Source organism: Acipenser ruthenus, chromosome 4 (assembly GCF_902713425.1).
Source record: "Acipenser ruthenus chromosome 4, fAciRut3.2 maternal haplotype, whole genome shotgun sequence".
Lineage (NCBI taxonomy): Eukaryota > Metazoa > Chordata > Actinopteri > Acipenseriformes > Acipenseridae > Acipenser > Acipenser ruthenus.
In genome coordinates this window covers 56,645,986-56,712,026 of record NC_081192.1, presented here as the reverse complement: position 1 = coordinate 56,712,026, position 66,041 = coordinate 56,645,986, and the positions used below count along the sequence as shown (strand labels likewise).

General features: G+C 40.4%; 1 protein-coding gene across 2 annotated transcripts; it reads left to right on the top strand.

Moving 5' to 3' along the window:
* Nucleotides 1–38,248: 38,248 nt before the first annotated feature.
* On the top strand, nucleotides 38,249–65,790 carry rnf139 (ring finger protein 139). Of its 2 annotated transcripts, XM_059022579.1 has the most exons (3): nucleotides 38,507–38,633; nucleotides 56,771–56,894; nucleotides 62,125–65,790. In XM_059022579.1, the coding sequence occupies exon 3, from the start codon at nucleotides 62,184–62,186 to the stop codon at nucleotides 63,963–63,965; it is 1,782 nt and encodes a 593-aa protein (XP_058878562.1). In that variant the 5' UTR covers nucleotides 38,507–38,633; nucleotides 56,771–56,894; nucleotides 62,125–62,183; the 3' UTR covers nucleotides 63,966–65,790. The 2 variants fall into 2 exon arrangements, with proteins under 2 accessions (XP_033854493.1, XP_058878562.1); XM_033998602.3 differs by lacking the exon at nucleotides 56,771–56,894 and having other exon boundaries at nucleotides 38,249–38,633.
* The last annotated feature ends 251 nt before the right edge of the window (nucleotides 65,791–66,041 follow it).

The window sequence follows — 66,041 nt, the reverse complement described above, 5'->3', positions numbered from 1 at the left end:
AAAGAAGGGTGGTACATGAGCTTTAAAAAAAACAAAAAAACAGGCGTTTAAGAAAAATAAAATAAGTTTGAAAACAGGGGTATACAGTTTGTTATATTCTTTATTTCAGAAAAATAAAATGAGCAGTAAAAATGGGAACAACAAAAAGGTACAAAGTGTTGAAACATAAAAAGAGCAGTAATTGGGAAAAACAAGGGGGTACAAAGTGTGTTTTGCTCCATATGTTATTTCAGAAAAATAAGCTTTTTTTACAAAAATAAAAAGTTTGAAAAAGGTATAGTTTGTTATATTCTTTATTTCAGAAAAATAAAATGAGCAGTAAAATGGGTGAAAACAAAAAGGGTACAAAGTGCTGAAAAAATAAACAAGCTTGAAAAAAATGTATAGTGTTGAAAAATACAGAAAGCTGAAAATGTGAAAAAAAAACTAAAAATGTATAAAGTTTTGAAAAAATAAAGCAAGCTTGAAAATGAAGACAGTAAAAAAACAAGTACATTACACTGAGAAGAAAAGACAAAAGTGTTTTAAAATGAACAAGGATCAGACGCTGTACAGATCTAAATAGACCTATACAGAAGTAAAGTGACACAGGCTGGTCTTAAATAGAGAAGTGTGTCTGTTGAAAAAAGACAAAATGTTTAAAATAAGGAACAACCTGTTTAAGAAATGTACATACTTAACCCAACACATAAATAAATAAACAAAATGATAATATGAGACCCTGTATACATTGTTAAGTTAACATTTTAAAAACCTTATTTATAGCATTATTTATTTTACACAGCTGGATGTACAAGCACGTGTAAAACAGCACGGTCGGCTTCTGAAATGTCTGTACCAAGTGTCTTGAGTTTAAAACATTAAAATGTCCAATAAAAAAAATACAAACCTTGACTCAGCTGCCGCTTCGTTAGGCTTGTTACAATGTATTTACTTAAACTGAAGAGAAAAAAAAAACAGTTTTAAAATAAAACGCTACAAACCTTTTCAGTGTCAGTGCTTGTCTGTATCTGACTGAACAAACTGAAACAGAGTTTTAAAGATTGTAGTTTCAAGTCAATTTTGATCTTAAGAAAACGAATTATTACAGAAAATGGTAAATAACACTAAAGTATAGAGTAGTTGTTGTATTTTTTAATGTATACAAACCGTGCAGAAAGACCGGTTTGGGTCTCTCTTGGCAATGCTGGAATGGCAGCTTATGTAGAAGTAAACGAACACAAAAGTTTTCAAAAGTACGTACTGAAGGATTAATGAACAAAACAGTCTTTAGGCACGTATTTAATTTGAATTCAGGCGTTTATAGTAAAATGCACGGATCATGAATGTCTATTTAAGTTTATTTAGTTTAAATCTTAAAATGTTGAAAAAAAATGCTACAAACATTGACTATCAGCGGTCGTATTTTAGGCAATTTCCAACTTTGTTACAACGTATTTACTTAAAACAAAAAACAAACATTTTTTAAATAAATTGCGAAAAGGCTGGGTCTACTCTGTGAGCATGGCAAACTGAGAGACAATTGTACAAGCGACAGGCCTCCCTCATGGGCGAGGGGCTGGGGATTACACTGGCCTGTGGAGATAAGGCTATGGGCAATAAGTGACTGGTGTGTTTTATTTTAAGATGTTGTACAAGAGTTTGCTGTAATTCCTTTAGGTAGAATGAGAACAGTTTCAAAGAGGAGAATGGTAAACCATTTATAAATTAATTAAAACAAGAATTGGCTGTGTTGGTGTTTGTGTTAAATAAATTAGGAAAAAAAAACAGTCATTTATCGTATAAGAACATAAGAACATAAGAAAGTTTACAAACGAGAGGAGGCCATTCAGCCCATCTTGCTCGTTTGGTTGTTAGTAGCTTATTGATCCCAGAATCTCATCAAGCAGCTTCTTGAAGGATCCCAGGGTGTCAGCTTCAACAACATTACTGGGGAGTTGGTTCCAGACCCTCACAATTCTCTGTGTAAAAAGTGCCTCTTATTTTCTGTTCTGAATGCCCCTTTATCTAATCTCCATTTGTGACCCCTGGTTCTTGTTTCTTTTTTCAAGTCAAAGAAGTCCCCCGGGTTAACATTGTCTATACCTTTTAGGATTTTGAATGTTTGAATCAGATCGCCGCGTAGTCTTCTTTGTTCAAGACTGAATAGATTCAATTCTTTTAGCCTGTCTGCATACGACATGCCTTTTAAACCCGGGATAATTCTGGTTGCTCTTCTTTGCACTCTTTCTAGAGCAGCAATATCCTTTTTGTAACGAGGTGACCAGAACTGAACACAATATTCTAGGTGAGGTCTTACTAATGCATTGTAGAGTTTTAACATTACTTCCCTTGATTTAAATTCAACACTTCTCACAATATATCCAAGCATCTTGTTAGCCTTTTTTATAGCTTCCCCACATTGTCTAGATGAAGACATTTCTGAGTCAACATAAACTCCTAGGACTTTTTCAAAGTTCCCTTCTTCAATTTCACTATCTCCCATATGATATTTATAATGCACATTTTTATTGCCCGCATGCAATACTTTACACTTTTCTCTATTTAATTTCATTTGCCATGTGTCTGCCCAATTTTGAATGCTGTCTAGATCATTTTGAATGACCTTTGCTGCTTCAACAGTGTCTGCCACTCCTCCTATTTTTGTGTCGTCTGCAAATTTAACGAGTTTGCTTACTATATCAGAGTCTAAATCATTAATGTAGATTAGGAATAGCAGAGGACCTAATACTGATCCCTGTGGTACACCACTGGTTACCTCACACCATTTCGAGGTTTCTCCTCTAATCAGTACTTTCTGTTTTCTACCTGTTAACCACTCCCTAATCCATGTGCATGCATTTCCTTGAATCCCTACTGCGTTCAGTTTGAGAATTAATCTTTTATGCGGGACTTTGTCAAAAGCTTTCTGGAAATCTAAATAAACCATGTCGTATGCTTTGCAGTTATCCATTTTCAATGTTGCATCCTCAAAAAAGTCAAGCAGGTTAGTTAGACATGATCTCCCTTTCCTAAAACCATGCTGGCTGTCTCCCAGGATATTGTTACCATATAGGTAATTTTCCATTTTGGATCTTATTATAGTTTCCATAAGTTTACATATAATAGAAGTCAGGCTTATTGGTCTGTAGTTACCTGGTTCGGTTTTGTCTCCCTTTTTGTGTATTGGTATTACGTTTGCTATTTTCCAGTCTGTCGGTACAACCCCTGTGTCAAGAGACTGTTGCATGATCTTGGTTAGCGGTTTGTAAATAACTTCTTTCATTTCTTTGAGTACTATTGGGAGGATCTCATCTGGCCCAGGGGATTTGTTTATTTTAAGAGCTCCTAGTCCCTTTAACACTTCTGCCTCTGTTATGCTAAAGTTATTTAAAATTGGATAGGAACAGGTCGACATGTGGGGCATGTTGTCCGTGTCCTCCTTTGTAAAAACCTGTGAAAAGTAATCATTTAATATATTTGCTATTTTTTATCTATCATTATTGAGAGGGGCTATCTATACATCTATGTATAGATAGCACCTCTCAATAATGATATAGAGCACTTCCCGTTGCAGTATGTCAATCCCGTTTTAAAGTTTTTCATACATAGGACTGTTATGTATTTACAGAAAACTGTACGAAAAACGATTCCGGTATCCTGTTAAGTGCTCAGAATAGCGGGGTGTCTGTACAAAGAAAACAAGTGTCAAATTGGTTAACAGAATTGGTTAACAGACCAGTATGCTTACACGATGCATAAACCACATAGGGAGCATTTAAGAGAAATAGAACGGTGGTTGCTGACATTGAGTAGCAATGGCAAAATGAACTAGAGATGTGCCGGTATTCAAACTTCAACTGTGGTTTTAGGTTATATTTTAGCGTGTATAGCAAAGCCTCCAACCTGCTGCATCCTGTGCTGTTATCTAGAGGTTGTCCAGCCAGTTTCACTAGAGAATTGCCAATGCAATTGTGATAAACAATTGTTGGAGAGTTCTTAGCACAGGGCACGTAGAATGTCATATATAGGCTCTGTCACACAGACCTGCTGGCTATTCATCAATATGTTATTTTCTTTTGATATTTAATTGTGTTCTTGTTTTTTCCCTGAATATCTCTTTACAGTCAGTGTCATAAGCTTAATGTGGAAATGTGAAAAACTCGTCAATTGGGTAGCTAATGTGTTTAAAAACAACAGCAACACTTGCAGCATTCACTTAGCCTATCTGTCTACAGTAGAGTAGGCTACTTATCACCTTTGCATAGTCACAATAAAGATTAAAGCCTTTGTTTACTTTTCAATACCGAGATCCAATAAACATGTCAAGCTTTTTAAGAACAAGGATTTGACAAATCAAACAAACACATGCACTTTAATAAAAATGCCTGCCGTTTTCTTTAGAAACTATCACTGAATTCCCCTGTGACACCGCGAGATTTTTCTTTTTTAGTCTTCCGCTAGGTTATAGGCAATATTGCCCATCCGTATTAATTGGCACATTCCCGAAACCAGCTCTGTGATTCCTATTCATTTGCTGTATAGTTTGTGTTGAATAATATTATTTAATACAATACAAGCCTATATATATTTTAAATTAAGGACAATGTTTTGTGCTGTTCCAACTTGCGGCATAAACCACCCAGATAGCACCCACATAGCACCCGCCTATGTCTTGCCGACGTAGGCGGAGCACTGGGATATCGGCATTGCATCGCAGGCCAATGAAAGCGTAGGGCTGACGTCGGTACGGCTTTACGTTTCAAATGAAATGTATTAGGATAAAATATAACCCTTTCACTATCTTCATAATTTCCGTTTACACACATAAAATATACTAAATATGTTATATATATATATATATATATATATATATATATATATATATATATAGTAACGTGCACGGGGGCTTATACAGCAAATATGCGAGACGAGAGTCCATGTTACCCTCGCCCATATCCTAGGTGTGTACAACCTCGTTAGCCCTGCTCTGAGGGGAAATCACCAGTCCGACAGGGCTCTACGGGAAGTGACGAGGCGGAGACGGTGTGGAGAGTCGGACAGAGAGAGAGCCCCGGGTAGATTAGCGAGTGAAAGAAAAAAAGTTAGTCGGCGTGGTTGTGGCCAACAGCAACCCTGCAATTGTTGTTTCAGCATATTGTTTTTTTTTTTGGTTTAACTGCCTCGGAGCCGGCCGTCTGGAGGAAGCAACAGTAAAAAGAAAGTAGAAAGCCTGGCGTGCACATTTGAATGGGGCGGAGACAAGAGAGGAGACGCCAGCAGGGACGCGCACAGTCAAAATGGCCGCGCCCATGAGAATGCACGAGGTACAAGTCATGGCGCCCCTCCCCCAGCGAGCCTCAACACAATAACAACAACAACGGCGGCGCCCATAGGAGACAGCAGGACCCCACACTATTGTTTGTATGACGGTAAGGCCAGCTGGCATGCATTCCTTTTTCAGTTTGAAAAGTTTGCTCAACATGAGGGATGGGACAGTGTGAATAAAGCAATTCAGCTCACTGCCAGGCTAAAGGGGAAAGCTTTAGAGACATTCTTGGAGTTAGACCCGGGTTTAAGCCGAGACTATGAAGCGATAGTGTGGTGGATGGGCCGTTCTGGGTCAAACATTGTAGAAGGGGAGGAAGATGAGGATGAGCCCCGCTGCGGTAGTGGTTGTCTGGAGGGCTCAAAGAGGGATGCTAGACCAGAGGCAAGGAGCCCCTATAATACAGTCAAGACCCCAGGGTTTGATGGGACTGGCAGTTGGGAGGCCTTTCGGGTTCAAATGGAGACGCTGGCCGGGCTTCATGGGTGGAGTGAACCAGCCGGCTGACTGCGGCGCTGAGGGGAGACGCCCAGCTGGTGCTCTTAAACCTTCCCCCCAATCAACTAGGGGACTACCAGGCCCTCAGTGAAGCACTGGGCCGGCGGTTCGGCAACTTATCCGATCTAGAGGGCCTCAAACTCCAACTCCGGCGTCGGTTACGTCGGCCAGATGAACCACTGGCTCAGCTGGCTTCTGACTTGGAGAGGGAGAGCCGGCGAGCCTACGTGGCCTCCACCCCTAGCGAACAAGAGGAGCAAGCCAGGTTTCAGTTCGTGGAGGCCCTCGGAGCGGGCGAACTCCGGAAGTACCTGCGGTTACAGAGACGCAAGACCCTGCAGGCCGCGCTGCGCCTGGCCCGGGAATGGGAGGAGGTTACCGAGGAAGAGAGGGTCACGAAACCCTGCCCCGTTGTGAGAAAAACCGTCATGGAGGAGGCGGCAACATCGGACCTGCCTTCACCTGCCTGGCCCACAGACCTGGTTGCCCTCCTGCGCGCCGTGACCGTAAAGGATGGTAGGCCCCGTCGAGCTTTCCCCCAACTCTGCTGGACCTGCGGACAGCCGGGACACCTGCAAGCCCAGTGCTCCAGTTCCCACAAGCCCCGCCTTTCTGACCCACCTATCTCAACTCCGGGAAACGGCACAGGGCCCTTGTAGACGGAACACCGCGGGCCCTGTCACACTTCTTCAGTTCCACATCTGGCCTTCATGGTGCCTGCAACCATGTCTACCCTGCCCCATCACCTGCCACCCAGTCCCAGTGACAACCACGGTCGTGGTTGGACAGACAACGGTGAGTGACTTCTGCCATGTCCCCGTGTGTGTTGAGGGGATTCCCTGTACGGCTCTTGTGGACACTGGGTCCACAGTTACCATAGTGCGCCCTGACGTGGTCCCCGCAATGCTCTGCCTGGATCCAACGGTGGTGCAGTTGAAGACGGTGACGGGGGAACTGGCCCCCATGAAGGGGAGGGCGCTAATGACCATTCAGCTTGGGGACAAGTTCTTTCGCCACCCGGTGTGGGTGGCAGCTGTGCAGGACCCCTGCATCCTGGGGTTTGATTTCTTGAAGAACACTGGGGGCCAACTGGATCTGAGGACTGGGGCCCTACAGCTGAGAGGGGGACCCGCACGACCAGTCACTGGCTCAGAGGGAGTCCTCATGACAGCGCGGGGGAACAAAGGGGATCGGGCCCCCTACGCTCGACAACTCCAGGCTAGTTGGCCCCAACCGGCCCCAACACCACCCCATACTCCACTGAACCCAGCCATTGCCACCAAGACCCAGCAACCCCTACCGGTGGACACTGGAAGCGCTACTTTAGCTGCAGTAACTGCTGTCTGGCGTCACAACTGTGAGGGGCTTAGCCCGGAGCAGAAGGCCCAGTTGCAGGACCTGTTATTGGAGTACCGCAACAGCTTCACTATGAGCCCCGAAGAGAGTGGAAGGACCCACCTGACCCAGCACACCATTGACACAGGAGAGACGATCCCAATTAAGCTGTGCCCCCGCCGCCTGCCACTAGCTAGACAAGCTGCTGCTGAAAAGCTGGTGAGAGAGATGAGGGACACAGGACTGACTGAGCCGTCCGACAGCCCATGGGCGGCACCAGTAGTGATGGTCTGCCGGAGATGCGACGAGTGCACCGCCAGGAAGGGACCGCCGGAGAGGTCCCATGCTCCCCTCCAGCAGCTCATCGTCGGCAGTCCCATGGAAAGGGTGGCTGTGGACGTCATGGGTCCATTTCCACGTTCAGACAAGGGGAACCAGTTTGTATTAGTAGAAATGAATTATTTTACGAAATGGCCCGAAGCATACGCGCTCCCTGAACAGGAGGCTGGGACAGTAGTCGAGGCCCTGCTGGAGGGGTTCTTCAGCTGCTTTGGGGTCCCCGAGGAGCTGCACTCTGATCAGGGGAGGAACTTCGAGTCACGAGTGTTCGCAGAGATGTGTCGGCGTCTGGGGATACACAAGACTCGGACAACTCCCCTCCACCCACAGAGCGACGGGTTGGTTGAGCGGTTCAACCGCCCACCAGCAGGATTGGGATGCCCACCTTCCCCTGATCCTGATGGCCTGTCGCTCTGCGGTCCAGGAGTCCACCGCCTGCACCCCCGCCCTCCTGATGCTGGGCCAGGAGCTACGCACCTCATGCATCTTGGCATTTGGGAAACCACCTGACAGCGACCCAGAACCAGCTGGGCTCGAGTATGCCACCCGACTGCAGAGCCGCTTGGAGGTGGCCCACAGCTTCGCCCGGGACCGGCTGCAGGCTGCGGGCCACCGCCAGAAGCGGTATTATTACATTTGGGTACGGGGGCGACAGTTTGACTCGGGGGACTTGGTGTGGGTGTTTAACCCCAGACGCAGACCGGGACGTTGTCCCAAGCTTGACAGTCCTGGACGGGACCGTGTGAGGTGTTAGAATGCCTCGGGGAAGTGACATACAGAATCTGACTACCCCCTGGAGGATGGAGGGTGGTACTACACCGGGATCGCCTGGCTCGGGCCCTGCCACCCCCATACCCAAACTCAGCACCACAGGATTGTTTGAGCCTCAGGCCCTTTCCTCTATCGGGCCCACTCACTCTGAGGGGGGCCCTTATTTGTCTTTGGCCATGGAGGGCCAAGACTCTTCAATGCGGCCTGGATGCCAACGCAGACCCCCTGCACGTTTTTGAGACTTTGTTGGTCCCCTCGGGGACGAGGGAACTTAAAGGGGGGGAGCTGTGTAACGTGCACGGGGTCTTATACAGCAAATATGCGAGACGAGAGTCCATGTTACCCTCGCCCAAATCCTAGGTGTGTACAACCTCGTTAGCCCTGCTCTGAGGGGAAATCACCAGTCCGACAGGGCTCTACGGGAAGTGACGAGGCGGAGGTGGTGTGGAGAGTCGGACGGAGAGAGAGCCCCGGGTAGATTAGCGAGTGAGCAACCCTGCAATTGTTGTTTCAGCATATTGTTTTTTTTTTGGTTTAACTGTTGTTACCTTTCAGGTTTTTGTCAGTGCCAATAAACCTGGTGTTCCACTCTGTTTAGCCTCCTAGTCACTGTGATTTCCGAATACGTTACAATATATATATATATATATATATATATATATATATAAAAAATATTGTGTGTGTGTAAATGGAAATTAATGGCGACAGTGAAAGGGTTATATTTTATTCCAATTAAATTTATTTATTAAATGTATTAATTAAATTATTAAATGTGTCTTCTGTATCCACCGTCAGCGCGCCTGCCCAAAAATTGACCGTTAATTTAGGCGCGGTTTCCAGAAGTTGGTGGTGTGCATTTGGGTGGCTTGTTCCTTAACAGTAGTTGGATGAAAGGTAAGATATTTTAAATCATTAATTTGAGGCATGTTTTTTGGTTGTAAAAGTAATGTTTACCCTAATGGAAATTCCAATAGAAAATGTTCAACTGGTTTCTACTGGTGACCTGTGGCAACTGGTTTCAAATGGGTTTTTGGACAACTGAACTGGTCTACTGGTTTGGGTTGGAAACAGTAGCTCTACTGGTCTCTACTGGTACTGGTCTCCCAGTAGCTCTACTGGTTTTTCTGTACCTCTACTGGTCTGTACTGGTACTGGTCTCCCAGTAGCTCTGCTGGTCTCTACTGGTACTGGTCTACAATTAGCTATTGGTCTCCTTCTGATAGTGGTAAATGTACTGTTACACATAATATAAGAAGTGCTGATCACAACATCATGAGTTGTATAACTCCTTACATTTGTAGAGCATAAGAGAAAACTAAAAACTCTGACATTGTATTCTTTTTTATTGCAGTTTAACATACTTATGTCTGCTAAATAAAAGTAATAACTACAATAACATAAAACTAATGGAATGCACACCTTTTTTTCTTTTGTTATTGTCTACATTTTTCAGGTAGATCTATAAAATTATATAACATTGTTTTCAATCTGTTTACATCAATAAAATTGGAAAAAAAAATAATCATCTAATTAAATATAAGAAATAACTTACCAGTAATATATTTAAAACCGAAGAGCGTGGACAGCAGCAGCTCCAGTTCCGTTGGCTCCCGCTCTTGTATTATCAACGGGGCCACGCCCAGCTCCTGTCTCTGCCTCTCCATCTTCCTTGTCTGCTCCTCCTGAGCAGCGGTGTTCTTATTAAACATCTCTATTAAATCTTTAAAATCCATTTTTGGGTCTCCAGGGGCGCCCACACTCGCTGCCACCATATGTAATAAAATCGCACTCACCGCGGTTCGTTGCCCCTTTAAAACACTGACCCAACACACAGAAATTGATTTTTTAAGCGCGGTTGCGCAATTTTTAATAAACACAAAAATAAACAAAACAAACACCTAGCTCTCTTTGAGCACTAACTAAAACAAAACAGGAACCTAAATTAAACTGGACAGCTTAGCTGTTTACCTGTGCAAAAAACAAACAAAACAGGCTTCACTCTACCTTTTTCTTTTTAAATTACGGCTGTACCCACACACCAGCACAGTCAGGCTTCTACCCTCTTCAGCAGCCGCCCAGAGCAGACTGACTGCTCTCCTTTTAAACCCTGCACCTGGCTCTAATTTTCAATAATAGCCAGGTGCAGGTACTAATTAAACAATAAAACAATTAAACAAAAACAATTAAACAATTAAACAAAACAAAAGTGTGCCTTCCGCACATGTTTTTCCTGCAGAGAGGTTTTAACCCCCTCCCTGCCATCTCACAATATATATATATATATATACACACACACAAATGTATATAACAGTTTTAATCACATATTGGCTATGTTTACATGCAAGTTGGAGTAGTACCAAATGCCGTGCTTTAAGTGTTAAATTTAAAGTGGTACCGCTGAATTACAATAGCTGCGTTACATAGACAAGTCTTTACCAGTTTTGTCCAGATGGGCTTGCTGTACTTTGTCGGGAACTTGTTGCTGTCCACGCTCTTCGGTTGTCATGTGATTTCCTCGTATTGCAGCAATATAGAGCGGCCAGAGCAGCTCGCCAGAATAGCATGACGTTTAAAGCACGCTCCATGGTCACTCTACTGCTGGTATACAAGGAATTCACATGGCAACCATGGAGCATAGATAGCATCAAGTTCCCGACACCGTACAGCAAGCCCATCTGGACAAAACTGGTAAGGACTTGTCTATGTAACGCAGCTATTATAATTCAGCGGTACCACTTTAAATGTAACACTTAAAGCACGGCATTTGGCACGATTCAAACTTGCTTGTAATTTGCCCCACAAGTCAACCTTTTTAAATAAAATTATTGTTCAAAATTTTGGGTGTTCTTCATCATTTCTTTTCTTGATGCTCGTACAACATCCATGATTTTTTCAGATATGTACTGCCCTATTTTACTTTGTCGCTTTTTTAATTCGTCCTCAACAACGCTTTTCTCCTTTAACCACTGGTGAAAGCAATCTAGTGAGGAAAAAATACATACGGCCCATAAGATCTGGTTTGGTTGGACGCTCGGGTGGCCGTGTTTGGGGAATACCCAGTGACACTGACGAAAGACGTCAGTTTTAAAATAAAACGAGGCAAAACTGGCTGAGAAAAACAGCCGGCCTTAAAATAATTTAACGAGAAAAGAAATAACAGAAATCACCACGTACCCGAGGGGACGTGCTTAGTTGTACGGGGAACTCCGGCCATCCCAGTGTATAGGTAATTGAGCGTAGGACGGAGGCCCGTTCTGACCGGCTTAGCGGCAGTGGGGGCACTGCGTAAGCAGAACTTTTTGTTTGTAGTTTTATTACTGTGTTTTATTTTCCCTTTTTCTTTCGCCTTTGGTTTTTCATTATTATTTGCGGGCACTTGTTGTGCATATACCTGTATTGGTAAACGCCGTGATTCTGGTTACTGTTGTCAGTATCCAGAACACGGACAACAGCGCCATCTACTGCGACAAATAAATCAGTACGCCTGAGCGGCGTTACAAATAAAGTACTGTCTCCTTGTGTCAGTGAATTGCCCACCACCCTTCCACAGATGCATATACTTATGTTAACAGATATTTTATGGTAATTGATATCTTGTTAATTTTGTATACATCTGACAGGGCAAACAAGTTAAAAATGCCTGTAGTTGGCAAAATACTTACAATTCACAGCCTGATATCTAGCAGGAGTAAGAGGTGGTTTTGCAACTGCTCTCATTTGTTTAAATCTGTTGCAGATTTTGCCCTCTGTGCTCCTGTCCTTTAGCACTTTTGAACCCCAGACTGCCCCAGAAGCTCTTTGCAAAAAATGGAATCTTTGCTTGCCTTGGAAATCCATCTCCATTTTTCTTCTGGCAACCAAATGCCCTCTCCAATACACACCTTCAACACAATTATAGAGAGGGACAAAATTTGTTACATAATATAAACAACTTCATCAAATACAGGGTACAGGGTTTAATTTTGAATTATAGTATTGCCTCAGTATCTTAGAAACAAGCTTGTCCTTTCTTTTATGTAATTGGATATTGTGTAAAGTTTAGCTTACTTTTCCATCAATGCAATCAAAAGGAATATATTGCGATTCCTTTGAAGCTGGACATTCATGGACAGCAATAGGTTTTTTAGATGTTGTGGGCTGACTCTGGAAAAACAAAACAATGAACAAAACATGTTACTAGAAAACAAACCTGGGGCCAAGTACATGTAAATACACCCCAGCACATTTATAAGTACAAGTAGGCCTAGCAGTACAAAGAGTACATTTTTTTTATTGATGTGCTCAAGTATGACTAATAAGAGTACATATTAAAACGTTTTGGTGGGTAACTGGAGAGAGTATGTTGAACAACTATATAAAATAAGCTACTTTGCATTGGCATCGTGTCAATGACCCAAAACATAACAGATGTACTTAAATTCTGAGCAAAATAGGAGGGTTACATGAAATAAATTAAACTGTAAACATTAATATAATTCTTACCTCTTGGAAATCTGCTAAGCAAGTTGCTCTGCAAATTAATGTTGAGGTCCCTCAGGGTTCTGTTTTCAGTATTTAGCGTTTGATTTTCTTTTCTGTATACTCGAGCAATTTGGATTTGAAATGAAAAGGTGAATATGAGGCAAAAGTACAGAATGTCACATTTTATTTTAAGTGTTATTATTCTAAAATGGTAAAACATATATGCACAGAAATACCCAGAAATAAAAGGTGACATTCTGTACTTTTGCCTAATATTCATCTTTTCATCTGAAATCCAAATTGAGTATACTGCAAAAATACCAATTTTGACTTCACTGTCTCAATACTTACAGACAGTGCAGTGTTAGAGAATACAGCTGTGAAACGTCAAGGAATCAATTCCACTAGATGCTCAGATATCTGTGAAGTTATGGGACCACTCAGCTCACTATGTAACACAATTTTTGTTCCTGGGTAGTAAGTGTTATTTCCTAATTGCTTATGTCTCAAAAGTATAGAAAATGGCTATTATTCCCCACAAACTTTGCTTTTGTGACCAGGACAGTGATATTTTGAAATTTACCTATTTCCAATGAGAAAACGGGCGAATTTGTGTCTTTTCGTTCATATAAAGTCAGAAAAAAACAACATATGAATCCAAATTAACATGTATTTATACTAAAGTAATACAAACATGACTATAAAAGATTTAGAAGTGAGTAGTTTTTCGAGATTTACGATTATACTGTAAATCACTTTCACGAATCAGCCCCCAAATGTAGTCTCCCATCATGTTCTCGTTATACTGTCCTTGGTAGCAGCATTCAAAGTCCAGTATATCCTGGTGGAAGCGCTCGCCTTGCTCCTCCGAGTACGCTCCCATGTTCTCCTTGAATTTATCAAGATGAGCATCAAGGATATGGACTTTGAGGGACATCCTACAGCCCATTGTGCCGTAGTTCTTCACCAGAGTCTCAACCAGCTCCACATAGTTTTCGGCCTTGTGATTGCCCAGGAAGCCCCGAACCACTGCGACAAAGCTGTTCCAAGCCGCTTTCTCCTTACTAGTGAGCTTCTTGGGGAATTCATTGCACTCCAGGATCTTCTTTATCTGTGGTCCGACGAAGACACCGGCTTTGACCTTTGCATCAGACAGCTTAGGGAAGAAGTCTTGAAGGTACTTGAAGGCTGCCGACTCCTTATCTAGAGCTCTGACAAATTGTTTCATAAGGCCCAATTTGATGTGCAGTGGTGGCATCAGCACCTTCCGGGGGTCCACCAGTGGCTCCCACTTGACGTTGTTCCTCCCCACAGAGAACTCGGTCCGCTGTGGCCAGTCCCGCCTGTGGTAGTGCGCCTTGGTGTCCCTGCTGTCCCAAAGGCAAAAATAGCAGGGAAACTTCGTAAAACCTCCTTGGAAACCCATCAGGAATGCCACCATTTTGAAGTCTCCTATGACCTCCCAGCCGTACTCATCAAACTTCAAGGCGTCCAGCAAGGTCTTGATGCTGTTGTAATCCTCTTTGAGGTGCACTGAGTGAGCCAGTGGAAGAGACGGGTACTTGTTACCATTATGGAGCAGCACGGCTTTGAGGCTCCTGGATGAGCTGTCAATGAAGAGGCGCCACTCATTCTGGTTGCAGGCGATTCCGATTGCCTCGAAGAGACTGGTCACATTGTGGCAGAAGTAGAGCCCATCTTGACGGGTGAAGAAGCTGGAAAACGGTTGGTGACGCTTTCTCTGATCTGCGACTTGCACACTTTCATCCAACAAGTTCCACTGCTTGAGCCTAGACGTCAAAAGCTCAGCATTGGACTTGGTGAGACCAAGATCTCTAATCAAGTCATTGAGGTCTTTTTGGTTGGGGTAGTATGGGTTTCTCTCCTCAGCTCCACCTCTGAAATTGTCATCTGGATCTACAACGTCTTCCTCGCTCTCTGACTTGCTGCTCTCTTCTAAAGACGACTGCTCTCTCTCCGGAGGAGTGGGTACGGGGAACTCATGGCAGTGTGGCACCGGGGCGATGGATGAAGGAAGGTCCGGATACGTGATAGCAGGTGCATTCTTGCCAGTCCAACATTTGGAAGGGTCCACCATGCAGAAGTAGCAGTTGCTTGAGTGGTCAGTGGGTTCCCGCCAAATTCTTGGGATAGCGAACTTCATGGCTCTCTTTTCCCCTCTGTACCATCCTACAAAAATACATTTATTTCACCCATGACTAATGTGTAAGAGATTCTCGCAACATTTTTCATATATGATATATTTTTTCAATAACATTGAAAATTGTAAAACATTTTAAAATTAAAAACTTTTACAATTTAAAAAATTTGAACAAATTTTATAACATAAAATTCCGAGCAACAATTGTCCATCTTACCTTCCAGAATTTTTTTGCAGTGCTCGCAGGTGAAATGAGGTGCCCAGGGTTTGTCTTAATCCCAGACAGGCATGCCGAAATATGCCTTGTAGGGCTCACACATCTTAGCAGATGCTTCCACAGAGTACTTTTTCGCTCTTGTCTTGATAAATTGGCCGCAGACATAGCTGCTTGCAGCCTCTTGATACCATCTCAGAAAAATGCAGATGTGTATCCACTTAGGCAGCTGGAACTAAACTGAACTGGTGGGCTTAAGGCCCCTGTATTTATACTACTATTTATATTACTGGAAAGTTCTAGAAAGTTCTAGAAGTTACTCCAAGTTTACTCAGCACTGAATCTATCTGGAATGTTCTGGAAAATAGGTAAATTTCAAAATATCACTGTCCTGGTGTGACAGAAATACAGAAAAACAAATAAGGAGAGACGGACTGCGAAATGGGAGGGAGCGTTGTTGAGACAAGGCTGGGGCCTGGTGGGAGAGTGCTGCAATGGTAACAAACGCCAGTCGAAGGGAGTGGGAACGCAGTGTGACCGAGAGAGCGAGGTTACTGGGCCGACTAGGGCAGAGGTTATTCCAGCCCCTCTCAATGTACCGGACCTGTGGTACTCAAGCGCGGACCTAGTGTGGGGCCAACAGAACGACCCGTCATTGGTGCACGCTTGGGGGCAGGTCCGGTCCATTGAAGGTAAGGATGTTGATGGCGCTGGGGCGCTAGTATATCCACATTTCAGTATCAAGGGGCAATTACTGTATAGGGTAAACCTAGCTGCGGGCACAGGACAGCCTGTAACACAATTGTTGGTTCCCCCGTCTTGTCGGACCGAGGTCATGAGGCTGGCGTATGATATCCCTTTTGCGGGGCACCTCGGAGCCGAGAAGACAAGGGAACGAATATTGGCTCGATTCTATTGGCTCGGTCTTCATACTGATGTGTCGAGATATGTAGCCACATGCCCAGACTGCCAGCGAGTAGCGCCGGGTCGAGTGTGCCCCGCCCCTTTGGTCCCACTGCCGATTATTTCCACTCCTTTCGAGCGCATTGCAATGGACATAGTGGGCCCTTTGCTACCTTCTGACCTCACCAAAAAGAGTTTAATTAAATGGTCAGCTGAGTGTCAGGGGGCGTTTGATACGATTAAGCAAAAACTTTGCCAGGCCCCCACTCTTATTACCCCAGATTTCACCAAGAGATTCATCCTCCACACCGACGCATCAGATGTAGGTTTGGGTGCAGTCTTGTCCCAAAAAGTAGCTGGAGTAGAACACCCGATATTGTACCTAAGCAAAAAAATGTTACCTCGGGAACATAACTACTCCGTAGTCGAAAAGATGTTTGGCCATTAAATGGGCTACTCACTCTTTACGATACTACCTGCTGGGACACTCATTTGATCTGGTCACAGACCACGCCCCACTCAAGTGGTTAAGCACAATGAAGGACAGCAATGCCCGGATAACTCGGTGGTATCTGGCATTGCAGCCCTTCATGTACCATATGGTACACCGTGCGGGGAAAGGCCACCAAAATGCGGATTATTTTTCCCGGGAGGGGGGAGTAATGGGAAAGGTAGAGTTAGCCGAGTGTTCCTTCGGCTCCACTCTGAGCGGTGGGATATGTGACAGAAATACAATGAGTTCTGGTGATAAATGCAGCTGAAACTCGGAGCAGCTGATTCAAATCCCGCGGCGTTCTGGGACACGGGGGAGGAGCGGAGTACGCAGCACAAACACAAACAAACAAAAGGCAGGCAGACTTCCCAGCGACAGCGTGTGGAAGCGACATCGTGGGAGAAGTACGAGTGGACAAGTACAATGCAGTTAGAAGCAGTTGGAAAGCAGGTTGACAGCTGCAGAAGCTAAACTAAACAAAAAAAAAAAATGGTCTTCAAGCCAGTAATCTGTGACAACTGCATGATGTGGGATATCCGAGAAAACCCAACAGAGCTCAACCAAGTTTGTGTAAAGTGCCGCACCATCCAGGACTTGCTTCAGCGATTAAGCCTGCTAGAAAAGGAGCTAGAGGAAATGAGACAGCAACAGGAGCTTGAGGAGCTGACACACCCACAATTCATGGAAGTCTGCACCCCTAGCAGACTGAAAACCACCAGGGAGATGGAAGAGAGTCGAAACAGCTGGGTTCAGATAGGCAGAAGCAGGGAAAAAAAGAAACCGTCAAACGCAACCACCAGAAATCCAGACAGCCAACACATTTGAGCCACTTCAACATTTAGATGACCAAAACCAACATCACGAGAATGAAAGAAACAACACCCAGGACCCTATAAACAGTGCTGACCAAAATTACCTATATGGTAACAATATCCTGGGAGACAGCCAGCATGGTTTTAGGAAAGGGAGATCATGTCTAACTAACCTACTTGACTTTTTTGAGGATGCAACATTGAAAATGGATAACTGCAAAGCATACGACTTGGTCTATTTAGATTTCCAGAAAGCTTTTGACAAAGTCCCGCATAAAAGATTAATTCTCAAACTGAACGCAGTAGGGATTCAAGGAAATGCATACACATGGATTAGGGAGTGGTTAACAGGTAGAAAACAGAAAGTACTGGTTAGAAGAGAAACCTCGAAATGGAGTGAGGTAACCAGTGCTGTACCACAGGGATCAGTATTAGGTCCTCTGCTATTCCTAATCTACATTAATGATTTAGACTCTGATATAGTAAGCAAACTCGTTAAATTTGCAGACGACACAAAAATAGGAGGAGTGGCAGACACTGTTGAAGCAGCAAAGGTCATTCAAAATGATCTAGACAGCAGTGTGGAGTAGTGGTTAGGGCTCTGGGCCCTGGACTGGAGGGTCGTGGGTTCAATCCGTCGTGGGGGGGACACTGCTGCTGTACCCTTGAGCAAGGTACTTTACCTAGATTGCTCCAGTAAAAACCCAACTGTATAAATGGGTAATTGTATGTAAAAATAATGTGATATCTTGTAGCAATTGTAAGTCGCCCTGGATAAGGGCGTCTGCTAAGAAATAAATAATAATAATAATAATTCAAAATTGGGCAGACACATGGCAAATGAAATTTAATAGAGAAAAGTGTAAAGTATTGCATGCGGGCAATAAAAATGTGCATTATAAATATCATATGGGAGATAGTGAAATTGAAGAAGGGAACTATGAAAAAGACCTAGGAGTTTATGTTGACTCAGAAATGTCTTCATCTAGACAATGTGGGGAAGCTATAAAAAAGGCACAAGATGCTTGGATATATTGTGAGAAGTGTTGAATTTAAATCAAGGGAAGTAACGTTAAAACTCTACAATGCATTAGTAAGACCTCACCTAGAATATTGTGTTCAGTTCTGGTCACCTCGTTACAAAAAAGATATTGCTGCTCTAGAAAGAGTGCAAAGAAGAGCAACCAGAATTATCCCAGGTTTAAAAGGCATGTCGTATGCAGACAGGCTAAAAGAATTGAATCTATTCAGTCTTGAACAAAGAAGACTACGCGGCGATCTGATTCAAACATTCAAAATCTTTGACTTGAAAAAAGAAAAAAGGACCAGGGGTCATAAATGGAGATTAGATAAAGGGGCATTCAGAACAGAAAATAGGAGCCACTTTTTTACACAGAAAATTGTGAGGGTCTGGAACCAACTCCCCAGTAATGTTGCTGAAGCTGACACCCTGGGATCCTTCAAGAAGCTGCTTGATGAGATTCTGGGATCAATAAGCTACTAACAACCAAACGAGCAAGATGGGCTGAATGGCCTCCTCTCGTTTGTAAACTTCCTTATGTTCTTAACTCTGGAATTAAAAAATATATAACCAATAAATTACATTGTGGATCTCTGCAGTTCAGTATACTTTTACTGTGAAATGCTTGCTAGTAGTAGTATCAACTCAAGGAGACGGCAACATCTTTGCAATACAGTTTAAAATAAAAATTCAAATGCCTAAAGTTTTAGACAAGTTCTAGTAGTACATCGATTTTCTGATCTGCATTGGTGTATTATATGTGCTTACTACATTTCTCTTCATTTGACCGAATCCTTTGTGTGACGAGTGTGCACTGATATTTCTTTGGTTCGGTAATTAATAGAAGTCAGTGATGAAAAGTGTAGTCGGTTTATAGTCAAAATCTAAATATTGAACATTCACTGTGCATTGTTCGTGCTGATATTTTCAAGTTTATTTGTTTTCATTTACTTACAATCACGTTTGCTAGCGATCATTGTTTAGGGTACGGGCGGTTTCTTATTTAATACTCAGATACGCATGGCAGTTTTCAGAACTTTATCTCTGGTATCGTGTTTTTTTATTTTTATAGAAAAAAATAATTTAAGACCTTTTTAAGACCTTCAACTGAAACCGGTCATATTTAAGACCTTTCAAGGCCTTAAAAATTGAAAAACTAATTTAAGACTTTTTAAGGATCTGCGGGAACCCTGCTGTTATATGTTTACATTCTGCCGAAATTATACTCATGGTAGCTTTAATAAAACAAATTTGTTCATAAGTTGTACAAACTGCGTATAACTGTTATTTTGAGACTTTGAATTTTCCCATTGACTTGTCAACACATTGTGGCAGTAGGTTTATACTAGAAACACTTTAAAACATACAAATAACCAAACGAATATCGTATTAAACATCATTTATATATTGATATTAGTCTGTCAGCCTACCTAAGAGTAGATCCTGTAGCTGCTACACGCGCGGGTTTGTCGGAAAGAAAAGGGCTTGTAACCAGGAGGTCCCCGGTTCAAATTCCACCTCAGCCACTGACTCATTGTGTGACCCTGAGCAAGTCACTTAACCTCCTTGTGCTCCGTCTTTCGGGTGAAACGAAGTTGGAAGTGGCTCTGCAGCTGATGCATAGTTCACACACCCTAATCTCTGTAAGTCGCCTTGGATAAAGGCGTCTGCTAAATAAACAAATAATAATAATAATTCAGGATCTGTGACTCTGTTTGACCACAGTTCAGCCGTAAAAATAATTATATAACGATTTTTAAGCAAACTGTATTCATGTGACTTGTAAAACTCATGTAGTATGTATTTTTTTGTTTGTTTGTTTCGATTGTCTTCTGGTTTAAAAAGCATAGTGCAGGTTATTTTTATTATTTTTTTCACGTGGATGCAGCTGCAACAGTAGTTTACAGTATGTGTCTTTATATACTGTGTGTACGTGTGAATTAATATCATCCTTTCCACTGTAATTAAGTTACATGAGTTAGTAAAACTGTTTTTTTTAAACACCAGCAAAAAATGGCTGTTTTAAGAAAGATATTTTCTCTAGCTTGTTGACTATACCATGTTAACAGCTGTCCCCAGTGGTGGGAATGTGTCATTTCAGGGTAAAATTTGGGCGAACCGGCATGTCACCCATATTGATTGGCTGTTTTTTTAATGTAGGAACTTTTCCTGACTAATTTTTTTTAGAGGACAGTACAAAGGTAACGTATAATCAAGATTCACATCAATCAGCCAAAGGGCTCATGAGGAGTTATTGTTTAAGCGTTTTACGTAAAATCCAACATAGCTGCCACACCATGGGACCGATCCATTTTTCCTTAAGTAGAATCAATCGTGGACATGAGCGCACTATGTACACAATTTTTCACAGCTGTACTATTTACCGTTCATGAGAAGAAGACTTTTGAATATTGTCCAAACTTTTAATTTAATCCAAGATGGCTGCCACACCATGTGACCAAAGGCTGCCATATTAACGACAAATGAAAGCATCATAGGCTTTTTACATTTTCTATTGGCCAAAAACATTTATTATATACAGTATAACGTTAGTTCCAGGGCACTTTTGTAGATTCTTGGCAATTCAAACAAATGTCAGGATTTCACACACATTGAATACAAACAAATATCAATGAAAAACCTAGAACTATGTGGAATTACAAGTTCCCTTTAAAATAAATTTCCTCTTTAAAATAAATACCACATAGCTATTGCACATTTCAAATTAAGCAGTGGACATGCACATTTCTGCTGACAGGAAGTCACATGCCAGAATGAATTTGCTGCATAAAGCTAAAGATAAATAAAAAAAAAAAAAAGATATATTGATCTTCGTAAACTCTCTGCATATACAAATTCTGATCAATTCTCAGCCTGAGTTTGTAGGTCTTTACAGAATCAGAATTGGTTGTCAAAATGACTAAGATATGTGAATTTATAAATTGTTAGTAAAGTAGAAATTATTACTGATTTACAAATTGCTTATGATGAGCTAATAACAAATGATGTTGTGTCCAAACATGGATGGTACCAACATATATTGAATCTTTATTGGCAGCCATTAAGTTCCTTATTTCCTTTTCCATGCATATTTTTGGTTGCTTCTTGCAGCAGCAAGGAGAGGTTTGTCCTCCATGATCAAGGAGTGGAAGTCTGCACACCCCACATCGAAAGAGAGGCTCATAAGGACCTCACTTTTGATAAGCTCTACCTGTTTCGGCTGTCGCTCCATTTGTTTTGCGATGGACACCATAGTTGTCATGTGTGTTGTTGCCACTAAAAGCTGAAACTGAGTTCAGAGATAATCCAAACCTCTCCAGTGAGCTGGTGATGCATTTCACAATGCCATCTGCAGATTCTGGATTTTAGTATGAATCACTAAACGTTTTCTGTGCCAGTTTCAAAGCACAGTCTGTACTGTTGTAGCTCAAGTTGTGCTTCACTGTGTGGTATACATTAGCCAACTCAGCCACTGTGACCTATTAATAAAGTAGCCTATGTTATTAGAAACCTCTTAAATTAAATACTTAACTTAATAGAAACAACATGAAATAGGCTAATAAACAACTGAATCTGTATTAAAATATGTGTCTGGCAATTATTTTATCTTAAATATGCGAGTATATAAATATTATTTAATACATTTTAAATAATATATATATATATATATATATATATATATATATATATATATATATATATATATATATATAATATTATATAAAATTTAAAATGTATTGAAATAATATATATATATTCAATGGCAAAAACTTTATGGCCAGTCTTCGGGGAGAATTTGTCATGTGCTTAGTGATGTCATTGATGATGTCATATATGTGTATGTATCCTGTCACACTTGACATCATAAAGATGCAGAGTTAAGGTTGCGTGGCTACCTTAACTTGCAATTTCCTAACCTTTTGGACATTTGCAAACAAACCTTAAACAAAGTTTTTGCCATTGAATTTCCATTGAATTTCCATAGTTTTGCAGAAGGCATCTTGAAAAATCAAACAACCAACAACAAGTATGTAAAGATTTTTTTTTTAAACCAGGTTTATTGAGGCAGAATCAAATGTTGTTAATCCCTGCCCTTGAGGCTAGAGGAGGGGGGAAAGCAATGACTGTCCCTGGAGGCTGGAGAGATGGGGACAGCAATGGCTCTATCTGAGGCTGGAAAGGTGGGGAAAGCAAGGGCTGTACCTGAGGCTGGAGAGCTGGTGACATTATTTGAACAGTACTGCCAGGGAGCAGTTATTCTTCATGTTGTGTGGCTCTGTCCACTCTCTCTAGAAAGATCGTGTAAGAATCCTGCAGGTTTTTAGGCAGACGGATGCATTGTATGCAATTTAAGGTCTTGATGCCATATTGGATTTGCTGTCGCTTCTTCTCTCTTCTATCTGTCAGGCGGATCTTGTCAGTTCTTACCTGAATTAGATAGGAGATATTTGGATCAACCACCAAAGGAAAAAAAGGTTTCTGAAATGTAATAAATAGAATTCTGTATAGTGATTTGGATACCTGAAAATGTATATAATAATCTGTGATATACTAAAAGTATTTATTAAAAATGAAATAATAGCAACAGGTAACATGCATTTCTAAATTGAATTGCCCCTAAAGTTTACTCTAAATGTAATAAATAGAATTCTGTGCTGTACTGTCTTGATGAGTTGTACACATAAACAATTACAATACGAATATTACTACAGTTGTAATATATATATATATTTTTACCGGCTTTAGACTACTCGCTACGAGTAGTATTAATTTATTTATGTTCTCAATTCAGGCCGATTGATTATTGTCATCAGTCATGTCTTATTTTCTAAAAAATACATTGTTATTGACCCATTTCATTAACAAAAGTTAAATAACTTTTTATTTTACTTGTGGATGTTCAACTGCTGTCTGATACATTCTTATTTCAGGGCAATTAAAATAATTATCAAGAAGTTAAAAAAATGTACCTCTAAAGTTGTACACATAAACAATTACAATACGAATATTACTACAGTTGTATTGTCACTGTATTAATAATATACTGTATTGTAATTTTTTTTTTTTACTGGCTTTAGACAACTTTTTGCGAGTCGTATTAATTAATTTTCTTAATTCAGGCTGATTGATTATCATCATCAGTCATGTCTTATACTTTCTAAAAAATATATTGTTATTCATCCATTTCATTAAAAAAGTTAAATAACTTTCAATTTTACTTGTGGATGTTCTACTGCTGTCTGATACTTCGCGTTGTGAAGAAGGTCTCTTTCAAGATAAACATTCCGTAGCAGCTGAAGAACAACTTCGTGGACCAGCGCGCGCTGTTAATTAAAAAAATCTCATACTTCCTTTGGCAGCGACATACAGTAAACAAATAGCAGAAAGTGTTTAATGTATGTGCTTAAATATGGAATATATAACACACATACATATTTGTATTTTATGTTATTTGGCAAAACATTACCTTTTATTATTATTTATTTCTTAGCATATGCCCTTATCCAGGGCGACTTACAATTGTTACAAGATATCACATTATTTTTTTACATACAATTACCCATTTATACAGTTGGGTTTTTACTGGAGCAATCTAGGTAAAGTACCTTGCTCAAGGGTACAGCAGCAGTGTCCCCTACCAGGGATTGAACCCACGACCCTCCGGTTAAGAGTCCAGAGCCCTAACCACTACTCCACACTGCTGCCATCTTCTCACTTTTTTTTTTTTTTGGAACCTACGCTATACAAGATCATAACCATTTACAGTATTGCGTTTACAAGTACTGACAGACTTCTTTCTTTTTTCGTATCCAGCAGGCAGTATGTATTTATTTTATGTGAATCAATGTGTTCCTCGACGAACAAGGGTTTTGTTCAAGCTGGGCCATGTAAAGCTGTCAGTCAGATCATTAGTTTAACAAAGCAAATTACAACTTTGATAGAAACAAATAATCACAAACCCAATAACAACGATCTTCAATAAACAAAAAGCAATTGGAGTTTAAAATAGGAGGTGTCATAGCAAATACATTGTAGTCTATTATTTTTTATCCATTTGGAAGACGCATTTATCCAAGGCTTACATGTTATTATTTAACTAGTGATTAATTCGGGTATAATAAGCAAACTCGTTAAATTTGCAGACGACACATAAATAGGAGGAGTGGCAAACACTGTTGCAGCAGCAAAGGTCATTCAAAATGATCTAGACAGCATTCAGAACTGGGCGGACACATGGCAAATGACATTTAATAGAGAAAAGTGTAAAGTATTGCATGCAGGCAATAAAAATGTGCATTATAAATATCATATGGGAGATACTGAAATTGAAGAAGGGAACTATGAAAAAGACCTAGGAGTTTATGTTGACTCAGAAATGTCTTCATCTAGACAATGTGGGGAAGCTATAAAAAAGGCCAACAAGATGCTCGGATATATTGTGAGAAGTGTTGAATTTAAATCAAGGGAAGTAATGTTAAAACTTTACAATACATTAGTAAGACCTCACCTAGAATATTGTGTTCAGTTCTGGTCACCTCGTTACAGAAAAGATATTGCTGCTCTAGAAAGAGTGCAAAGAAGAGCAACCAGAATTATCCCGGGTTTAAAAGGCATGTTGTATGCAGACAGGCTAAAAGAATTGAATCTATTCAGTCTTGAACAAACCAGACTACGCGGAGATCTGATTCAAACATTCAAAATCCTAAAAGGTATAGACAATGTCAACCCAGGGGACTTCTTTGACTTGAAAAAAGAAACAAGGACCAGGGGTCACAAATGGAGATTAGATAAAGGGGCATTCAGAACAGAAAATAGGAGGCACTTTTTTACACAGAGAATTGTGAGGGTCTGGAACCAACTCCCCAGTAATGTTGTTGAAGCTGATCCTTCAAGAAGCTGCTAGATTCTGGGATCAATAAGCTACTAATAACCAAACGAGCAAGATGGGCTGAATGGCCTCCTCTCGTTTGTAAACTTTCGTATCTTCTTAATTTGTGCCAGGGCTCTCCAGGGCTTGGTTTCCCCCTTCAGTTATGAACGTTGTTTCACTCTGAAACATGTGTGTGTGTGTGTGTGTGTGTGTGTGTGTGTTTTATTTTTATTTTATTTTATTGTACGTTCACTCTATTCAAGCAGCAGCAACGTACAGACTTTAATTTTAAATTAAAGTATCGCTGGAGCCCCGCCATCCCTGAGCAACAATACAACCCAGCATACAGGGTAATACTATAAAGTGCTACTGCATTCTGTTTCCCTCGTTCGTTTCTCTGACCATTGACGGTGTGTGTGTGTGGAATGGAACACTGACAGTTGGAGAAGGGTATACTTGCAAGACAGACGACAACACGCCTCACACCCCAAGCCTGGCACCCTTTAACTCCGCCTCTAACTACACCTCTACAGTGCGCAAAAAGAAAGATGTCACATTTGAGAAGGCGAAACACATGCACGGTTTTTGCAAGCACAGTTGCATTTAAATTTTGACAGAAGAGGACACACAAGGTATGTTTAACTTGTTAAATTTGCCTTTGTATTTAATTATCCATGAGTAATATATATATATATATATATATATATATATATATATATATATATATATATATATATATGTGTGTATATATATATATATATATATAATGATTTCCATTACACGAGAGTAGATGTTAAAACTTCATGCTGATTTGAACTCGGCTCTCGCCAAGATAAGCACCAACTAAGACGTAGCTTTACAGTAAACTAATGTGATCCATATGTGTCTCCATCCATTTACGTTTCCTTCCATATGATAATGTAGATATCCTTCTGTCTGGTGTTAATGGCTGAAGTGTAATGCTGGCTCCAGGGATCAGCTTATTTTGCCTCCCTGGCGCATCAGCACACACAACGGCTGCGATGCTGGCTCCGGGGATCAACCAAAGTGCGGCCTCCCCAGCGCATCAGCATGACAACCGTCTGGATTGAGCTAAGTAGGGTACATCTCTGGGGTTTTCAAGTGGGCACCTTCCATCCTCAGTGTTTTGTCGACTAGCCCACGACACCTCAAGAGGGCTCGACGGTGATTCTGGCGTCCCAGCATCACCCCCCTCCGTCCCCCACTCAACTCAGCCCAGCTTACTTACCTGTCCCCAGCCAGAATCTTTCCGTCTCAACCACAGCCAGTTGCTGCTCCTCTCTGCTGCTTCAGATAAGTTCTTCACTGTGCGACACAACTCTTGGCCACTGAATCCGACGTCTCTGAGAAACCGGGTTGTAGAGTGTGCCACAAATCCTCGACAACCCACTTCCACTGGGTAAACCCGAACTCTCCATCCTCGCTGTTCCGCTTCAGTGGCTAGTTGAACATACCGCAGTTTCTTCCTCTCATACGCCTCATCTACAGCATCCTCCCATGGCACTGTTAACTCTACCAGATGAACAAGGCGTGCTGATCCAGACCACAAGACAATATCTGGTCGAAGGTTAGAGGTGGCAATCTCAGGTGGAAAAATAAGCCGTTGACCAACATCTGCCAGCATTTTCCAGTCTCTAGCAGCTTCCAGTTGTCCTGGGCGAGGATTGGTTTTAACACCTTTTCTTGGTGGTTGCTCTCCTGGGCGGAGGAATGTTGTCTTTTGTGTGTAATGTTTTGATGGAACAGGTGACAACTTATTGGTCATGTTACGCTTGTCTTCCAATGCTAAGGCCAAACATCGCAGCACCTGGTCATGGCGCCAAGTAAACCGTCCTTGGCTAAGAGCCACCTTACATCCTGTCAAAATGTGCCTTAATGTTTCAGGTGATGAACACAAAGGACATGAGGGATCCTCTCCTACCCAGAGGTTTAGGTTCTGTGGTGATGGGAGAACATCATATGTTGACCTGATGAGGAAACTGATCCTGCTCTGTTCCATTGACCATAGGTCTTACCAGCCAATCTTGCGTTGTTCCACACTCTCCCATCTCATCCATTCTCCCTGCTTGGCCTGGGAAATGGCCTTTATACACCTCATCCTCTCCTCCTGCTTTTGCACCTCGTTGACTACCAGCTTTCTCCTTTGAGCTGGGGCTGCCTTGTGCCATGTAGGAGGAGTTGAACTGAAACCAAGACCCCCTCTTCCATGCTGAACTTGCCCCATGATATCACCAATTCGAAGGGCAGCCTTTGCATCTTCCACAGCTTTCTTTGCCGCCCACTTTCTTCCAGTTTTCAACACAGGTGCTGCCTCCCTTACGCATTTATCGCGTGACTCTACTAATGTCATTTCCAGTCTGACCTTGGCGCACTATATATATATATACACACACAGTACTGTGCAAAAGTTTTAGGCAGGTGTGAAAAAATGCTGTAAAGTAAGAATGCTTTCAAAAAGAGACATGTTAATAGATTATATTTATTAATTAACTAAATGAAAAGTGAGTGAACAGAAGAAAAATCTAAATCAAATCCATATTTGGTGTGACCACCCTTTGCCTTCAAAACAGCATCAATTCTTCTAGGTACACTTGCACAAAGTCAGGGATTTTGTAGGCATATAGTCAGGTGTGTGATTAAACAATTATACCAAACAGGTATATGTAGGTTGAAACACAATCATTAACTGAAACAGAAACAGCTGTGTAGGAGGAATAAAACTAGATGAGGAACAGCCAAACTCAGCTAACAAGGTGAGGTTGCTGAAGACAGTTTACTGTCAAAAGTCATACACCATGGCAAGACTGAGCACAGCAACAAGACACAAGGTAGTTATACTGCATCAGCAAGGTCTCTCCCAGGCAGAAATTTCAAGGCAGACAGGGGTTTCCAGATGTGCTGTCCAAGCTCTTTTGAAGAAGCACAAAGAAACGGGCAACATTGAGGACCGTAGACGCAGTGGTCGGCCAAGGAAACTTACTGCAGCAGATGAAAGACTCATCATGCTTACTTCCCTTCGCAATCGGAAGATGTCCAGCAGTGCCATCAGCTCAGAATTGGCAGAAAACAGTGGGACCCTGGTACACCCATCTACTGTCCGGAGAAGTCTGGTCAGAAGTGGCCTTCATGGAAGACTTGCGGCCAAAAAGCCATACCTCCGACATGGAAACAAGGCCAAGCGACTCAACTATGCACAAAAACACAGGAACTGGGGTGCAGAAAAATGGCAGCAGGTGCTCTGGACTGATGAGTCAAAATTTGAAATATTTGGCTGTAGCAGAAGGCAGTTTGTTCGCCGAAGGGCTGGAGAGCGGAGCATGACAACAACCCCAAACATACAGCGAAAGTCATTAAGAACTATCTTCAGCAAGAACAAGGAGTCCTGGAAGTGATGGTATGGCCCCCACAGAGCCCTGATCTCAACATCATCGAGTCTGTCTGGGATTACATGAGAGAAGCAACTGAGGCTGCCTAAATCCACAGAAGAACTGTGGTTAGTTCTCCAAGATGTTTGGGCCAACCTATCTGCCGAGTTCCTTCAAAAACTGTGTGCAAGTGTACCTAGAAGAATTGATGCTGTTTTGAAGGCAAAGGGTGGTCACACCAAATATTGATTTGATGTAGATTTTGCTTCTGTTCACTCACTTTGCATTTTGTTAATTGATAAATATAAACTATTAACATGTCTATTTTTGAAAGCATTCTTACTTTACAGCATTTTTTCACACCTGCCTAAAACTTTTGCACAGTACTGTATATATATATATATATATATATATATATATATATATATATAATATATATATATATATATATATATATATATATAATATATATATATATATATATATATATTGTAAACGATCGACCCTCACTCGGGTTTGTTGCCCCTTTAAGAATGCGACCCAGACACAAGAAATGGATTTTCCAAGCGCTCACGCGCTATATTTTTAATAAACACAAAATTAAATAAAATACACAAAACAAACACCTAGCTCTTTCTGAGCACTAACTACACACGCAGGAACCTAACTATCACAGGACGGCTAAACCGTTTCCCTGTTCCACACACTTAACCATACAGGTTTGCACCGTACCTTTCTTTCGGGACTGCTAGGAAGCAGAGCACTCCTTTCTGCCTCCTTCTCTTTAGCAGCCCTGAGCAGACTGCCTGCTCTCTTTTTAAACCCCCGCACCTGGGCTTAATTTCCAATAACGCCCAGGTGCGGATGACAATTAACAATAAAACAATTAAACCATTAAACAATTAAATCAACACAAATCAAAACAGAACACAAATCAAAACAGTGCATTTCCTAGCAGGGAGGTTTTAACCCCCTCCCTGCTGTTTCTCATACCCCGCTATGTTACATATCCCCCCCCTTGTCTTTACAAGACACAGGCCACGAGACGGCCACCTCCTCCCCTAAAACATAACCACCCACCCTCAAGTCCACAAATGTCCTTTCTTGCCCTCTTCCACGGGCAGGCTTGAGGGTGGATCGGTCCACGTCCCGGCTCAGCCAGGTAGGGACCGCGCACCGGCGACAAGGGGACCCAACGGCTCAACAGGGGCGACCGGAGCGTAGACCGTGGCACTGGAGGATGCAGCAGTGGGCAGAGATCTTCCCCTGGGAACCGGCGCAGTGATGTCCGATCACCCAGGGGAAGCGAAGCAGCGAACAGGGGGAGCAAAAGCGACGTCTGGCAGCAGCCCAGCGACGTCTGGGTGCTCGGGAAGAGCGGAGCAGGGAACCAGGGGAAAAGCTGTGGCCAGTGCTGCACACTCCTGGGCTCAAGGTCCAGCGCAGGAAGGTCCGGGAAGACCGGCCGGGTGTCCTGGAGCAAAGGGTGAGGGACTGGACGCAGCGGTGCCGGACTGGACCGTAGGGGCGGTGGTCGGGGCTGTGGTGGAGGTAAACTTTTCACCTCCCCCCTGGGCTCCGGAAGCGGCGGCTCCTCCCCTCTGGGCTCCGGAAGCGGCGGCTCCTCCCCTCTGGGCTCCGGAAGCGGTGGCTCCTCCCCTCTGGGCTCCGGAAGCGGCGGCTCCTCCCCTCTGGGCTCCGGAAGCGGCGGCTCCTCCCCTCTGGGCTCCGGAAGCGGCGGCTCCTCCCCTCTGGGCTCCGGAAGCGGCGGCTCCTCCCCTCTGGGCTCCGGAAGCGGCAGCTCCTCCTCTCTGGGTTCTGACAGCGGCAGCTCCTCCCCCTCTGGCTCGGGAGGCTGCGGAGCTCCGCTAGCCTGCTCCCATTCCAGGATTAACCGCTCCAATTCTGTTGGCTCCCTCCTTTCCACTGGAGCCAACCCCATCTCTCTCTCCCATCTCTCATTTTGCTCTCTTTGAGTGGCTGTATTTTTATTGATCTTCTTGATCAGTTCCCATAAATCCATATTTCTCTGGGTCGTAGGGGCGCCCACACTCTCTGCCACCATATGTAAACGATCGACCCTCACTCGGGTTCGTTGCCCCTTTAAGAACTTGACCCAGAGACAGAAATTGAGTTTTTTTCAAGCGCTCACGCGCTATATTTTTAATAAACACAAAATTAAATAAAATACACAAAACAAACACCTAGCTCTTTCTGAGCACTAACTACACACGCAGGAACCTAACTATCACAGGACGGCTAAACCGTTTCCCTGTTCCACACACTTAACCATACAGGTTTGCACCGTACCTTTCTCTCGGGACTGCTAGGAAGCAGAGCACTCCTTTCTGCCTCCTTCTCTTTAGCAGCCCTGAGCAGACTGCCTGCTCTCTTTTTAAACCCCCGCACCTGGGCTTAATTTCCAATAACGCCCAGGTGCGGATGACAATTAACAATAAAACAATTAAACCATTAAACAATTAAATCAACACAAATCAAAACAGAACACAAATCAAAACAGTGCATTTCCTAGCAGGGAGGTTTTAACCCCCTCCCTGCTGTTTCTCATACCCCGCTATGTTACAATATATATATAATTATAATGTGTGTGTGTAACTAACTTATATTTATATACATTAGAAACATTTGTTAGTTTCCGCTGAAATTACTTAAATCACATATCACATTTTTTTATTTATTTATTTTCAAATACTTATAAAAAGTTATAATTAATGTTTATTAAAAAACGACGACATTGCTACAGGATGTAAACACTGGTTACTTACGACTACAGCTAGTTATAACAAAGATTTCTGTTACATAACGGTAAAAATTTTGCTAACTTTTATCTTTGCAATCCTAACTATCGCCATAGACTTAGGTACATTGGGCAATCAAAAATGCAAATTTACCAAAAACAATGGAAAAATTGATACATTGTTTTTCACTTAAAAGTAACAAAGATTCAGGTTAGCATGCGGTACATCCAAAGTTACACCAATGATTTAACTTTCATTTTTATAATTATTATTCATTTGGTTACGTTGTTTAAGCTGTACAATTTTGCATACAAATATATACACTTTTCATATATTAAATGTGTATTCATTTGTGGTTAATTTATATATATATATACACACACACAGGTATATTATATATATATATATATATATATATATATATATATATATATATATATATATATAAAATTTCCCTTATAAATTACTCTGGACTTACAGCGGACAGTGGCCTTTTATCAGAGGTGACATTATATTATAATTTTATGTGTATATCTATGTTGACAGTAGAGAATTTTCATCGAATTTAAACATATCTGGAAATAAAACTTCTATATCTAAAAATCTATATTTTCTCTTGACTTCCCTACTACAAATGATCAGAAGTAAACAAGGCTCAGACTTTAAGAAGTGTGTTTGAAAAGATAGTTGTGACAACTCTGCAGCCTGGAATGGAGAATCCAAAAGCTGCAGGACCAGTTTTTCACCTAGCCAAACACTCAGCATTCCCTGCATAAACTAGTTTGTACTGCCTTGATCTGACTGCAACAGCTCAGGTTACACCAGGCTTGTGTCCCCAGAAAACAAAACTTAAAACTTGCATTTTGCATTGTATGTAATATATATACACTACCGGTCAAAAGTTTTAGAACACCCCCATTTTTCCAGTTTTTATTGAAATTTAAGCAGTTCAAGTCCAGTGAATAACCTGAAATGGTACAAAGGTAAGCGGTAAACTGCCAGAGGTTAAAAAAAAAAGTTTAGGTTACCAAAAACTGAAAAATAATGTACATTTTAGAGTATACAAAAAGGCCTTTTTCAGGGAACAAGTAATGGGTTAACAACTTACAGCTGTTCTGCAGCAATGGAAGTAAATTAAGCCTTGAAAGTTGATGCTAACAATTCCTACAGGTGTCCCAACTTTTGTTGATTTCTTACAAACCCTCTGTCTGTATAAAAGCTGTGTTGGAACAGACTGTGTTACTACACCCTCTTAAGCATTATTTGGACAGTATTGTACTGCAGGAAGTAGTATATTGCTCTCATAATGGCGAGAAAAAGGCAATTAACAAAGGAAGACAGACAGACCATCATAACCCTTAAAAGTGTAGGTCTTTCCTTTAGAGAAATTGCAAAGAAAGCCAAGGTGTCAGTGAGTACAGTTTCCTACACCATCAAAAGGCACTTGGAAACTGGAGGAAACTCTGACAGGAAGAGGTCTGGCAGACCCAAAGCCACAACAGAATCAGAAGACAGGTTTCTGAGAGTCAACAGCTTGCGTGATAAGCGGCTCACAGGACAACAGCTTCAAGCACAGCTTAACACTTGTCGAAGTAAGCAAGTCTCAGTTTCAACTGTGAAGAGAAGACTTCGAGCTGCAGGTTTGACAGGTCGAGTGGCAGCAAGAAAGCCATTGCTAAGATGGCAAAATAAGAAAAAGAGGCTTGCCTGGGCCATGAAGCACTGCCAGTGGACTACTGAAGACTGGAAGAAGGTCTTATGGACCGATGAATCAAAATTTGAAATCTTCGGTTCATCACGCAGGGTTTTTGTACGCCGTCGAGTAGGCGAAAGGATGGTTCCTTGGTGTGTGACACCAACTGTCAAACATGGAGGAGGAAGCGTGATGGTCTGGGGCTCTTTTGCTGGATCCAGAGTCGGTGACTTGCACAGAGTGAGTGGCACCCTGAACCAAAACTGCTACCACAGCATTTTGCAGCGCCATGCAATACCCTCTGGTATACGCCTAGTTGGTCAGGGGTTCATCCTACAGCAAGATAATGACCCAAAACATACCTCCAGGCTATGTCAGAACTACCTTAGAAGAAAAGAACAAGACGGTAGGCTTCAAATCATGGAATGGCCAGCACAGTCTCCAGACTTAAACCCCATCGAGCTGGTTTGGGATGAACTGGACAGAAGGGTGAAAGCAAAGCAACCTACAAGTGCAACACATTTGTGGGAACTGCTGCAACAGTGTTGGGAAGAATTTTCCGAACAATATTTGATTTCCATTGTAGAAAGAATGCCACGAGTGTGTTCGGCTGTTATATCTGCAAAAGGTGGCTACTTTGATGAGTCAAAAATTTAGATTACATTTTGTTAAACAAAACGATTCCATGATTTCTTTTTTATCTCCAATTGTTTATTTGTTCTATGCTTTAATTTCAGAGTACATTGAGACATTAAACTGCGTAAATTTCAATAAAAACTGGAAAAATGGAGGTGTTCTAAAACTTTTGAACGGTAGTGTGTGTGTATATATATATATATATACAGTGCCTTGCAAAAGTATTCAGACCCCTGACCAATTCTCTCATATTACTGAATTACAAATGGTACATTGAAATAAAAAACTGAAATATCTTGCTTCAATGATTATAATCTTTAATACGAGGCTGTAGTTGGATTTTTATTTGCATCACAGCTTGTTATTTAGGGTTTGGGGTTAGGGTTGGTTTGTCTTCAATTCCACTTTTAGCCACCAGCTGTACCTATAGGCAACCACTTTCATTTCAATACAACTGCACCTTGCTGAAAGAGACCCATTTAATCACCACCTCTATGTGACTACATGATAAATTGCTGTATTTTGTGTGTGTGTGTGTGTGTGTTTCACATATGGACATAAATTGCTATAGATAATTTTTTAGCTGATGCTTTTATTCAAAGTGACTTGTATTTGTGCTCATTTATAGAGCTGGGTATTTTACTGGAGCAATCTGTGAAGTACCTGCTTGCTCAAGGGTACAGCAGCAGTGCCCCACCTGGGTTTGAACCCTCAACCCTCCGGTAAAGAGTCCAGAGCCCTAAACACGAATCCACATGCTGGTATATCTATGTGAACATGTCCAGGGGTGAATATACCTTATATCTAATTCACTTTGTGCATGCTGCAAATTAACATCCATCCATCCATCCATTATCATTAACGGCTTACTCCTTTACAGGGTCGCGGTGAGCCGGAGCCTAACCCGGCATACACAGGGTGCAAGGCGAGACTACACCCTGGACGGGACGAAAAGTAAAAATATAATTAAACATAAGAACACCACATATCCACTAAAAACTAATACCTACTGTAAAAATAGCAATGTTGTTTATGGAATAGCCTGTGAAAAATGTGATGAAATCAAATATGTTGGAGAGACTGGAACCACTTTATATAAAAGAATTCAGAACCACCTTTCATTAATTAGAAATAAAAAAATGAATGAACCAATAGTACAGCACTTCACCAGTCAAGGACATGACATAAATGATGTAAAGTTTGTAGTATTAGAACAACTAAGATAAGACAATGTGACATATAGAAGAATAAAAGAAAGTAAATGGATAAATAGACTGAACAAAACTTCAATAAATATATAACATTTAAATAAATAAACAAAATTCATTCAAAAGTTGTGCATGCTGATGCGCTGGGGAGGCCAAATCAAGACTGATCCTCAGAGCCAGCATTGCATGATATCATAAAAATATAAGTTTATATAAAGTAATGTTAATTAGAATTAATACAGATTCAAAGATAGAAGTAGAGATGATGTCACAATATATAGAACACCATTACATCATATAAGAATAAATCATGGATTTGAATGTAAACAAGAACAAGTAACGGGGTATTTATATTTTCGGGGGGTCCTGGTTTTACCGAAATTTAACCAAAAAAGATAACGGTCTGACGTCACTTCAGTGCTTTCGACCGTTCCATTTCACTGAATAGCCTATAGAGACATTGAATAGCCTATAGTTCAGCACACACGGGTCAGATCTGTGTTTCTGTCTGGATAAAACTGTTAATCATTGACAATAATCAGTGTTTGTGCCTTCAGTACTGGGGAAACTAATAATAATTTGTTCATTTAGGAAATTCGTCCCCCCCCCCCTCACTTTATGATACGGTCGGGAGTTCATCGAAACTGTCCAACAGTGTATGCAAGACGGACGACACACGCCTCACACCGCAAGCCTGGCACCCTTATAACTCCGCCTCTTCAGTGACGCAATTTCCAAGTCCTCACATTGATGCACTGATCCCACCCATGTGTAGTCATTTTTTATTTTTTTTGTTTACGGAATCTACTTTTCTCTGTATTGTCAATGTAATATGCCCATTTTATTTATGTTGTTCAAATAATGAATACATCGACATTGCGTTCTAAATAAACAATTTAATCATCATTACATTTATAAAGGCGGTATTATTTAATGCGCTTACGTTTCCATATAATATATACAAAAGCATCGTTAACTATTTGCGGTATGTAATGTATGTAAAAAAATAAAAAATAAAATAAATAAAATCTGCAAGCATCGTTCGGAATGGTCTTGATGTCAGCGTATTTTGAAAATATTGCTTGATACTCTCTGATTAATATACTGCCCTCCGCTTCTTTGGAAACACTTCAATTATCCGTGTGTTTCTATTGCAACAATACTGTTAGAACGGAACCCTATAAAAATGTACCCCTGGATTTTGGAACAAGGTACGATGGTATCTGTGAAAGTACAATTGTATTGTATAATATATGTATCTACACCATCAATGTACAATTCCCTGTGTTACAATAATGCAGTACAACCATAATAATAATAGTATAGCTACACTATAGAACCGTGGTACATGTTTAGGGGTATAGCTTCACACAATCTACATTTACTTAAGCGTATTAAAGTAAGAATTATGTGTGTCATTCTCATCTTATCAATGTAAAATTGACATGCTTACATCTGTATAGGTTAGCCTAGGTATACGCAATAAAATATAGGAAGCTGAAGTTCAGGTAGTCACTTTCCTTTATATATATATATATATATATATAATGAATAAGGAATGCAACTTCATTCTAGCTACATTAAGTAATACTAGCTAGTTATTTCAATATTTAGATAAATTGTGTAATGCAAATAATAACAACAACACGTTCAATACATACTATTAAAATGCAAATATATAAATAGGCTACATCTTAGATTAAGAACCCAGAAAATGATCGATACATTAAAACGCTATTTACATATCACACATCAAGAAAATACACTTAGAATGATGAACGGATTATGATATGAGTGCACGCACGTAAAGTATAAAGTCCATTTAAAACGTTAAGAGTAACAGTAATTGGTGGTGCGTTTTTAGTTGTGAAAGCGACCCAGAAAATGTATTTCGTAAACGATCAAAATTCAAAACTACACAAGAACAACACTGTCCAATGTGTAATTAATTAAAATAATTACACTGAAAGTTCACAAAAAACAAAAAAGAGACCGGAGACCGCATTACAGAAGAAAATCATAACTTCGTGCTCGGGTCCGTGAATGGCTGGAAATTGCGGTGGGTAACATTAGCTATCTAACGTTAGCTAATATAATTGTAAACGCTCTAGCTAGAAGAATAATTATGCAAGAAGTACAGTAGCCTGCCTACCTTATCAGCTTCAGGTGATCTCTCTGGAGAAAAGAACGATTGAATAGCCTGATTGGTTCTCCTTGTTCGACAGTTATGAGCATGAACTTCTCCCGCTTCATGCTGTCTAAGGTCACAAACTCCGCCGGGCTTTGAAAATATTGTCATGAACTTTGTTCACCCATGTAAAATCCTTCTCCCATTCGTCTCCTTATTTTTGCATCCGTTTTTTTTTTTTTTTTTTTTTTTTTTTGAGGTGTTACCGAATTTGCCATCGTGTCCGAAATCGGTCAGCTAGGTTATGTTTCATAGATACATGGCTGACAGCGGCACACACCACCCAATAGGATTCACAACTGCCTTTTCGCGCAGTATGTGTGAAGTGAATAATTGTTAATCAAATGAACTACACTTCCCATAATTACCTGCTAACTCTGAAATGGATCCGGTAGGAAGTTGGTGCTTCACCAGAGACGGAGATCTCTGACTTCTCATGCTTGAAAAATACATTTGGCTCAGTAGTGCAAAATACGGAACAAATTGCGTTCCGAATCGATTTGAAATGGAACGCAACATTTTATTTACCAATACGGGACGATTCCGTATTATACGGAACGGGTGGCAACCTTACTGCCTGTATCGATCTTAGATAATCTGTAAAAAGCACAATATCCATTTCTTTAAATTCCTCTATTTTGCTTGGCCATAAGTATTTAATTATTTATTTCTTAGCAGACTTACAACTGTTACAAGATATCACATTATTTTTTACATACAATTACCCATTTATACAGTTGGGTTTTTACTGGGGCAATCTAGGTAAAGTACCTTGCTCAAGGGTACAGCAGCAGGCCGGTCAAGAGTCCAGAGCTAACCACTACTCCACACTGCTGCCCGTATTCCTTATTTTAACATATTCCTGTCCTTTTATCTTAGTTTCCATTTTATTTCCTTTCATGTTAATTATTATAGTTAACAGAGCACATATTTTTCGTTTTTTAAATCCCATTTTGAAATCAATATGTTATCTCTATTTTCCATTCTTTTTATTTACTCAACTTAATCTCTTTTGCCCAATTTGTCATATGAAATGCGAATATTCCACCAGCTTTTTCCCCATTTTCTCTTTTTATATTCACGATACCAATTTGTTCCAATACTCCCCATCCCTGGCTGTCACTAAAAGACTGAATCTTATTCTAATGACTTTATATTAAGTTTGAGTGGGCTCCAATAATGGCGCCTGGTGAGTCGCGCATTGAGTCATGGGATACCAAGATTGAACCATGGGATGGAATGTCCTATGCTGCTTTTTTTTTTTTTTTTTTCTATCCTTGGTTCCGCACATAGCAACGAGGACTGTGAAAATGGCAGTGGGTAGGGATCCAGGGAAATAACCTCTAATATTAATTTAACGTGTTTCAAAAATAGAGAAGCGAGGGTTAATATCGTCCACCGTTAGGACAAGTCTTCAAGGAACCGTGCACCATGCCATCACCTCAGGCCCTGGCTGTGCTAGATGTAGTGCTCCGAGTTCCCTGTATTTTCATTATCGACGCCATCTTTAACTCTTACCATGATCCGGGCTCTGGGTTGACTGGCGCAGCAGCACAGGTTTTAATCAGGTTATTAGGTAAGTTGTACTGCGTTCAAAATGCATTATTATTCAAATAATGTGTAACCTGTCAGTTTCGCTTTCTTATTGTCAGTACTTAAAACCTTGTTTACTAAGTTTGTTCACCTGCTGATCAAGTGCACAGACCTGAGTCCACGGAAAGCCGTCTTTTAAATAAGTATTTGGGTTAAAAACATGTATGATAGATATTTGTTACATTTAAGTGATCTATTCACTGCAATGTATAACTTTTGTATAACCTTTTTTTTTTTTTATCAAATGGTTGTATATAAAAGTATAATACCGGGGTCACGGTAAATGGGGGGAGGAAGCGTATACTGCGCATGCGTTGGTTTCTGAATTTAAAGGGAGGGGGTTCACGCATGCTTTAAATCACATCGTTTTTATAATACTTTTAAATATGACATACCGTTAAATGAATTAATATAATACTGTATTTGTTGTTGTTATCACTTAATTATAGTGGTTAACGTTACCTTACTACTCTAGTGTTTACAAATATTTTGTATATTCACTAGTCAATGTATTTACTGTGTGATTTATTTTGATGTGCAATCATATTTATGTTATCTTTAAAAAAAAAAAAAAAGAAAAAAAAATTAAATAAATTATGACTAGGAGTTTGTATGACCCCTTCTCAGTTGAGTGGAAATTCTCTATTTTTTTTTTTTTAAGTTGTACTATAGATAAGTCAATATTGAAGCCGTCTTAATTATTTTCGTTAATATACGTTTAACACGACAATTTTATTTATTTATTAGCAGACGCCCTTATCCAGGGCGACTTAAAAATGTTACAAGATATCACATTATTTTTACATACAATTATATATATTTTTTTTTACACATTATTTTTACATACATTTAGCCATGTATACAGTTGGGTTTTTTTACTGGCGCAATCTAGGTAAAGTACGAGTCAAGGGTACAGCAGCAGTGTCCCCTACCTGGGATTGAACCCACGACCCTCCGGTCAAGAGTCCAGAGCCCTAACCACTACTCCACACTGCTGCCCGGCCTTAATCAATTTAAAAGTATGACAATCAAATTAGCTAATTGTTTTGTGGATTTAAAAATCGCGCTTTACCAGCATTGCTTCTCACACTTGCTAAAACATTTAAAAACATGTCAATTATTGGAAAAATATAGGAAAACTGCAAATTTACTTAATTTTTAAAGAATAATAATAAAAAAAGAAAACATAATCGATATCCAGAGGACGGTTTTTCAACCTTTTTAATTTGGATAACAGTGATCTGGACTATGTAGGCCTAATCCTACATTGTGATAGAAATTCAGTAATCCAACAGAGACATTTTCTGAAAAAAAACCCAGGTAAAAGTAATCGCGATCACAGAATATAGGATTACAAAATCCAGATGCATCACTGTTATCCAGATTAAAATTTTTGCAAAACTGGCCCCTGAAGATAAAAATAAATGAAACACAAATTTACTATATGCCTAGATAGATACAATGACAAATGTCACAAATTCCCTTTAAATTAAGAAGTTCGCTCATACGCAGTATAAGTTTTATGCCCTGCCCTAAAGACAATTTTGTCATATTCTTAGTTTGTTAAACCACGTGGTTGTGCAGGGAGTACTGGTTTACTTTCATATAAAGTTAGGCGTATTCATCTCAGTGTACCAGTTTATGTTGTGAACACCTGTGTGTTGCCTGGATTGTTCATTTCTAAAAGGATAGAGTAGCGAATCTGTTTAATAATGCATAGAATAAAGTTAACATACACAAGTACTTAGTACAGAAGTACCTACTGATGATGATATATGGCTAGTAACCTATTCCATCACATAGATTACTAGCTACAGACGTGCTCAAATTTGTTGGTACCCTTACAGCTCATTGAAATAATGCTTCATTCCTCCTGAAAAGTGATGACATTAAAAGCTATTTTATCATGTATACTTGCATGCCTTTGGTATGTCATAGAATAAAGCAAAGAAGCTGTGAAAAGAGATTAATTATTGCTTATTCTACAAAGATATTCTAAATTTGGCCTGGACACATTTGTTGGTACACCTAAGAATAGATAATAAATAATTGGATTATAGTGATATTTCAAACTAATTAGTTTATTTAATTAGTATCACACATGTCTCCAATCTTGTAATCAGTCATTCAGCCTATTTAAATGGAGAAAAGTAGTCACTGTGCTGTTTGGTATCATTGTGTGCACCACACTGAACATGGACCAGAGAAAGCAAAGGAGAGAGTTGTCTGAGGAGATCAGAAAGAAAATAATAGACAAGCATGGTAAAGGTAAAGGCTACAAGACCATCTCCAAGCAGCTTGATGTTCCTGTGACAACAGTTGCAAATATTATTAAGAAGTTTTAAGGCCCATGGAACTGTAGCCAACCTCCCTGGGCGCGGCCGCAAGAGGAAAATCGACCCCAGAGTGAACAGAAGGATAGTGCGAATGGTAGAAAAAGAACCAAGGATAACTGCCAAAGAGATACAAGCTGAACTCCAAGGTGAAGGTACGTCAGTTTCTGATCGCACCATCCGTCGCTTTTTGAGCGAAAGTGGGCTCCATGGAAGAAGACCCAGGAGGACTCCACTTTTGAAAGAAAAACATAACAAAGCCAGACTGGAATTTGCTAAAATGCATATTGACAAGCCACAATCCTTCTGGGAGAATGTCCTTTGGACAGATGAGTTAAAACTGGAACTTTTTGGCAAGTTACATCAGATCTATGTTCACAGACGAAAAAATGAAGCTTTCAAAGAAAACAACACCATACCTACAGTGAAACATGGAGGAGGCTCGGTTATGTTTTGGGGCTGCTTTGCTGCGCTTGGCACAGGGTGCCTTGAATCTGTGCAGGGCACAATGAAATCTCAAGACTATCAAGGCATTCTGGAGCGAAACGTACTGCCCAGTGTCAGAAAGCTCTGTCTCAGTCGCAGGTCATGGGTCCTCCAACAGGATAATGACCCAAAACACACAGCTAAAAGCACCCAAGAATGGATAAGAACAAAACATTGGACTATTCTGAAGTGGCCTTCTATGAGTCCTGATCTGAATCCTATCGAACATCTATGGAAAGCTGAATCTTGCAGTCTGGAGAAGGCACCCATCAAACCTGAGTCAGCTGGAGCAGTTTGCTCAGGAAGAGTGGGCCAAACTGCCTGTTAACAGGTGCAGAAGTCTCATTGAGAGCTACAGAAAACGTTTGATTGCAGTGATTGCCTCTAAAGGTTGTGCAACAAAATATTAGGTTAGCGGTCCCATCATTTTTGTCCATGCCATTTTCATTTGTTTTATTATTTACAATATTATGTTGAATAAAAAATCAAAAGCAAAGTCTGATTTCTATTAAATGTGGTAATAAACAATGGTGGATGCCAATTACTTTTGTCAGTTTCAAGTTATTTCAGAGAAAATTGTGCATTCTTTGTTTTTTGTGGAAGGGTACCAACAAATTTGAGCACGTCTGTATATATCACACCTACAGTTAAGGTAATGAAATACTGCAATTAAACGTACCATATACCAAACTTTGAAAATCAAAGAATACAATTCAGTACAACTTTAACACACTACAGAACTTTAGTAATCATTAAACTTAAAAAATTCAATAATTGCTCAATAACAATAGATGTGATCTCCAGCCTTTACTGACGAAGTACTGTAGAAGAAAAATCAAGAACAAGGTGACTTGTTTTAATTTGCGTAACTACAACAATTTAAAGCCCGGAATTCTAACGTGTCAATTAATAAATAAAATAAAAATGTGGCTGCGGACAGATGAGATCCTGGTAAAACTTTTGGCATGTACTAAATTAGCGTTGTTTAAAACTGTTCCCTTATGTTAACACATTAATTTAAGTATTTTTTTCTGCTAGGCACCATCACACAGCAAGATGAGTTTTAAGTAGGCAGAGTGAAAACAGATAAAGTTGCGTACAGCTTTTTTTATGATGTTTAATCAGGAAACCACATTTGTTCAAATACAGGCAAATGAACAAAAAATAACTGAAAACAATGCATCTTTCTATGCAGCTTTCATAAAACAAATAACAAACACATTCCAGTTAATTGTAAAACCTGAAGTTGTGTGTGTATATATATATATATATATATATATATATACACACACACACATATATATATATATATATATATGTGTGTGTGTGTGTGTGTATATATATATATGTATTTCTATATATGTGTGTGTGTGTATATATATATATATATATATATATATATATATATATATATATATACACACACTGAATGTTTTCTTTGTGTCTCTTTTGTCAGTCAATAAGTCTTTTTTAATTTTATTTATTTCTCTCAGCCATGTTGAGCGAAGTAGCTGCAGACAGTGGTTGTTATCATTAACGCAAATTTCAAATTTTGTGGTTTTAATTTTAGCGCCAGGAGTTGGTTGCCAAGTTACTAAGGCTACGTACACATACACAGGCTAAATGCGGTTGTGAGTTCACCTTTTGCTCTTAATATGGTTTGTATACACACACAGTTTGGTTACAAAGGGCAGCGACAACCGCACTAGTTAATCCTGTTTGGAACAAGTGTCGAGTCAGTTATTAATTCAGTTTGGTTAGTTAATGCCGTACTTGCACAACCGCAGGTGGTGCTCAGTGGATTTCTGCGCAACTAATGATGTCATTGTTTATCAGACATTTCCATGTGATAAACATGGCTAAAAAAATAAATAGGTGTCTGAGCCAAGTTGATTTTATAATATTGATTAATAGTAAATTCATAACAATGGTAAATAATGCGTACATATAATACACTTTTTTATTTAATCAAAGTACAGTTGTATAATATCTTGTGTTGAGAAAAAAACATGTATTTTTGGTTTTACAACTTCAATAAAACAATATGGGACAATTCGTATCCCCAAACGGCACAGTGCGATCGCAACTCGTTTTCGGGATTTGGGAGCTGAATTTGCCGTACGGGATTCGCGGGATTGCAACCACACGTAATTCATCACGTGATTATAGGTGCGTTCGGGTGGTTTAGACAGTACGGTTGATCAAAGATCAGATAATTGACTCTCTACTGTATTCATAAAAAAATAACATAAAACCATTCTTAAGTAGCAACTTGGTGTAAAGTTTTGTGAGCAAGACATGCCTGTTGACATTAGTGTTCTGTGATACCTCATTTAGGGAGTATCAATATGATACCATGATATCGATACTCTCACGATACTTTGGATCTTATGTCCATTACATGTTAAATAGCTGCCAACTTCCTTTTTTTGCAAGTGCAAAGTACATAAGAGGCTAATATACAGTTAATAATGCATCGTGGAATGCTTGCTGTTTAAATTTTATATATACACACACACACACACACACATACACTGCTGAAGACAAGTTCCAGTGTATTCAAAGGTCATTGTCACTGACTATAACATTTAAATAAAACTGGTAAGAAAGAGCAACACTTAGTGTAAGCAACACCATTTTTTTATTTTTTTTTATTTCTTGCATATAAAAAGAGAACTCTGGCGTTTTTGGTCAGCTTTAAATACTCTAATTGCAAGGACTCTCTTAATTCTTATAGATAACAAAATAACACAGAAATACTTTCCTTGAAGTAGACTTTTTATAACTAGGCCAGATGTTTTACATACAGGGGTATCTTAGAAGTGCCCTAAAAACACGAGCAAGGAATGAAAAAATGAAGCACTGTTGTGGAAGCTGATTCACATGGGTTCTTCAAGAAATGGCTTGATGAGGTTCTTGCTTGGATCAATAAACAACCAAATGAGCAAGATGGGCCAAATGGACCTCCACTTGTTTGTAAAATTGAGGGTTCTCGTCAGCGCTGTTGAGCGTAACGGGCCGTTATGTTATTACCTAGAAAAATGACGCTGTTTTCAGGACGTTATGCTGTGTTTTCAGTTTGTGTAACAGCCAAAAAATAATAATGATCCTGTGAAACATTGTTGATTATTCCTTTATGTGATAGAAATTGGTTTTCTTAAAAAACTTGTTTCAGCTCTCAATACTCTTCAATGGGTTGGTTGTGACAGCATGTTCTTTAGTTTGGTGTGTGTAATGTATGAGACACGGAGACAAAGTTGAACTTCACTGAACTTTATTAGCACATCCCCCCCCTGTTGATGGATGAGACTAGATCCTGGGGGCGCCCCTGATACACAGCTCTGTAACAACCAACACCACTGCAGATCTTTATTATTATACCATAACTACATTCCCTCTAAGACTTTCAACTTAACATTTTTTTGCCACATTGGAAAAACTTTAGCCACTTAAATTATTATTATTATTATTATTATTATTATTATTATTATTATTATTATTATTATTATTATTTATTTCTTAGCAGATGCCCTTATCCAGGGCGACTTACAATCGTAAGCAAAAACATTTCAAGCGTTACAATACAAGTAATACAATAAGAGCAAGAAATACAATAACTTTTGTTCAAGTAAAGTACAAGTTTGACAAACCACAATTCAATAATACAGCATACTGTTTTATTAAATACTATAAACAGGTTATAAACCTACTATTTCAGCAAGGCAAAAAGATGTGTATTTTATTTGAAAACACGTAGATATTTAAATGCCAGACCCTACCATTTACAGTACACATACATATTATATATAAATTGCACTATAACTCTGATTCTCATTTAATAAATGCCAAAATTTCCTAAATTCTGAATAGGTTTGCAGATATATTCATGTGCTGCATAATCCTTTACATTATTTTGACTGATGTGGTTTTCTTTCCACTACAGAACGGTAAAGCAAAATTGTGCCAGTAGACAGTGCTATTAGTGTATGTTAATATTAATGCCTCCCTGACCGACTGCAGCTCTAGTTACACAAGATTGTACTAATGTGATTAATAATATTATGTACATACTGTTAATGTTGTAACAGGGGTGGGGGTTAGCTGTGATCTTGAAGCTGCGTGTTTCTGGCTTGCTGTCTGTGAAAATGTTCTTTTGGGACCAGAGGGTATCATTGAAACCATGACTGCTTCACATCCCCGTGACTAATATCACGGTCATATTTTAGTTGTGTGTACACGGGTGACTGGTGTTCCTTGGGGCTACATCTTTCGGAACATGATTCTAGTAATTGGTCTTTACAATTTGTTTTATAAATTTTTTTACCGTTTGGATGCCACATGGGTTTTTTTAATTATTTTTATTTTTGTTGTTTTTTTTTATTTTTTTTACAAGCAGCGCCGTCTGCTGACCTTTTCTAATTAGAGCCTCTGTCCTCCTGCCAAACACAACGTTTGTGGCATGCATATGTTATGTGATCAAGCTAAAGAGCTTTTATTGGGCAACATGAAAACTAAACAGTCTGTGTTGATTCATCTACCAACACACATTGAATGTGCTGGCAGTCTTACACAAGTACATTTTTCAAAGCCTTTGCCACCATGGCGAACTTCGGGGAAAAATAGTTGAGCCACAAGGGAAAATGTTTCGCTTGTGGCGACGTGGCGAGCAGCTAGCGGGAACGTAGAATAACAAGCTGGGTTAAAAAAATAAATAGTTCAAATGAAGAACAGTAATGTGTGTTTATTTGTATTTATCTTGCTCTTAATTGTATTACTTCTACTGTGATTCTTGAAATGTATTTGTTTACGACTGTAAGTCGCCCTGGATAAGGGCGTTTGCTAATAAATAAATAAATAAATTAATAAAAATAATATTAATAATAATTTCAAACAGTTTTGAGATATTCAATCTTTTTTTATTTCAAGGACTTTAGTTCCAGAATTTTACAATAATCCTTTTGTATGTCTTCAGTTTCCCATAGATACATTTTCATATAGTATGTAAGTTTTAAAATATAAAATGTGAGACACAGTACATGTCCAGTTTTACTTTAAGTGGAAAAAACATTTGTTGTACAGTCCTTAACTATGTAACAACAGGGTTTTCCACTTATTCTTGCAAGCACATGTGTGATCAAGTGTAAGTCACGTCTTTTAATGGTGCAACAACCATATATATCGGAACAACGACAACAAAAGCAAAACTCCACAATCACATGATCACAGTAAAGTTTATTAGAATATTTAAAATGTGAGATGATGCACGTTGTTAGTATAGCTTTTTTTAGTAATCAATAAGAAGCCTATATTATTTTAACTACAAATAATACAATACAACTCACATGCAGAAACAAGTACTATGCAGTAGGCTACGATTGGGGGGAAAAAAGTTTAGAAAACCTAATATTTGAAAAGAATAAAAACAGCACTAATCATATCCACATAATCGTAGGCTATTAATGTTTTGAAATATAAAAACAGGTTTCTCAGTCGGACAGAAACGATAACACTATGGCAAAAATCTAGTTTCCCCTCTGGAATGGCGTCCATGCATTACTAGGGAGTACGTCATCTTATGACGCAGACTCTGCATCTACCTACTGACAACCATAGATATAGAATATTATATATGCTGACAACTACTTCCACAAAGCGTAAGCATGTGCATGACTTGTTCTGCCTCGCCTGCAGGGGGTTGAGAGGATCTCTGTTTCACCGCCCCCACTCCCGCCCCCCGCTCCTCCCACCACCACGCTGTGAAAATTCCTGGTGAGAACTCTGACATTTCTCATGTTCTTAAAGTCACTACAACATAACACCTCCATGAATCTATACTGTTCAAATATTTTAGAAAGTAAAACAATTAAACAGAGTATAATGCTAAACTAGACTAGCCTGATTGATTCATGTGCACTGTAAAACATTTCTTTTTAAACTAACACAGTAATGTGTTGCATTAGGGAATACACACAATCATTGTATTCCTTCATTTTAAACACTGTGTTCGTTTTACAATTTTATAGTGTTAGATATTTTGAAAATCACCACTTTCAAATAATTTAATAATTAGTTCAGCAGGATAAAAAAAAAAGATAATAAAAACGCTGCTAACATACGCAATTCAGTAGTGAAAAACTAAAAGTTAAGCATTATGTTTAAATGCTACATTTCCAAAACAAAACAAATGGGCCATGAATGTAGATGTCTTTCTCTTACGTGCTATTAGAACATTCTGTTTCAAGCCAAATGTCTTTGTCAAAACAACACCCCAGTGCACAGAGGAGGCCATTCGGTCTGTCATGCTCATTTGGTTGTTAAAAGTCTTGCAAAGAAAGTAAATTAGACAAAAGGTTACCACTAGACTTACAATAATAAACTGCAAGTGCTTTTCATTGCTTTCATGCTGAACCTGTAGCCGTCTGCATGGGCGGACTTGTGTTGTGTGACACGGATCCTCTGCAGGTGAGGCGTCACATTGATCCTGTAGTGTTGGGGAAACCGATATGTCTTTCCACTGCTCATGCATGCAATTCAAAACACAGGGTTTTCACAGCTGTCACATTACATGCACATAAAATACGGATTAACACAAAATCCAAAGAATATAAAAACATCGCTAACATTTGACATGCGGTAGAGTTTTAATGACACATGTCGGCAAATTTTAGTTTTGCACTTTCTAGCAAATGCACTGTAATGATGAAGTAAACAAGAATCAATGAACTCCCTTTTGATCAGCTTCTAGTGCATTCCTGTTTTATGTTCTCTTTGCTGTCACAAAGCATCATTAGCTTTAGCTGCTATGAGTAAACCAAAAATCGATTTTTCGATCGATTCGATTCCTCATATATACATTAGGGATGTAAATATTGTCTAATTAGGTACACGTTTATACTCTTTTGCTTTTAATAGTTTAAACGTTTAAACTATAAGACTAAGTGATGCTGGCACATGCAGCATGCAGCATACCCATTCCATACACAATTCAATAATACATTGTTTAAGTTGTACTCTCCAAGAAACCAATCCAAAACCGAAGATACGAAGTATACACAAACCCAGGACCATTCAAAACAGTTTTTTAAAAGTTACCAAAAAAGTTCACTTTCATTTAGAAATGCTAATTTGAAAATGGTAGTTTAATTGTGTCTTCCTCGCATTGCAGTAATGCAGTAAAAAACTCCAGAACAAAAATCAATATGAAGACAATTTAAAACAATTTTTCCATTGGTTCCAAATGCTTATTTCAAAACTAAAAAGTTATTTACTTTTGATTTTAGTTTAAAATTCCGTTGTTATAGTTTGTCAAAAAAAAAAAAATCTTGTATCCAAATTCAGTTAGAGTTCCATGCAATCCAATTATTATATATATATATATATATATATATATATATATATATATATATATATAAATATATATAATAATCTCTTGTATTGTTTCGGTATCCAACGTAGATGTTTTTGTTTAAGAAATTGATCTTGTTTACATGCTCCTGAGTGAGTCTTGTGCGCAAACGATTGACTGCAAGGCCAGCAGCGGAAAACACTCGCTCTGAAGGCACAGATGATGCTGGAATGCACAAATCTGCCTTTGCCAGTTTTGCCAACCGGGGAAAGTGCTGTATATTCAACTTCCACCATTCTAACGGAATGTACTGTAATGAAGTGCAAGGCTCCTTAACGACTTCAACACTGACGTACGCACATATGTCAAATGAAAACCCACTTACAGTACCTTGCTGTACCTGTGTGTGTTCAAGTTTCCCATTCTATTCTATGATCGGTTTCTCAGTCTAGCGTTTGTTTTCATTCTCTAAAGCAGTGCTAGTACTGTGGAATGTGCAATGAAAGTCGGGGGAGGGTCAGGTGACATTTGTATCTAATTGCGTGTCATGTAGCGATTCCAATCAACCTGTGGGCGTTTAGAACACTGAGATATATTGTGGGAAGCCATTCAACTTTTACAAGTGTGTGTGTATGTATGTGTGTGTGTGTGTGTGTATATATATATATTATATATATATATATATATATATATATATATATATATATATATATATATATATATATATATATATATATATATATAAATATTGTGTTATTATAAATGATTATTTTTTGTTTTATTATTAGTTTTACTTGTTTAGTTTATCATTTTTAGCAAAAGCTAAACATGGCAACGTACGTGGTCTTTCTATAATGGTTCGGAGGATTTTGATACCAGCAACAGTGATGCTGGTATCAAACAAAAGCGCATGCAGGTAAGCCAGCTGTAAACTGGAAGCTGTTTGGTTTGAAATGGCAGTGATGTGACAAAATACTATCAAAACACAGCACTGGGTACAGGCAATGCGGCAGCCAGATCCATCACAATGCCTGCGCAAAGTAGCTGTGTACACGCATTTGTGACTATCCCTCCAACACAAGGGAAGCAGAAACCGTAAAAAAGGTGCAGGGTCTGCTACGAAAATGAAAACAAGACACAAGAAAAATGTGCAGTGGTTGCGACGACAACCCCGGGTTCTGTTGTATTTCAATAAATGGCACAGAGCAAGTCGATAATGGCACACGTTTTGATGTTTGATTTTTATTTGATAATTACTGTTTACTGATTATTATTAGCGTTATTAGCAGCATTTTTGTTTACGTTGTTAAAAAAAGAAATAAATAAAGTGTTCCCTTCAATTCGAAGATGACCACCAACATTATGTATGGGATATTCCTGCCCTTGAGGTAGGTATTGCTGAGCTCTCTATACCAGAGCTGCCGAAGGCCCCTTCCTGGGATGACGCACTCGGTCCCGCCCACCGAGGGTATAAAACCGTCACTCACAGGAAGATCTCCTTCTTTTTCCCTCTCACGACGGTAAGGTAAGACCTCTGTGTTGAGCTGAGCGTGTTGATAGAAAATAACTTCTCGAGTCAGGTGTATTTCCCTGGCATTCGTGCTGAAAGCTGGCTTGCCGCTTTCCTGGAATCAACGACTTAAAAAAGACAGAGTCCTTTTATCTTTCTGTCTTTCAGCAGCCTCACCCCTTGGGCGGTAGGCCACTCTTTATATCTGTCTGTCGTATGTGAGCGACTGTCTGTGCAGGCTTCCGTGAATGGTTGTCTTCTTGAGAGTACACGTGTCCTCCACAGGGCTAGGCCTGGCCGTATCCCCGCTGTCGAGTGGAGCCACCGGTCGAGCCCGACCACTGCGGTGAGTTGGGTTGTGTAATCTAATGGTGTACTCTCTCTTTCTCTATCTTTCTGATACAGATATATAATATTTTATTGTCTGCTTAAACTCACCCACCGTGGCTTCGGCCCTGCGTCCCCCCCCCGGTACACGCTTCGCGCTGACCAGGTGTGTGTGTGTTGACCATGCGGTCAGTGTACGCACTTTGCGTAGTGGCCTCCCTGGTGCTGCGGTACCGAGGCGCACGCATAGCCCGTGATATTTTTTATCTTGGTGCTCAATGCAGGCGAGGTATAGTCCAGCGCCTCAGCGGTAGTGCACGATAGCATCGCATGGTACATAGTACCCTAGTACGCATTGTGCTCAGTGCTTGGTACGCACAGTGCACGTGGTGCGCAAGTGCTAGTACCTCTACCGCTGTAGTGCGGTTATGCACGGTGCGCATGGTATGCAGTTCACATAGAGAATTGTGAGGGTCTGGAAACAACTCCCCAGTAATGTTGTTTGAAGCTGACACCCTGGGATCCTTCAAGAAGCTGTTTGATGAGATTCTGGGATCAATAAGCTACTAACAACCAAACGAGCACGATGGGCTGAATGGCCTCCTCTCGTTTGTAAACTTTATGTTCTTATGGTACCCACTGCGCACCGCGCTTGGAATGCACGGGGCAAGCAGTGCACGTTGCGCTCGTTGCGTAAGCACTGCTTTCTACATAACAAGCAGTGATAGGTACATGTACACGCTTTGTGCCCAGCGCCTCCGTGGTAATTCACAATAGCGTTGCACGGTACGTGGTGTGCGTAGTGCTCGGTACGCACAGTGCACGTGGTGCGTAAGTGCTAGTGCTAGTACCTCTACCACTCTAGCACTACTCAACCTAGTGCATAGCTCATGGTGCTGCACGGTACCTGTGAAACAGGATACTCGGTGCGCACGGGGCTCAGCATACATGTTGCATATGTAAACTGGTTCTACACTAGTGCTCATACACAGCGCTGTACACGGTGCACTACGTGCCCACGGTACTCGGCGCACAGTGTGCAGTGTTAATACCTTGTAACGCTAGTGAGTGTACACACTACGTTAACACTTACCAGTGTTCAACTTAGTGCGAGCAGTGCCTCAGTGCTAATGCACAAAGTCAGGCCCATATCGGGGTCCCATCCCTGTACAGCCTGCAACGCCATCATCCCACAAGGTACCCTCTGTGTGCGGTGCTTGGTACAAAGCTAGTGCTAGAGCGCACGGTGCTTCACAGTACACGGTGCATGTAGTGCTTACGGTACTCTGTGCGCACGGTGCTCGGTAGGCAGGTGTCTAGTACATCAGTGCGCAGAAATAAAAAATAATACAAGTGCCATTTCTCCATCGGGACCCAGCTATGCTGTGCCCCGCTGTTGAGTTGTTTACGCCGGCTTGTTTCAGGCCCCTACTTGTGCGCTGTTTAAAAGCAGTTACACATGCTGCCGTGGTGACTGCTATTTTACCCTCGCAACCTTGCTGTTGTGTGTGTGTGTGTGTGTGTGTGTGTTTTGTCTTTACTGCCTTGCAGTTTAAAAAGAAAATGTAGTATGATATCTGCCGTTACCCAGCTCAGCTGCGCCCCGCTGTTGAGTTGCATACGCCGGCTTGTTCAGCCCGCATACTCGGTGGGCTGGAAAAACAAAACAAAATCAGTTACCCGTGTTGCCATGGTGACCGATATTTTCTAACCACACAGCTTGCTGTGGTGTGTGTGCATTCGTTTCTTTACTGCCCTGCAGTTAGAAATAAATAATAAGCGTGATTCTTCCACGGGAACCCAGCTCTACTTTGTCCCGCTGTTGAGTTGAATCCTCCGGCTTGTTTCAGTCCGCCTACTCGGCGCGCTTGGTCACCCGCCTGGCATGGTGAATGTGTTTCTCCCATAGCTTAATGGCTGCGTGTATAAGCCTGTATGTTTTCATATTACTGCCTTTGCAGTTAAAAAGAAATAACATGCTGCAGCTCCTTGAGCCTGTGCTCCCCCCTGGCATACGCTATGTCCACTGCACGCAGTCCAGAACCAGGTTATCGCTGCTCTGCACCATTGTGCTGCACCGTGCGCTCCCCTGTACTGCTCTCCTGATTGCCTACCACAGCCACTCAAGTCTGCGTATCCACCCCGGTGTATGCTATGCGCTACCCCGTGTTGTGTTGACTTCATGCAGTTAAGGCTGGGCGCCTCTCAGTGCTTCTGCGCCCTCGGTGTTTAGTTGCTCCATACCTCGGTGCTTAGCGCCACTGCGTGTCAATAACACCTGCACTCGGTGCCCCCGATGCTTCGATGCACCAGTACTGTATTCTACCTCACTCAGTGTCCTCAGTGCGTCTGCACCCTTGGTGCCTGAGTGCTTCAATACACGGCTGAGCCGTACGCGGCGCTGGGAGCCCCTGGCCAGGCAGCAGGCTCAAGCCTTGCTGTGGCCCCAGCTCAGCCAATAACGCCGGAGCTGACACCACCTGCACCGGTGGTTGCCCCGGATATTACGGAACCGGATTTCAGCTTTGCTGAGGAGGACCATGATGCGATTATGTCGCGGCCTCATGGGAAGGTGGCTCCTTCATTCAAAAGCAGCCCCTACCTCCCTGACCATTACTTTGGACCAGCGGTTAAGGAATTGCTGCAGCGCTCCCACCGAGAACACAAGGCGTCTCAGCAGGTAGCGAATGAGATGCTGGCGTCTGCCATACTCGCCAGGCTGTCCAGCCGGGCGAATGGTTTATCACACTGGACCAAAAGAATGCGGATTCCAAGTTCCTATTCGTCCAGCGCACAGGAAGTATCTCCGCTTCGCCTTACAGTGGAGTGTCCTGAGTTTCTGTGCTGTGATTCGACTTCTCCTTAGCCCCCCTCACGTTTCAAAGTGCATGGATGCTATCCTAGCTCCCTTGCAGCTGCAAGTGATCAGGGTGATGAATTACCTGAACGACTGGTTGATCTGCCCAGTCGCAGAAAGGAGCAGTGGCCCACACAGTGCAAGCCTGCCTGTTGGATGACAGAGTGGCTGCCATTGCAACTGTCTGGCCCTGTTCAACAAGGGTTCACAGTACAATTGGTGTTGTGCTAAAAACTATTGGGTCGGATGGCCTCGGCTTCATCACCCACCCAAGCCACTCAAGTGTGGCTCAGTGCCTTCGGCTGCACCCCAAGCGCGACAGACACCGTCAGCTGATCGTGTCTGTGGGAAGCCCTAAGGGACCGCTGGCTAGCCCTAGGGCTATCGGACGCGGTTGTGGGTACAATGCAGAGCGCTAGGATGGACTCCACTAGGTCTTTGTATACCTATAAGTGGAAATATTTTCAAGCTTGGTGTCTGGTTAGAAACCATGACCCCATCACTTGCCCTATGCCAGTCATATTGCAGTTCCTGCAAGAACTGCTTGATGCTGGAAGATCACCTTCCACCTTGAAGGTGTATTTAGCGGCTATCTCTGCTTGCCATGCACCCGTAGATTCTATGTCTCCGGGTGCGCATTTTTTGGCTACCTGTTTCCTTAAAGGCGCATGGCGATTACGCCCTCCTAGGAGGACTGTTCTCCCTGAATGGAGCCTTAATATTGTACTAGAGGCTCTCACGAAAGCCCTGTTTGAGCCTTACACTTCATAGAGCTGAAGTACCTGTCTATGAAGACAGCCTTCCTCTTAGCTATCACCTCCGTTAAGCGGATCAGTGAGCTGCAGGCGATGTCTGTGCACAGCTCCTGCATGCGTATTTGGGAGGATGGCAGAAGGGTGTCGCTGCGCATCAACCCCGCTTTCCTCCCCAAGGTGATTACAGCTTTCCACATTAACCAGTCTGTGGAACTGGAGTCTTTTCATCCACCTCTGTTTGCTTCAATGGAGGATGAGAGATTGAATTTCCTCTGCCCAGTGCGGGCATTGAGATGTTACGTGCTTAGGACAAGAGCTCTGCGTCAATCTGACCAGCTCTTTGTCTGTAACAGAACATGGACCCTAGGACAGCCCCTCTCTAAGCAGCGTCTGTCACACTGGATTGTGGACACAGTCTCGACTGCGTATAATGGTGCTGGCTTGCCTCACCTGGTAGGGTAGCCGCACATTCAACTAGAGGGTTGGCTACATCTTTGGTGCCCAATGTCTGACATTTGTACTACGGATAGCTGGGCTATGCCGCATTCTTTCTCCAGGTTCTACTGTATTAATGTAGTAGACCCTGCCTTGCCTTCTGTAGGCACAAGGGTCCTTGAGTGTGTAAGTTCACACCGCTATCCTCTGGGTTAGGCAGTGCTTGTGCGTCCCTCATATGCTGCCGTTCCGGTTGTACGGTGCTCCGTTTTTGAAATTTAAAATGATTTGTATATTTTGTGTGTTTCAAACATATTCTCCCATAGCACTTCTCTTATACTGTCGTATACACTAGATATTCAGGATATTCAGTACATATTTTACTGAAGCACTACAACCACTAGAGGTACGAGCCCACTGCTTTGGATACTATACCCTGCTCCAGTTGTACGTAATGTATTACGATGTGTTAGCAGATTTTATTAACAACTTTTGTTTACGTAATATGCATTATACAAATCAAAAGATCGAATTTTGCATGTGAGTGACATGTAATGCGTGATTTATAGTATTCACACATTGTCAAACAGCTTCTGTTAATAGGAAGAAGAAAAAAAAGTGCTGTTGTTGTTGTTAACCAACAGAACACTGTTATGTTATATATTCCATAGCAGTGATGGCCAATACACCAAACACTACGATCCATTTTGGTGGATCTCAACGGGCTCCGCGATCCACCAGTAAGCTGTGACCAACAATTATTAGGGGGATTTTATATAATAGTGCCCAATACGTAAATAGCAATAATAAAACAAAACAACCACAACAACAAAAACGTAACAAACGCTCTACACTAACTTTTTTAGGCACATGTGCACCTAAGTTTAAAAAAAAAACAGATGTGCACACAAAAAATAATGATAATAATAATAAAATTTTTGCTCAAATGTATTGTTGAATATCTACAGATCTTTTTTTCCTTCCTTTCTTACATAAGTGCACACTTGGGCAGTTCAATACTTTTGCATCAATAAAATTAAAAAGGGACCATTTTTTTTTTTTTCTTTTTAACTGCCTGGCAGCATGTTCCTCAGAATGTGCTTCTTGCCTGTTTATGGTCGTGGGATGGTCTGCCTCTCCGCACATTGAGTACCGTTTTGAAGCACTGTGGTTAATATATTTTCATGTTTGAACATCTGGCTCCCTGTTAAAAATGTAACTAACTAACTCAAAGTTCCCTGTTGGCTTTCATGTTGTGACATACCTGCATTGCTAATTTCTTGTAAAGACGCCGACATATATGAATTTGTTATTTCTCATCTTGGTTTGACAAACTGTCTGGAAACGAGTAGCCATCGCACTGATAAATCAGTGAAATTGGTGGTGTATGGGATTTGTAGTTTTTAATGTGTGAATAACAGTGGGCAGTGGACACCAATAAACTACATTCCCAGAGTACATTACGATTGAGCTATGAGTTTAGATCTGACCTGTGAGGTGTGTTTTTTTTTTTTTTTTTTTTTTTTTCAGCTGAAGGAATTTCTAGTCGCATACGTGTGCCTAAATTAAAATGTACGTTCGCACAAGCATTTTGTTAGTCTCATGCAGAAACTGTTGGGATATTTTTATCTGTGCTATTGGACGACACAGAAGGCTCTGCCCATCGCAGAGACAAAAACTGTTGCATGCTTATATGCTAGTGCTTATTCTGATTTGTCCCGAGATCCACCGAAAATCTTTTGCGATCCACGTATTGGCCACCGCTGTTCTATAGGGTTAGATTTTAAGGGATTTATTCTGATTGTCCCACGGACAAGTGCAAGGCATACTGATTGTTCGCAAACAAAACTGATTGACTGCAGCACAAAATAAAAAATATGTTTACATTATGGTACATATAAACATATCTGTAGCACTTCTGTGTTTCTAAAGAACAGCACTGCAAACCCATAGCTTGTTCTGTTTAACGATATTTAATATCAATAAACTTGAGTAATTTGACACTCTATTTACACTTTAAACTGAACATATCACAGATGTAACTTATTGTATGTATCTTGATACATTCTCAGGGCATCAGTTAAGGTCATGAAGAGCAAGGCAATGTTGCCTTCGTTGGGTGTGAAGATTCAGGGGCACCAAGGCAGTTCAAGGGGACAAAAAGGCAAAACACAAATCCGACCCAAGGGCACCAAGGTGATTTCATACTTATTCATAAAACAACAAAAAATACAGAGAGCCTGTTATGTAATTCAAACAAACACAAATCTGTGTTTTGTGAGTGATTCACACCCTTCTTACAAAATTAAAATATAGGTAAATTTTCCATTGAAAAATCAAATGGTGTAAAATAAAATCCAATTTAAAAACAACAAACTTTCATTGTGAAAAAATACAAAGGGTCATTTGGCAAAATTCAGGGTATTTTTAGGGTTAGATTAGTGTTCCGCGGTATATCGATACCTATGGTACATCATGATACCAAAATCCTACGATACCTAATTCGGAGTAAAATAAAAATATCGAAGTATCACGGTTTTTCCGATACCATGTTTTATTTATTTATTTTTGAGCTTTTAAAACAAAACTCTTTAATTGTGTGCTTTAAAAACAATATGAAATAAGCTTACTCATTTCCGCTTAGCAAAAGTGACCAACTACTCTCTGCATTCTGGGAAAATTAAATTACTGCAGCAGTCCTGGCGAATGCCAGAGAAAAGTTTGGTGTGGAAGTATTTTGGATTTCAGCCAGATGACACAGCAATCTGGTTGAACGCAGACAGTCAAAATATCAAACATGTTTTAAAGAAGTGAAAAACAAACAGAGGTAATGCCACCAATTTATTGAAATATCTTTGAGATCGCCACCCTGTTCACTTTGAAGCTGATCAAAAGGGAGTCATTGATTCTTGTTTATTTTTGTCATTAGTGCATTTGCTAGAAAGTGCAAAAATAAAATTTGCCGACATGTGTCATTAAAACTCTACTGCATGTCAGATGTTTTTATATTCTTTGGTGTTAATCCGTATTTTATGTGCATGTAATGTGACAGCTCTGAAAATCCTGTGTTTTGAATTGCATGCATGAGCAGTGGAAAGACCAGGATGGATACAGACTTCACTGTCAGCATATCGGTTTCCCCAACACTACAGGATCAATGTGACGCCTCACCTGCAGAGGTTCTGTGTCACACAACACAAGTCCGCCCATGCAGGCGGCTACAGGTTCATCATGAAAGCAATGAAAAGTACTTGCAGTTTATTGTTGTAATTATAGTGGTAGTCTTTTGTCTAATTTTACATTGCATGATTTTTAACAGCCAAATGAGCATGATGGACCGAATGGCCTCCTCTCGCTAGTAAAATGTCTTTATGTTCTTATTTAATGTGCACTGGGGAGTTGTTTTGACAGAGACATTTGGCTTGAAACAATTATTTTCTAATAGCACGTAAGGCATCTACATTAGTGGCCCGTTTGTTTTGGAAATGTTGCATTTAAATATAATGCTTAACATTTAATTTTTCACTACTGAATTGCGTATGTTAGCAGCGTTTTTAGTAATGCAGTTCGCCAGAAATACTGTTTACTTGTTTTACTTTCTAAAATATTTGAACAGTATAGATTCATGGAGGTGTTATGTTGTAGTGACTTTAAGAACATAGGAAATGTTACAAACAAGTGGAAGTCCATTTGGCTCATTTTGCTCATTTTGATGTTTTATTGATCAAAGCTATATATATGGAACGCATATAGGAACCCATATATGCTGCACCGGTATTCAAAAATTGCCTTTTATAGTGACTTTTGAACTCTACTTAAGGTCAATGGAAAACTAGCTTATAACTCCTTACAGAGTGCAGCTAGTCATGGTTATTATGGAACACAAATAGGAACATATGGTCTATCCAAAAAGTATGTTGTACTATTAATCTATGGTAAAATGTAGTACAGTCTTCATGTGCAGATAGGGTCATGTTTACAATGGAACACAGTAACCCATATATCCAAAAAGGTCCTTGACCGTGATCTTTTACCTCTGTTAAGGTCAAATGCAAAACGGGCTTATAATTCTTAGATAATGCAGATAGGGTCATGGTTACTATGGAAAACATATAGGAAACCATCTGCACTCTATCCAAAAATGACCTTGCCTCTGACCTTTTGACTTCTCCTTAAGTTCAATTGCAAGGCCACGAGCAAATCAAATGTCAGCATACGGTATATTGTACAATTAATCTATGGTAGAATATAGTACAGTCTTCAAAGACTAGAATAGGCTAATGGGGTGCTGTGCCACATTTGGACTAGGAGGTCCCCGGTTCAAATCCCACCTCAGCCACTGACTCATTGTGTGACCCTGAGCAAGTCACTTAACCTCCATGTGCTCCCGTCTTTCGGGTGAGACATAAGCAGCTGGGTGGTTAAGATGGCCGCCAAGATTCGCCTATCACAGGACGAGAGATTAAAGTCTTGCGTCATTTCATACAGTGGTTTGCAGAAGTATTCACCCCCTACCAATAATGTCACATTTTGTTGAATTACAAAAAAATAATGTATGCAGTTTTTCAAACTATCTTTTTTTTATTCAAAGCTGTAGTGGTTAAACTGAATACTGTTATATGACGAGGAGGTTAAATGTCAGCAAAACTTGCAAAGAATGTACAAAATGAAAATTACTGGTTGCATAAGTATTCAACCCTTAAGTCAGTACTTAGTGGAAGGACCTTTTGCAGCAATTACTGCTATGAGTCTTTTTGGATAGGTCTCTACTAGCTATATAAGAACATAACTTTCTTATGTTCTTATATGGCAAATGAAATTTAATAGAGAAAAGTGTAAAGTATTGCATGCGGGCAATGAAAATGTGCATTATAAATATCATTTGGGAGATAATGAAATTGAAGAAGGGAACCATGAAAAAGACCTAGGAGTTTATGTTGACTCAGAAATGTCTTCATCTAGACAATGTGGGGAAGCTATAAAAAAGCTAACAAGATGCTTGGATATATAGTGAGAAGTGTTGAATTTAAATCAAGGGAAGTAATGTTAAAACTCTACAATGCATTAGTAAGACCTCACCTAGAATATTGTGTTTAGTTCTGGTCACCTTGTTACAAAAAGAGTAACCAGAATCCCGGGTTTAAAAGGCATGTCGTTTGCAGACAGGCTAAAAGAATTGAATCTATTCACGTGGCGATCTGATTCAAACATTCACAATCCTATAAGGTATAGACAATGTCAACCCAGGGGACTTCTTTGACCTGAAAAAAGAAACAAGGACCAGGGGTCACAAATGGAGATTAGATAAAGAGGCATTCAGAACAGAAAATAGGAGGCACTTTTTTACACAGAGAATTGTGAGGGTCTGGAACCAACTCCCCAGTAATGTTGTTAAAAAGCTGACACCCTGGGATCCTTCAAGAAGCTGCTTGATGAGATTCTGGGATCAATAAGCTACTAACAACCAAACGAGCAAAATGGGCTGAATGGCCTCCTCTCGTTTGTAAGCTTTCTTATGATCTTATGTTCTTATGATGGTGACATTTTTTGCCCATTCTTCGCAGGAAAATTGCTCCAGTTCTGATAAGTTTGTTGGGGATCATCGATCCCCTGCAATCTTCAAGTCTCGCCATAAACTTTCGATTGGATTCAAGTCAGGACTTTGACTGGGCCACTCAAGAACATAATTCTCTTCTTGTTCAACCACTCCAGTGTGGCTTTGGCTTTGTTTGTTTGGGAGGGCAACCTGGGTAGTGTCTGGGTGGTATGATGCATCTTCCACTTTTTAAAGATGGACTTCACTGTGCTGAGAGGGATGATCGGCGCCTTTTGAAATTTTCTTGTACCTTCTCCTGCTCTGTGCCTCTCTACCACTTTATCCCTGACTTGTTTCTAAAGCTCCTTGATCTTCATGGTTGCTTTGTTGGATCACTATGTGAGTTGCAGCTTGAAAGTCTTTATATACCTGAGGGAAATTATCTACAAGTTAAACCACTTTGAGTACACACAGGCTGAAACCATTTCACGAATGTTGTGACCTTTCAAACAAATCATTTGCACCTGAGCTGATTTAGGGTTGCAGTAGCAAAGGGGTTGAATACTTTAAGAATGAGATTAATCTGTTTTTCTCTGTAAATCTTACTTATTTATATTCTATATGCATTTTTTAACTTTATCAATTTGGAGTAGTTTGTGTAGGTTCTACATGTAACATCTAATTTGAAAGTGTCGTGGAGTACGCTCGGTTGCCAACAAAATGTGTAAACATTGCAGGGGGGTGAATAATTCTGCAAACCACTGCATATCTAGCACTACTTACAATAGTGCATGTGCTTAAATTAGACATTCTAAATTGGGTGGGAAAAAAAAAATAGTTGCTTCCTTGCAGTCTTAAAATGTCCCTGCAGGATTTTCACATACTGAAAGTTGCAGATATATAGGAGCAACTTGGAAAATGCGTGATTTTGGTAATCAAGCGCTGGAATTTGAGCCCTGGGTAATGTGCATCAAACATACTTGTCAAAAACAGCCTGTTAACTAGTCTGAATAATTAATTCCTAAGATCCTTTTGTAGCTTTTTGATAAAACTGCAGTTAAAAATGTAAAAGATTGTAGACTATTAGTATATTGCATGTATTCCTATTTATTACTACTGGTACCTGAAAAAAGGTCCAAGAAACAGACTATGAGCTGTATGAAAATAATTGGAAAGCCCCAAGCATACAAACGGTGGTTATGTATAAACAGAAAATCTGTGTTGTACAGTGTTAAAATGACTAAAATTTTGCAATAACAAAAGTTATAAATAACATTGCACTTCCTGCTGCGAGCTGCCACACCCATAAGTGTGCTTTGATAAAGCAGAGTTTGCTTGATTGATGGGGAGACTAAGCGGCACAGGATGGCAATTTGTAAAGCGGGATTGGAGATGAAAACTATGAACTGAAGTATAACATCATAGATTTGAGACTGAGCTTTCAAGGGAGGATCATAATAATCTGTGATAATGACAGTAAAATGCTATTACAGATTATGGAATTTTATTATAATTTGCATTGATTTAGATACAATTATCGGTGCATCCCTAGTTTCAGTGGACCACTGAATACTTTGGAAGCACTTGTCTGTCCAAATTTGTGATTATCCCATGCAACGGACAAGCCTTAATCAAATCCCTTTCTACTCCAACAGGCCTTGTAAAACCAATGTCATGAAACTACAACGTAATTTGTCAGTCTCTGCTTGAGTGGTCCGTAATTGACTGGCAGGAGGTGTTAAATTAAGCTGTAGAACTATGAGGGGAACCTCTCATGGCACTTCCACGTACCAGTGACACTGGCAACATTAATTTCATAAAGTTATAACATGTTAAATCCATTGTTTTAAAATAATCAAAGTAACACTTCCAACTCTTTATTTGTTGCAGGTGTTCTAGTGTCCGGTGTGGTCCTGGTCTTATCACAAAAAGCACTTTTCAAATTCTACATGTTGTGCTTTGCTCTCCTCTTGGGAGCAGTGACAGTTCTGATCAACTACTTTGCCACCTCGCACATAGACTTCTACAGTGCTTATTACACTGCAGCGTTAGGAGTCAAGCTGTCTCCAAAAAATGGACCTACACTGTGGTTGGGCTTGGTCATGCTCCAGCTCATGTTTGGGATTGGATATGTGGCACTTCTTAATGTACAGTCAGTCTATGCTGCATTAATTGTCCTGGACATTATGATCCCCATATGGGGCTTGATTATAGAGCTGCCAGTGAATGTTCGACAGTTGGTGGCTGTGGCATCCGGCCTAGTTCTGACCATGCACACTGTTATGTATTTAACTATGAAACTTAAGTGGTTCTATTACTCAGGCCGCTATGTTTACCTTCTCATCCGACACATGTACCGCATCTATGGGGTCCAGCTGCTAGTGGAGGACACTTGGAAGAGGATCCGCTTTCCAGATGTCCTTAGGGTCTTCTGGTTGACCCGACTGACTGCCCAGGCCATTATATTGGTCTACGTGGTCAAGGTGGCAGGCAACGATGAAGGAAACCAACATTATTTCATCTCCTGGGATGATTTCTGGGAAGTGTTGTGCAACCTTATCATAAGCGGTTGCGACTCCACGTTGACAGTACTGGGTATGAGCGCAGTCATCTCCTCCATAGCACATTACTTAGGCTTGGGGATCTTGGCGTTTATTGGGTCCACAGAGGAAGAAGACAAACGTCTGGGCTTTGTGGCCCCAGTACTGTTTTTCGTTTTGGCTTTGCAGACTGGACTCAGTGGTCTGGACCCAGAGGAGAGATTCGTGCGTCTCAGCCGCAACATGTGCCTTCTATTAACTGCCATCTTGCATTTTATCCATGGGATGACCGATCCAGTTCTCATGTCTCTGAGTGCCTCACATGTCTCATCTTTCCGAAGACATTTCCCAGTCCTCCTGGTCTCCTTATGTCTTTTTGTGCTGCCCATTTTGCTCAGCTTTGTGCTCTGGAACCACTATGTACTAAACACATGGTTATTTGCAGTGACTGCTTTCTGTGTTGAACTGTGTCTGAAGGTCATGGTCTCCCTGACTGTTTACACACTGTTTATGATTGACGGCTACTACAATGTCCTGTGGGAGAAGCTGGACGATTATGTGTACTATGTGCGCTCGACCGGCAATGTCATCGAATTCATATTCGGGGTGATCATGTTCGGGAATGGAGCCTATACCATGATGTTCGAATCTGGCAGCAAGATCCGCGCTTGCATGATGTGCCTCCACGCTTACTTCAACATTTATCTTCAAGCCAAGAATGGATGGAAGACCTTCATTAACCGAAGAACTGCTGTGAAGAAGATCAACTCCCTTCCAGAGATGAAAGGTGAGCAACTACGGGAGATCGAGGATGTCTGTGCAATCTGCTACCAGGAGTTCACTGCCTCTGCTCGTATTACCCCGTGTCACCATTACTTCCATGCTCTCTGTCTCCGGAAGTGGCTCTATATACAGGACACATGTCCCATGTGCCACCAGAAGGTCTATATTGAGGAAGGCTCTAGAGAAAATGGCATCTTTGCCAACAACAATGGATATGTGGCGCCAAACGAAAACCAAAGGGCAGCAGTGGGTGCTGAAGCTGATGCAGGTGGGCCTGAACCTGATAACGAACTTAATGAAGATAATGACAGTATTGAATATGATGAGGAAGAGTGGGGGACCCAGAATGGCAGTACAGCTGTAGAAGAAGAATATATTAATGATGACACAGACTCCAGTGGAGAATAATCAGAAATTATATTTAAGATTTAATTTGTACTTTAATAAATGTCAACATCAGTGAAGATAATTTTTTTTTTGGGGGGGGGGGGGGGGGGGGAAGAGGGGTAATAATTAGTATGAGGTATATGATACAGTACATATAGTAGGCAATATCAAGGTTAATCCCCACATTCCATTTTTAGGGCTAGAGCTTACCATGTGAATTCTGGTTTACTGAAAAAAGTCTGTTTAATCTTTAAGTTTTGTTTGAACATCTTAAATTGCAAGCTTAATTTTAATACCATTATTGAGTGATAAAGTTTTCAGGTTGGGATTTGTTTCAAAAAGGGCTTGAACGTTTTGGTGTTTATTTTTTACAAGTGCCCAAAGTACTGTAATAAATCTGTTAATTGTGCACCAAGTGTCAGGCTTTTCCATAATGTGATAACTTTTAGTAATGTATTATTTGTTTCGGATCAGCTGCATTAAACACTACCAATGCAGGGTGCATGCAATTTGGGTGTCAACCATGTTACAACCCCTCTTAACAGCACAATTATGTCTAACTTGCTTATAGTGAATCAGAAAGACCTGTATTAATCTAGTCCTTTAGGTCTTTCTGATTTGCTGTTAAGCATGAGTCCCCTAGGTCCTTACCGGATGTTATACATGTTTATAAATTAAATGCAATGATTGGCTGAACAAGATCACATGACTGTGCAATAAGAATTATCTTCCTGCATGGCTAGGGGTGAATCATCTCCTGAAGGTCAAAGTGGTTCTGGGTCAACAGCTTGAAGAAAAAAAAAAAAATTCTCAAAACCTACTGCCAGCTAAGGATTTGAGGCCCTTTAGCTATTCAGTATATTTATCTTTTTTTTAATAGTCAAACACTAACAGAAATTAAATATGATTTATCTTCTTTAAAATCTCAAAATCTTGATCTCTTTGGCCACAGCAATTGTGCCTTGGGCAGGAGTTAAAATCGGTGGAGAGAAGTTGCGTTGGACCGTCTGACTGAAGTTAAATCAGTACTGAGGAGACGCATATATCTATACATTATTTATAGAGAGAGAGAGAGAGAGAGAGAGAGAGAGAGAGAGAATAAAAAAATAACCTTGAATATATCTCCCTCTCTAGCCATCTTTTTTTTTTTTTTTTTTTCTTTTTTTAACTCAACGGTAATAAGGTTTCCAGCAAATTTCTAGCTTTTAAAGAAAATGTATATGAACTATTTTGCGCTGGCAGAAGGATACATTCAGTAAAACTTAATTTTAAAGTTTAAAATCTTTTTAAAAATATATAAATAGAGACATTTTATTAGCGCAATATCCCACTCCGGGCTTTGCGATAAGATGTATCTACCACACTTCTGGGTGGGTGAAGGCACTGCGAATGTAATATGTCTTATTGCACAGCGTAGTGGGTTATTGTGTATATGATTATGAGCGTTCAGCGTGCACTCAGCACCTACCCACTCAGTCAGGTACGGTTTAATGTTGCTTATCAGATACAAGTGAATTGTAAATTAACAGCTAGTGGAGAAGCCTCAAACTTAACAGGTTACGTAAACCAGCTCAAAATAAACACTGATTAGTTCAAACCCTAATTGTGATGTTAGTTTATAGTTTTTAATCATTAACCAAAAGTATTACATTTCAGATGAAGCACAATAATTCATATGCTCAGATGAAAAAATTAAAGCTCCAAACTGGGGTAAGGTTTAATTTATCATGATGTGCTAACTTAAAACTGTACCTCTTGTCATTACTGCTGGTCTCTTGTATGACTGTCGTCTTAATACTAAAATGGTGTCCATTATTGTACATGCAATAAAATATGGCTAATTTTTTTTTTTTGGACTGTTTTGGCAAACACTTTTCCAGTACATGGTGCAAAGTGTTTTATGGTCAAACTGCAAGGCAGCTGTAAGGACCAAAACATTAATACAACATCTAGAGTAACATTAATACATCTGCCATTGACTGTATTATAGTAGACATAGAAACACTGGAAGAGTAAGGTCCAGTTTGTAATATTGCCATTTTGTATAGCAAGTTAATTCTGGAAACGAATGTTCATATGCAAGATGCTGCTTCTGGT

Coding starts and splice junctions, on each gene's coding strand:
- rnf139 (XM_033998602.3), top strand. CDS start 38,489: ATGCCATCACCTCAGGCCCTGGCTGTGCTAGATGTAGTGCTCCGAGTT. Junction 38,634..62,124: donor GGTTTTAATCAGGTTATTAG/GTAAGTTGTACT, acceptor TATTTGTTGCAG/GTGTTCTAGTGTCCGGTGTG.